Genomic DNA, 68205 nt, shown 5'->3' with positions numbered 1-68205 from the left:
TCTCTCTCTCTCTCTCTCTCTCTCTCTCTCTCTCTCTCTCCCTCTCTCTCCCTCTCTCTTTCTCTCTCGTCTCTCTCTCTCTCTTTCTCTCTCGTCTCTCCCTCTCTCCCTCTCTCTCTCTCTCTCTCTCCCTCTCTCTCTCTCTCTCTCTCTCCCTCTCTCTTTCTCTCTCGTCTCTCTCTTTCTCTCTCGTCTCTCTCTCTCTCTTTCTCTCTCACTCTCTCTCGCGCACGTGGACGAGGTGGTCGTCATCGACATCACGACAGAAGCAGACAGAAGCCCGCCGCCGCCCGCTCGCCGGCACACTGCTTCCGAGAGTCGTTTCCCTCGCTCTGTCTCTCTCGCACCCATACGGGACAGCTGCTTGAGTGCGAGAGAGACAGAGCGACGAAAGCGACTCTCAGTCTGCTGCATTTGGAAACGAGAGCGATGCGTCCTCAGGTGACACTGTGACACTACACTGCCGACACCACTGCCTCCGTTTGTGTCACGCTTTCTGGGAAGGCGGGGGCGGGGAAGAGAGGAGGGTAGGGGAGGGGGCGGCTCGGGCTGGGGAGAGAGAGGGGGGAGGGGAGGGAGAGAGGGGAGGGGGCGGCGCCGTCAGCTGAGCAGCTCCGCGCAGTCAGTGCTCCGCCGCGCGCCCATCCAGTCGTCCGCAGCCGCCCGCGCTGGCCGCGTGTCGTTGTTGTTGTTTACGGTGCCCGACATTGCGAGTAGTGTTGTGTGCGGTGATCCGAGCCACAATGTAAGTATACTTACATGGAGCCACCAGCGGAGCGGAGTGCTTGTAATTTGGGAAGCCGCCGGCACACTAGCCGCGTTGGCACACTGCTGCGCCTTCTTCCGGACGCGTGGTCCGGACCGTACCTCCAGACTTCCAGTGGCCCGGCCTGGCTCCGCCATCGATTTGGGAGCGGCTCGGTGAAGTTTTGTGGGCTGGTGGAACCAGCAGGTTGAATCGTCGCCGCCTCTCTCTTCCTTACGGGGCGCCCCGTGAGTGCGAGAAGGACAGGGCGACGAGGCACAGGGCCTCCAGGCCGGCCGGTGGGGAGACGGGCTCGGTCTATGGCCCTTCGACAGTGCAGGGCCTGACAGCGCGGCCTCTCGGGCTTGGCGGCGCGGCCCGCAGGCCCGCACAGGGCCTCGGTCTATGGCCCTTGACCTCAAGACCAAGCTCCGCGCGTTGACCCTTTTTGACGCCCATTGCACCAGGGACCACATTCCTAACCTCGGTACGATCATCCGACGTGCATTTCAGACGTTAAAAAGAAAACAAAATTCAAATATCGTGCTACTTTTTCATCGTTTTTCGTGGAATCGAACTTCCAACCCACGTTTCTCATTCAGAAAGCGCCCAGTTCTGTCCCCGAGTTGTGAAAACAGTAAACCAAATAACGCTCTATTATGGTCAATTTTCCGGAGAACCTCACATAACCGGAAGTTGGAAATATTAAAGGTGTCCCACTGTACCCCACCTTCCCTTACACTGTAAACGGCGAGCATTGCGCTGCTTGCGCCGCGGTTGCCTGCCTACCGCCCACGCGATGGTCATGACCTCGGCGGCCCGGCTCGGCCTGGCTCGGCACGCCCCCTCCGCGCGTTAGAGCCCGTCAAACGGCAGGCCAATCTTATTTTAACGCGTGGCCCGACCGGCCTGACCAAGTATGAAAACGTGTGACCCACGCGACCTGTGCCCTTTTATCATGGACCAGCTGGGCCAAATCTCCTTTAAGTCTGGTCGGCGCGGTCTGCCGCTAGACCTGCACACCCGACAGGCCCTGGATTCCTCGTTCGGAGAGCAATCCATTGGTGGGGTCACACGTTCTGTTCGAGTCCCATTTAGCGACTCTGGAGCTCAAAACGCGTCCGGAACTTTGACCGCCTGCACCGGTTCTCTGGCCCACTGTGCGTCGTCATCCGGGCGAGGCGAGGTTAGAGAGGTTGGAGAGCGCGTCGCGGGGCAAGGTGACATAGGCATCCGAGTTCCAAGTCCTTGCAAGTGCACATGTGCCCCGCAGCAGCCTGCCTGCCGCTGCCTGCCTGGCACGATGCTGCATTCCTGTACAGTCCGAGCAGACAGTGCACTCGGCTCTCCTGGCTCCCCTAGTCTCCTGGCCTGGCCTCCCTAGTCAGGCCAGCGAGCGTGGTCGGACAGTGGGCCAGAAGACCGGTGGAGGCGGCCAAAACTCTAGACGCGTTTTGAGCTCCAGAGTCGCTAATCAGGACTCGAACCAAACGTGTAACCCCACCAATGGCTTCCTCGTTCGGAGAGCAGTCCATTGGTGGGGTCCACGTTCGGTTCGAGCACCTTTTAGCGACTCTGGAGCTCAAAACGCGTGTAGAGTTTTGGCCGCCTCCACCGGTCTTCTGGCCCACTGTGGGCCGGTCAGCCTGCGAGGTAGGCCGCCGCGCCGGACTGCCGCGCAGTCCCCCCGCCACGCCGCGTCGCGTCGCGTGGTCCGCGGTCCGTCCGAGGCCCTGTGCGGGCCTGCGGGTCGCGCCGCCAAGCCCGAGAGGCCGCGCTGTCAAGCCCTGCACTGTCGAAGCGAAGCGGGGCCCCGCCCTTCCCTTCCCGCCCCGCCACGCCAGGCTAATTTCCTTGTTATTCCACCTTTGGGCGGCCGCGCTGTTATCTCGCCGACTTTCTGAGCAATCGCGGGTCTCTCTCTCTCTTTCTCTCTCACCGCGCGGCCCCTCAAAACTGTACTCGCGGCTGCTCGGTACAGTGCCCTGCCGTCGGCCCTCGGAGCCCTCGGCCCTGCCGCGTCGCGCAGCCTCCTTGCCTGTGCGGTTGGCTGGTTGGCCAGGCATGCATGCGGTCTGGCTCTGGCGGCGGGGCGGGCCACGGCTCACAGAACGGCGCTTGGCTCGGCAACGGAACGCCTTCGCCTTCACGCACATTGCCCTGCTGGGCCCTCGGCTGGGCCCCTCGCCCCTCGCCTCCACTCGCCTCGAGGAAGCAACGGACCTGTCCGTCTTTGTGTTTCGGAGTCCTCCGGCCGGCCGGCGGGGCGGTGCGGGGCGGGGCGGGGCGGGGCGTATGCCGTATGGATGTCCGTTTGTGCCGTCATCTCGCATTGACCTGTCTCGTCCATTTCCCGTTCCCGGCTTTTCCTTTGCCTTTCCGGTGCCGTGGTCGTGGCCGCGCGCCACGCCTCGGCTCTCCCTCGCACGCCGCGCGTCCGTCGCCGTGCGTCTGTCTTGGCAGCGATTCAAGTCCAGACAATCCCAGACGGACGGCCGTACGACGTACGACGGGGGTGCGGCTGTCGGCGGGTCGTCGTTGAACCGTGGCGTTGCAGTCGTTGCAGTGGAGGGCCAGGGCTGCCTCCAGGGCGCGGCTTGCCCGGCGGCCTGTGCAGGGATCGCGGTCCGGCGGGCCACTCTTGACCCTAACGGCGCCGCGGCACAGCGCCCTTCGTTAATGCGCCGCGGGGTGGGGCCGGGCGGGGCCGGGCGGGGCCTTCAGGGGCGTGGGGCTTTGCCGGGCTTGGCCGGGCTTTGCAGAGGCGCGGCACTCCGACGCGGCGGCCATTTGTCTCGAATCAATTGCGTCTCAATGGGACTATGGAGGCGACAGGCTTGCTGTGCGGCGCGGGGCGGGGCGGGGCGGGGCGAAGCGGGGTGGCAGGATGCCGCGGGATTGTACCGCGCCGAGCCGAGCCCAGCCCGTGGTGCCCGCCTTTGCTTCTCCCGGGCATTTGTTTGTCCCGGTCGGCGCCGTCCTGCTGTCCTCCTGTCCGCCGCCGACGCTGGCCGAGCTTTGTTCGCGTCCTGCGTCCTGCCCGTCCTGCCCCGCGGAGCCCCGGCCTGCTGCAGCCAGGAGGGCCGCGGGGAGCGGGGCGGCGGCCGACGGCGGTCGCGAGAGCGGTAAAGATGGCCGCGGCTTTGGACCCCTCCTTCCATCCGCCCCCGCGGGTCAGGTCCCCGTCCCCATCCCCGTCCCCGCGGCGAGGCGCGGTTCGAACGCCAAGACTAATGACGCTGTCCTGGGCGGAGCGGCCAGGGCTGACCCGCTCGGCAGCCCGTCGTTGTTCGGGTTCGATCGCGTCCTTGGAAGAAGCGCCGCGCCGCGACACCCCCGAACCAAAGCCCGCGCGGCGCGCCGTGCTACCGCACCAGTTCCCCAGGGAAGGGAAAACGGAAGAAGCCGTAACCTAAATTTGCCGTCGTGCCGCGCCGTGCCGTGCCGCGCTGTCACCCGTGGCCCGGTTCTCAGCCTCTGCCTCGGCTCCGCGGGCTCCGCGGCTCTGCCGGCTCGTCGTGGCCGCGGGTCGTGCCCCGGCCTTGCCCGGCCTTGCCCTGCACGTCACGCGTGCCGCGGCGTGCCTGCCGGGCTGCGGCGCGTCCGCACGTCCAGCGCGGCACGTCGGCGTGGTGCTGTGGCAGTGCTGTGGCCACCGCGGGTAATGACAGTGCGCCGCGTCCACCCAGCACACTCATTCCGAGCGTCGTTTTCGTCGCTCTGCCTCTCTCGCACCCACAGGGCACGACCCATGAGTGCGAGAGAGGCAGAGCGACGAAAAAGTCTGCAGCAGAGCTAAGCAGTGCCCAGCACGCCGAATCGGAAGAGTGCTCCCCTGCCTCTGTCGCACTCATGGGGCGCCCCGCCGAGAGACAGAGAGGACACTGTCCGGCATGAGCCCGGTCTTCGGGTCGGCCAGGACGGCCAGGACGGCCAGGACGGCCAGGACGGCCAGGACGGCCAGGACGGCCAGTCGTCCGCGGACGTGGGAGGATCTGGGCGTGCATCGGGGGGATGGGGATGGGGCCTCGTCCGGCACGTGCTCCAGCACGGCTTCCGGCCATTCGCACGCCTTGGTGCCTCGCAGTGCCTCGCAGTGCCGTGGCGCGCCGTGCCTCGCCGTGTGGACGGACAGGCGGGCTGTGCAACGCGCTCGCTCCATTGTTTGTCACGAGGGGGTAACCACTCGCGTAATACCCTGTACACAAAAACCGTGTATTACGCGTAATACACGTGATCGTAATACAATTTTTGGGTCAAATGTGCCAAATTTTGGCATTTTAGGGCCGTAATACACGAGTAATACACCCGTAATACAGCGTAATACCGAGTAGTCTGTACACGATTTCTTGAAGTGTTTACCCCCTCGGTTTGTCACTGCACTGCACTGGCCGAGGGCCGAGGGGCGAGGGCGGAGATGGATATTGCCCGCGCTGACCCCTCGGTCTCGGTGACTCAGTGCCATCGACACGCCGCGTCGCCGCGTCGCCGTGTCCACTCGATCGGCCGCCCACGCGCGGCCCACTGCCTCGCAGCCTGCGGGCTGCCTCGTTCGCCTTGTCCCCGTCTCGGTCGCACCCCTTGGGTCGCCCCAAGAGGGCGAGAGAGACAGGACGACGAAAGCAGCACTGTTCGGAATCACACTGCAAAGTGCCCTTCGTCATGACCTTGTTCCTCAGTCCGCTCGAATTTCGGTAGGGAAGTCCTCGCCAGGGCCTGGCGACTGATTCCGAAAAGTCGCTTTGCCTCTTTCGCACTCATGCGGCGTCCCGTCGCGGAGCGAGAGAGACAGAGCGACGCAACGATTCTCCGGAATCGCAGGGGCGTGCGGATTCCTCAGCAGTCGTTTCGTTTCGTCCCGACTCCACTCTCCCACGCGCCTTTTTATGGAGCCAGCGGGCCGGGCCGGGCTAGGCCATGCATGCAGGCCTCTAGCGGATCCCGAAGAGTTCTTCGTCGCCCCATCCCTCTCTCTCGCGCACCCCTGCAAGGAACACCCGATGAGTGCAAGAGAGAAAGAGCGATGAAAGCGCTGTTCGGAACCAGCCGACATCCCACCGGAGCCTTGGGGCATCGTTTGCGTCGCGCTCCCTGCAGCCCGCGCTCCCTGCAGCCCGCGCACCTTCGACCCGAGACCGCATTTAAATTGTGTGCTCGCCACGCCACTGGGTGGCTTGCTCTTGCTACTACGTATACCAAAGTGACGGTAAACGACTAACGACTGTCCATGCCCTGTGCGCGTAAAATCTTAAGTTTTCAGAACACACGTGTAATTTAGCCCGGAATGTTGTCAAATTATATACACTATACCATACTATCCACCATTCTTCACACGGCCTTGAATCGAAACTCGACGTCAACCCGGATTATTTTATGTCTGTATAGTTTCGGGAAAACGTGTTGCTGGAGGCATCGCGTTGTTGCTCATCCCAGAGTGTATGCATGTGTGAGTGCGAAGCCTGCGTGTGTGTCCGCGTGCTGTTGTTGTTTGTGTGTCGGTGCGTGTGCACGCGCGTCCGCGAGACAATGCTTTGGCGCTCTCATGCTTTCGTTTCGATATCACAAGTTGTGTAGTCACATCTGGGGGCTGTCGCGGTGAGGCGGCGAGGCACCGTCGTGACGCCAGTCGAGATAAGGATAAGGCGAACCCATCATTATCGTTATGAAAGTCGCGATGCTGGAGCGCTGGGGCGCTGGAGCTGGAACGCGCGGCTCAGCGCTGCCGCGGCTCGGCCGCTGGAAGCTCGCTGGAAGGCGAGGTGAACGGACGCGGCGCGGGGCGGGGCGGGGCGGGGCGGGGCGGGGCGGGGCGTGTTTTGCGGTAGCTGCAACCGCTCCAGCTCCAGCAGCATCAGCCCGGAGCGGTGCAGCGCGCAGGCTGGCTGGGCTGGCGCAGGCCCATCAGGCCCCACGCTTGCTGGTGAAAGGTCACCTGGTCGTTGCTTTTGCTCCTGTCACGCCACGCCGTGCCACGCCGTGCCCGGCCGCGGTACTTGCTTGGCAAAACATCGCGGCGCGGAGCGGCACGACGGAGTGGCTGCGGTAATTCCGAAAAATGCGCCTCCATCTCGACACTGGTCGACACGCACGCGGCGCCGCGGAACGGAAGTCGCTAATTGAGCCGCCTTTTTTCCCCGTTTTGGCCGCCCCGCCCCGCCCCGCCCCGCCCCGCCCCGCCCCGCATGGCCGCTTTGATTTCCGGACGGCAGCGCAGCAGGGCCTTCGGCAGGGCCTTCGGGGCCTCGGTCCTGGCGGCGGCAGCCTTGACGAACGGGTCCTAGCCGCCGGACGCTGCATGCGCTGCATGGATGACCGGTCTGCCGGATTTCGATCGCCGTGTTTCCTGGCACTGGTTTTGATTTTGACTCGACCGGAACACCGGGGTGGCGGCCCGGCGTTGCACAGTAGCGCCCCGGGGCTGTTGGGCCGGCCAATGGGCTGGCCGTGCCGTCCGTGCCGCCGACCGGCTGCAGCAGGGCCGTGGGCGCCGCGACGTCGCCTCCCCGTCCTGTAGTGGCGGTTGGTGGTACCAGAACTTGCAGTGCAGGCGGTCCTGCGGTCCTGTTGGTGACCGAGACCAGGGTCCAGGGTTGGCTCGTTGCATAAGGCCCGTCCAGAATGGAGAGTCCAGCCAGTCCGCCCGGCCAGTCCGCCTGCCCGCGGCGCCGAGCCCCGCCCCGCCCCGCCCCGCCCCGCCCCGCCCCGCCCCGCCCCGCCCCGCCCCGCCCCGCCCCCCGCCCCCCCGCCCCGCCCCGCCCGGCGCCGCGACCTGGCTCGGCCGCCGATGCCATCTCTCCGAAAAACGCGCCTCTATTACTGCCACTGGTATTTTATTTATCTGCGTTTCGCCGTGGAGCGATCGCGACGTTTATGCCGCGCTGGCATTGCCAGTGCAAGGGGCTGGCGGTGCCTGGCCTCTCGGCCGCCGCGCCCCGCCTGTAGGCGAGCCTTAGGCCCGTCCAGCCCGACTAAGTGCCTGGCGGTTGGCGTTCCCGGCCGTCGTGGCCCTCGTGGCCCTCTGCGCCAGGCCACGCCAGGCCACGCCAGGCCACGCCAGGCCACGCCAGGCCACGCCAGGCCACGCCAGGCCACGCCAGCCGGCTCGCTGTCTCTCTCGCACTCGCTGGGCGTCCCCAAGGGGTGCGAGAGAGACAGAGCGACGAAAGCACTGCTCGGAATCGCTCTTCAGACAGCGCCAAGCTGTGCCAAGCGGCGCCGGGCGAGGCCGCGAGTCAAGCCCGCGTCGCGTTTCGTTCGAATGACGTTATCGTCCCCTCTCGAAAGATCCATTTGCGATGGGCGGCGAGCATGGCGAGCCTGGCGAGTTCGCAGTGCCGACGGGGGCCCTCGAGCGGCCGGCCCGGAGGGGCCCTGCTTGCAACGCCCTGCTGGCGTTGAGGATGTTCGCCCCGCGCAGATAGCGAACGCCACTCGACGGCTAGCAGATAGTGCATCAAGTTCAAGACAAGGTCAATAATCCAAGTGCAAGTATTATCCTAGCGGTGTGTGCCGTGCCGTGCCACGCCGAACGCTTAGGCGCGGCCCCGAGCAGCCCTGGACGCGGTGCGGCGCTCCGTTTAGGCGTCAAGCGAGCACGCCGCTCGGCGCCGCGCCGCGCCGTCCTGCTGCGGCTCCGCTGCTCCGCTGCTCCGCTGCCGAGCCGCTCGGAGAATCGTCTCGTCGCTGTCGCTCTCGCTCCCCTGCTGGACGCCCGACGTGTGCGACGGCGACGGACGTCTGTTCGGAAGCAGCCCGGTGCTCCGCTTGCACGGCGCGGCCGCGCACCGCTGTCGTGGGGTTGCCTACCCCGCGCCGCAGCTGCGCGGAAAAATGCAACAATGCCTCCGAGTTTGGCCCGGCTTGGCGCCCTCGGGTCGCGGCGGGCGGTGCCGGCCACAGGTCGGCTCGCTCGGGTCTATATTTTTAATTGGTCTATGTATTTTATCTTTTGATACACAATTTTAGATACTATCTTTGGAATAAGCCCATACAACCCGAGGGGTTACCCACTCCGGGAATCATGTGTACACTCAGTCCGGGAATCATTCGTAAATCTTTTAAAATTTGATGGAAAATCCTCATAGTTTCAATTTAAAGTCATGGTAATCATGTGATACACACAAAAACATTCAAATACAAAGCAAATTTTCGAAAGTTATCTCTTTTTCTCAGGGATATGTTCTGGGAATCGCGGGAATCCGGAATCGTGTGTACACTAAAACAACGAGTGGGTAACCCCTCGATACAACCCCATAGACGAAAATGGAAGACGCAGACTTAATTGGTCTTTGTGTTTTATTTCATACAAAATTTTAAATACTAATGAGCCCCTACTTCCACATAGAGGAAAATCAAACGAGTATCATCTGCTTTCATGAACGTTCGTTAAATGAGTTTTTTTAAAATAAGCATGAAATTTGGCGCATTATTTTTACAATTTCTGCACTTTTAAACATTAAATTAAACGCTTTCCCCACGTGTGTTTGTTAGAGTAGTGATGCTCGCGGCGTGACGGGTGACAAAAAGCTTGTTCTGGGAATGTCGCGCTCACTAGAACTTTGACCGCGAGGACTCGCTTTATCTTTGATGAATCGTTTAAACGGGAAAATGCTCTTGTGAAAAAATAATGAACATCATGTGGAGCGGTTTGTTGTTTTTTTCGTTGTTTTTTTTTAAGCGTGGGCTGTAAGTGTGATGTATGACCGGTGGTCGGCGAGGCCCGGCGAGGCCCGGCGAGGCCGTTTTGCGCCCCCCACCGTGCCACGGCCACGCGCTATGACCGCGCGCTATGGCCGTGGCTCGGCGTGGCCTCTGCCTTCTTTCGCTCTCACTGCCCTGAAAGCGGCGCAACGCTCGGTGGGCGAGGCGGCGTGGCGGGGCGTGGCGATCCATGCGAGGACGCCCACGCCGCCTGACTTGGTGCGAGTGACGCCTCTGTCTTTCTCGCACACCCGCGCGACGAAGGTCGAAGGTGCCGTCAAATCCGCGAAACGCCAAGGGCTTGTCTTTGGCGGGGCGTGGCGGGGCGCGGCGCGCATGGCAAAGAACTCCCGAAGGCTGTATGTGGGTCTTCCTTCCCTCGCGTGCAGGCACTGCGAGGCACTGCGAGGCACTGCCCGTCTCTCTCGTGTGTCTCTCTCTCTCTCTCGTCGTGTGCATGCAGTTTCATTACATTACGCAGCTTGTCATGAGATTTTCATTTCATGTCATTAAATTTTTCAAAAATAATTAAGCATGACTGATTTTTTTTGCATTTGTCCAGGATCTAAATTAAGCTTGGCCCTTTCGCTGTTGCAGATGAGAGATGAAGTTCCGTGGGTGCCGCACGGCCCGGCCGCCCTCCAGGCAATCCTGGAGGACCGGGGCGCACGCTGCCCGCATTTGTGGCAAGTCGATGCGGTGATGGCGGCGTGCGCCGGGGCCAAAAATGGCTCTTTCAAGAAGACGGCGGAGGCGGGCGGCGCCAAAACCAGGATCAAGAGTATTCAGTCGGCATTTCGGAAAAAGTTCAAAATACGTTTCCGAAAAGAGCTAAAGGTGAGTTTTTGACACTGCACATTCCGTGCCGGGGAAACGAACATGCTGCATGTTGCGTGTGACATCGTGTGTTTCCCGACGCAGCCGCGGCGCGTTATTCTACCGGCGTCGTCGGGATTTTTGACGCGCCGCTGGTGCAGGCCGAGCGAACGGTGCCTTTCGTCGCTCGGTCTCGCTCGCCGCGACGCACAGTGGGCCAGAAGACCGGTGGCGGCGGCCAAAACGCTAGACGCGTTTTGAGCTTCAGTCTGTTAATGGGACTCGAACCGAACGTGTGGCCCCACCAATCGAATGCGACGGCACGCCCCGCGAGTGTGACAGGGCCGGGGCGCGTGGGCCTCCAAGGCGTGATGACGGCGCCAGTGTCGACCACCGTGCGGCAGGGCGTGTCCCGTCTCCAGGGTGCACGGCGGCGCAAGCGACGAGGGGTCGGCGTGCAGCGGGGGCGATGACGCAGTCGCCGGGCGAGGTCCGCGCCGCGCCCCTAGCGGCGGGACCGACGGTCGTTTCCCTTGCGGTTCTGACGATCTCCCCTACGATCGTCACGGTGGCCGTCACGGCGGTTGTCGCGGCGGTCGTCGTCTCGGCGGCCATCTTCGTCGCGGCGGTCTCGGCGCTCCGGACAGTCTCGGCCAATGTGGCCCACTTCCTGGAACTTATAACAAATCGGGCGCCCGTCGCTGTGCCACTTCATCGTGGTTCGGCCCCTTCACTGAAAATCAAATAGTGATACATCTCACTCTCTGAGGGATGAGACATAACTGTCTCACCGAAAAAATGGTGATACTAAAATGTATCACCGAAAAAATAGTCGTACACGCATGTATCACCGAAAAAATGGTCGTACACGCATGTATCACCGAAAAAAGGTCGTACACAAATGTATCACCGAAAAAAGGGTGATACTTCCCCAGGAAAACAAGGGCCAATCTCGCTGATGTCTCACCGTTTTTTCGGTGATACATTTCTGTACGACCCTTTTTTCGGTGATACATGCGTGTACGACCATTTTTTCGGTGATACATGCGTGTACGACCATTTTTTCGGTGATACATTTTGTATCGCCGAAAATTGGTGAGATGTCTCACCCTTCGAATTTCAGTGTTTCCGGGGCTCCCTGCCGGCGGGGTGCGGCCGTCGAGGTGGGCGGCTGGGGCTGCTGCGCGGCCGCGGCGGGCTGCACGGCGCGGATGGCAGCTGTCAGCTGCTCGGCCAATTGGGTGACCAGCAGGGTTCGGAAAGTTACTAGTAGTAACTAGTTACAATACCGGTACTAGTTACTTTTTAAGCGGTCTTGCTACCGCTTCTAGCTCTGCATACGATCCCACTCATCCCATCCCATCCATCCACCCATCCATCCATTCAGCGCGCTCGGAGGGGACTGCATGGTCGTGGTTCGTCGTTCGTCGTTCGTCGTTCGTCGTCGCCTGCGCCGCCACGCCGCCTCGCCGCGCCAGTCCCCACTCCTCACAGCCACCCCCTCCCTCCTTGCCCCCTCTCTGCCCGGCTTCCCCGGCCGGTCCACGGCAAGACCGCTTTGCTAAGCTTGCCTTGGCGGAACTTTTTTTGAGTAACGATACTAATAACTAGTTACTTTTCTCAGGCCAGGTAACTGTATCAGTACTAGTTACAAATTTGTCGGTAACGTACTAGTTGTTCGTTACAGTTACATTTCGCTCGCCGGGGCCGCCTTTTTCCATTTTTTTCTCGCGCCACGTGACGCAAAACTCGGCGCTTACGAGATATTTTTCTCGGATTGGCTTTGTTTTGTCCTCACGTGTGTTGCCAGGGAGAGAGGGCGCGACAATTCGTTCCGGATGCCGTAGTCCTTGCCGGCCAACCTTCCTGGTTTATTGGTCCCGAGAATGGCATAAAGGACAAAGCAAGATGCGTGGCATCCTCTCTCTCTCTCCCACTGCCTGGCCTGAATAGACAAAGGCAGGAGACGCGCGGGCGGGCGGCGGGTCACATGTTTGGGAAACGGCGCGGCAGGTCAATTATGAAGAGATGGCGTGAAAGTACGGTCGCAATGGGCGAGGCAGTGCACTTGACCTTGGTCGCAGAAGCAATGAAGAGACGGCGTTTATTGAACCCAATTAGCTTGGAAAAGTGACCGGGGGAGGGGCGGCTGTTTTACGGATTGAACTACTCTACTCTGCCAAAAAGTAATAGTAAAAGTAACTAGTTACAAATTTTTCGGGAACGGTAACGATACTAGTTACTTTTCTGGACAAAAGTAACGGTAACAGTAACTAGTAAAAATTTTGGGCCAAGTACTTGTAACGGTACTAGTTACAAAAAATTGAGTAACTTTCCGAACCCTGGTGACCAGTGGGCTCGTGTCGGCCACGTCTCCGGCGCCGTCGTGGCGTGTCGCTGGTGCGGCTTCGACTTCAACCTGGCGGACGCGCTTCACGGGCGGGGCGTCCTCGAGCTCGCTGGCGGTCGCCAACGCCGTCGTCAGGTCGCCGGGGCGCGACATGAGCAGTAGACGTCGGGTCGCCGGGCCGGCAGGCCAGGAAGTTGTCCAGCACCAACTTGTCCAGCACGCTCGGCGAGCGGCCGACGACGGGGTCGTCCCGGTATGCATCCCGGCACAGCAGGTCAATTTGCACTCCAAACTCCCGGAGGGTTTGGTCCGGTTGCTGACGCGCCGCCTTCAGGCTCTGCACCGCGATGTTGCGGGGCCGCGGCCTTCCAAACCTCGTCAACAGCGCGCTGTCCAGCTCCCCGAAGTTCGTCAGCTGGTCCGCAGTCAGACGCAAAGATCGTCAACGGGTGGATCGCGTTGGATCGGGCTCGCCAACGTCGGTCCGGGTCGGTCCCGAGCCAAGCCCTGGCGGGCGTGGGCCCGGCCGGTGACTGGTCCGGCTTCGAATCCTGGCAGAAGCCTGCATTTTTATCGGTCTCTGGTACCTTTCAGGTCCTTGAAAAAGAATCTCCTCGGTATTTATATGTGCTGTGAAATGTTAGTGGCGGTTGCAGCTCTAAAATCGCGAAAAAAAAATTACAGCGCCGCCGGGACTCGAAGCTGGTCAACGGTTTGGGCCAAAACCGGCGCTCCGGTTTGGTTCGGAACCGACCCGAACCGACGTTCGCGAGCACGATCCATCGCGATCCACCCGTTGACGATCTTTGGTCAGACGTGGCTTGCCGGCTTGCGGAGGGCCACCACCAAGGACTCGGCCCACTCGGACACAGGACGGCTGGAGGCCAGGGCCAGGAACTGCGCCCGGTAGAAAGTGTAGTCCGTCTTTCCGTCGTAGGTGGGAAACGTGGAACCGCCGGTCCGAGCCCCGGGGGCGCTGCTGCAGGTGCATCATGGTCTACATGGGGTCGAGGAGGATTTCGGCAACGGTACAGCTAGAATGGCATGTAGGGGTATTTTTGGAATCAGGGCGACAAAACAAAGTCAACGGTGCTGGTTTGAATCGAAGCAGTTTGGACCCGGGTTCAAATCCCGGTGGGGTATATTTTGAACATTCTTTTTATTCAAGTTTTCGCATTGTTTCTGATGTTTTTGAGTGCGCTGATGACAAAAATAACATCTAATTTGACCCCAGACGCAGAATCAGGGTTAATCAAAGGCGAAATTCGCACATTTCCTGTTTTTTATAGCAACTTTTTCCTGTTCTTTTTCAGACCCGCCTGAAAGCCCTTCGGCAGGAACAACAAATGGTAAGTACTTGGGCTCATTGGGGCTCGTACATGTTAAATGCATTTCGAAAAAAACATTTTTTTGGTGTAGAAGGATTCGAGCCGGTCTGGCAGGCTGACCTCGCGGTTCGAGTGCAGCCCACCGCGCCCCTCCCCTCCCCCCTTACGACGTCTGTCCGGATTTAACACCTTGACGACGGTACGAGAACCATGTTCTCACAGAGTCGTTTCCGCACCCTTGGGGTGTCCCCACTCGGAGTCCGCGCCTGAGCTTTGCATCGCGGCCTCGCGCACCGTCGCGTGGGACGTGCCATCGTGCCACACTGCGAGACTAGGACTACCCCCGGCGAAGGGCCCTTCGCGGCGCGGCGGGGCCCCACCCAGCACGGCTGTCGGGCTCTCGAAAAGCGCAGTCGGTGACGCCCATGCGTCCCGTGGCGTACAGTGTGCACGACCCGGCATCGGCAGTCCGGCAGGCTGCAAGTTTGATTCGCGTTGGGCGTCCAGACTTCTCGAGCGTAGTGGCAAAGCGCCTGTCATTGCGAGGCATGCCAGCCCGCCGAGCGCGGAAGCGTCCGTGTTGCCTACCCCGGACTCGTCGGGCGCTCTCCACGCGCCGCGCGCTGCCAGTGGACTGGTTCCGAGAGACGTTCTCATCGCTCTGTCTCTCTCGCACCTACACAGGACGCTCAGTGAGTGCGAGAGAGACGGAGCGACGGGAAAGACTCGGAATCAGTCTGCTGAGCCGTAGGCCGTAAATTCGTGGCCATGCGCGCCGGATAATTATTTCTGGCCGCAGAAGCGGGAGGGCAGCAGCGCCTTTGGCGCGCGGGCCGGCGTGTTTATTGACTTTTGACTCATACCGCCCTGTTTCCTGGGAATCCTCTTAATTCCGCGCCATTTCGTCCTCTGCGACGTCCTCGCCGTCGATTGATTCGGAGTGCGGCTGTGCCGCGCGCCGCGCCGCGCCACCCGGAGACTGGGGCGCTCGGCTCACCGCGGCGTCACCTGCAGCCCGCGCTCTGATTGGCGCGCCACAGCCAGCTGCGTCGCGCTCCGACGATACCCCGTGTTCTCTGCGGTCCCATCCCTGGCATGAGCGCCTGCGCGTTGTGTCGTTGGGAATCCCGGTAAAGACAGACACAGCGTTTGGAGTGTCTTCCCTGGCGCCCGGAGCAACTCGGCCGGACAGCGCAAGGCCCGGCCGCACCTTTTGTTTTGCGTGTCGAGAACAGGGCAGGCGCTAGCTTCTCGCTCCCTCCCGCCCGGGATCCTCGCTCGGTCTTCGTCCGACGCGCTGCCCCCTCCACCACGTCCACGCGCCCCCTCCGCCTCCTCCCCAGGCCCCGCGCTCCACCCTGCAAGTATTCGGCTCCATCCCGTAACTAATTGGTTCCAACCCATCCTAACCTAACCTGACGGGCTCGCAACAGATCTTTCTCTACTCGCGGCAGATCGTTGGGTGGTTGACAGACTGATCTGCACGTGGCAGTTGCGGCCTTACGTGACAAAAAAATCGGACAGGGTCCATTTGAACCCGCACCAGCAGCGTGAGGATCCGCTGCGCTACCCTTACACCAGCGGGTTCCATGGAGGCCTGCGCGTCCAGCTCGGCGGCCGACTCCAGCATCCCCAGCCCCCCTCACGCCGCGGGTTTGCCTGCCGGCCGGGCGGACTCCGCGCTGCAACGCTGCGTCGTTCAGTTACGACGCAAAAGTTTAACAACGACTTTTTTCTGTTGTTTTTCAGGAGGACGAGGACGAGGACGAGGACGAGGGAGAGGAAGAGGAGGAGGACGAGGACGAGGGAGAGAAGGAAGAGGAAGAGAAGGAGAAAGAGGAGGAAGAGGAAGACGAGGGAAAGAACGTGGTAAGTACTTCCCCCTTAAGGGGGCTCATTGGGGTTGCGCCGTCCGCGCGTGAAGAGTGATGGGAGTTGATTCAGTTTACAAATCATGCAGGGGTATTTACTAAATTATTTTCCGTTGGGGAAAAATCTTCCTTCGTCTTTCATTGGGACGGAAAGTCTTGAAAAACTTTTTGGGTTATCCTAAAGATGTATAGAGGAGAATTTAGAGACTGAATTTTCAAACTCAACTTTTGTCCTAAGATACAAATTTTCAAATTTTAACATTTCAAAACAGATAATTTTTTGCCTTTTTTCCAAACTTTTTTTGTGTTTGTAGACAAAAGTAGGGCTCCCATTGAAAAATCCTCACTATACTTTGTCCACAAGGCATCAAATGGCAGCAAGAGTGATGTTATCATAGAAGCAGCACAAACATTGTTCAACATTAACATGCCATTAGATACTATGAAACTTGCCTCTTTACCAAAAGATTACCAGGTAGTCACTTTGTTTGCATCAGTTTATTTTGAGTTTAAAATGTTTTTCAGTTAACCAAGAAAACAAATGCGGAGGATTCCGCACAATCTGATGCGGTGTAATTTTCTATCAATTTGACCGCACTAACTGATGCGGAGAAAATTGACTTCATTTACTCATGCAGAGTGTGCCAAACTGGTGCGGTCTCAGTTTTGACCACATTGTAGTTTAGGTGAATTACAAGATCCCACGATATTTACAACAGTGGCAACTTCCCTTCCCAGTCCATCCTCAAAGTGGTTATGTTTACTTGGCCATCTCATTTACTTCTTAAACAATATTATTTGGGAAACCAGTACATACCTGTCATGTAGATGTTTGTAATGCTGAGATGAGTGTAAAGTTAACAGCAATCAGCCTCATTAAAAAGCAGTAGTTTTTTTAAAAATAAAAACCAATGATTGAAACTGCATTTTGTTAGAGATGAATTGTCACACAATTTGAAAACACAATTCAAAATCATTTTTTATCTTTCGAGTCCTTGGCAGCCCATGGCAACACATGCGAAGCACTACAGTACAACTGTGTTGACATGCTTCTATATTTTCAATACTGCAATATAGAAGCATGTCAACACATGCGAAGCACTACAGTACAACTGTATTTTAGTAATATTCATAATTTTATGCTTTGACACATCCACAAATATTGAAAATTCGTTTTTCACAGAAACACACACTGTCATAAGTGAACAACAAAACAAGTTTGCCAACCTAAGATCTTGCGGACGTGCTAGCGTTAAAGTAAAACCAGCTTTGGATGTATATGAGGGATTTTTAAGGGAATGGTATGTTTATTGAAGCTTAAAATTTGATGAACGACTCACACAAAAGAACAACTTTATAGTTTACTTTCTGACTCATAAGATGTTATTTTCTTATATTGGCACTCCTTTGTTTTTGTTTAGCTTATTGGCTGTGGTAGACTTAACCTGTCTTTCCTTGATCTTCTCGAGCAGCCATTTCTTCTCACCACAGTTGAAAGTTTGCTGTAATCTATTATTGGTTTGCCTTTCTGGATGCTGTATCAAACTTTCCTCCATCCCCTGAAAGAAACTACCCACTTAGCCTAAAGATGTTTAACCTGTTGAATCTGAAACTTTCTATGCACATTTTTATCTATGAACTTTGGAAATACTATTTTTGGCGATTTTGCCCATTTTTTGGCCCGTCCCGTTTATTTTTTGTAAAAAAAATTACGGAGGGACGGGCATATAGAATGATGCATGCTGTGCGTCCGTTCGTCCGAGGACTTCCCGTGGTCCGATCTTGACCAAATTTGGTATGCAGCCTCCTTGGGTGACCCTAAGAACTGCTTGTTCATTCTCTTTCCTGGAATTATCCTAATGAAAAAATATTTGTTCTTTTACGCAGATTGATGCTGGTCTGCAAGCCAGAATCGACGAATTCCTTACGGATTGGGAAAGCAGCAAACCCGTGGAAGGAAGATTGCATCCTGATGAAGCTCTTCAACAGCTCAAGATCTATGAAACCAGGTTTACTCGTTTGAAGGAGGAGCGTGACAATGTGGCGAAGGCCAAGGAGGCTCTGGAACTTCAGGAGCCTGGTGGTATGAACACATCTGAAGATCGAATGCAAGTTGTATTTAAAGAGCTCCAAGATCTTCGCGGTGTTTGGTCTGAATTGTCTCGTATCAGGTCTCAGATTGATGAGTTACGAGAGAAACCCTGGCTGTCAGTTCAACCCCGTAAACTGCGTCAACAGTTGGATACCTTGATGTCTCAACTCGAAGAATTATCTGCTCGTCTGAGGCAATATTCGCCTTGTGAATATGTTACACGCACTCTGCAGAGCTACACCAAGGTGAATGTGATGATTGTGGAACTGAAATCTGATGCCTTAAAGGAACGTCACTGGAAGCGCCTCATGAAACAGTTGCGTGTTTCTTGGGTCCTGTCTGACTTGACTCTTGGTCAAGTCTGGGATGTAAACCTTCAAAAGAATGAATCTGTTGTCAAAGACATCATTCTTGCAGCTCAAGGAGAGATGGCTCTGGAAGAGTCCTTGAAGAAGGTGCGTGAGTCATGGCAGAGTTATGAACTTGACCTCGTCAATCACCAAAACGAGTGTAGACTCATTACGGGTTGGGATGACCTCTTCAACAAAGTGAAGGAGCATATCGATGCCATTGGGGCTATGAAGTTGTCTCGGTGCTACAAGGTGGTTCAAGAAGAAGCTTTTACATGGGAGGAGACGTTATACCGCATCAATACACTTTTCGATGTCTGGATTGATGTTCAAAGAAGATGGGCATACTTGGAGGGAATCTTCTCAAGAAGTGGTAATATCAAAACACTCCAACCTCTGAAAACTGCTCATTTCCAGAGTCCCAGCTCTGAGTTCGTAGGATTGATGAAGAGGGTTTCAAAGTCACCAATGGTAATGGATGTCTTGAACATCCCTGATGTTCAGCGTGTGCTAGAGCGTCTCGCTGACCTGTTAGAAGAAACTCAAAAAGCCCTCGGAGAGTACTTGGAACGGGAAAGGACATCATTCCCGAGGTTTTACTTCGTCGGAGATGAAGATTTACTTGAGATCATTGGTAATGGCAACAACATTCCCCAAATAAGCAAGCACCTCACCAAGATGTTTGCTGGAGTTGCGAAGTTTATCTTGAACAAAGACAATACCGTCATCACAGGCATAGCCTCTAGGGAAGAAGAGGTGACCTTTACGACTCCTGTCTCTACCAAAGAACATCCGCAGGTGAATGAGTGGCTCTCCCTAGTGGAGAAAGAGATGAGAGTCACACTGGCCTCTCGTTTGGCTGAAGCTGTTCAAGACATCAAGCAATTTAAGGAGGGGTCCATTGACCCTAATGCTTACATGAAGTGGTGTGACAAATATCAAGCGCAGATTGTTGTTTTAGCAGCACAAATTCTGTGGAGTGAAGATGTGGAAAGTGCTCTCCACCAGATTGCCAGTACAGGTGGTGAACCGAACATGGCTCCTTTGGAAAGTGTGTGGGGCCAGGTTCAAAAAACTCTTAATGTACTGGTCGATTCGGTTTTGCAAAAACAACCAGAACTTCGACGCAAGAAGCTTGAGCATCTCATCAACGAATTTGTCCACAAGCTCACAGTGACAAGGAGATTAATTGATAACAAAACGTCTGGGCCTAAAGCTTTTGAGTGGCTCTGTGAAATGAGGTTCTACTTTGATGCAAGACAGACTGAAGTGTTGCAGCAATTGACCATCCACATGGCAAATGCTAAGTTCTTTTATGGCTTTGAGTATCTGGGTGTGCAGGATCGCTTGGTTCAGACTCCGCTAACAGACACTTGCTACTTGACCATGACGCAGGCGCTTGAAGCTCGTCTTGGAGGTTCTCCATTTGGACCTGCTGGTACAGGAAAAACTGAATCAGTTAAAGCACTTGGTCATCAACTGGGAAGATTGGTTCTGGTTTTCAATTGTGATGAAACATTTGACTTCCAAGCTATGGGAAGAATTTTTGTTGGTCTCTGTCAAGTTGGAGCATGGGGTTGCTTTGATGAGTTTAATCGACTTGAGGAGAGAATGCTTTCAGCGGTTTCACAGCAGGTGCAAACAATTCAGGAAGCTCTGAAATCTCAACAAGATGGCAAGAAAGAAGGAATGATCTCTGTGGAGCTTGTCGGGAAGCAAGTTAAAGTGTCAACAGATATGGCCATTTTCATTACCATGAATCCTGGTTATGCTGGACGTTCAAATCTACCTGATAACTTGAAGAACCTCTTCAGGTCTCTTGCCATGACTAAACCAGACAGACAACTCATTGCTGAAGTGATGTTGTTCTCTCAGGGCTTCCGCTCTGCAGAAAAGCTTGCCTGCAAAATTGTGCCTTTCTTCAAGCTTTGCGATGAACAGCTTTCTAATCAATCTCACTATGACTTTGGTCTAAGAGCTCTTAAAAGTGTGTTGGTATCTGCTGGAAATGTGAAGCGCGATCGCATCCAGAAAATTAAAGAAGATATGAAGTCTCGTGGAGACTCAAACATTGATGAAGCAATGATTGCTGAGAACCTCCCAGAGCAAGAGATTCTGATCCAGTCTGTGTGTGAGACCATGGTGCCCAAGCTGGTGGCTGAGGACATTCCCCTGCTGTTCTCCCTGCTTTCTGACGTGTTCCCCAATGTGGAGTACACGAGAGCAGAGATGGCCGGACTCAAAGAAAAAATAAGAAAGGTCTGCCAGGAGGAGTATCTTGTATGTGGAGAGGGAGAAGAACAGGGAGGTGCTTGGATGGAAAAGGTGAGTCAATCATTTTATGTAAAGTTTTGATTTAGACCTACCAATGTTTACCACAAAAAACAACTTCCAACAATCACTTCATGACTTTGTTTGTCATACTTATAGAGATACGCAGGAGAAACATGGGTTGAGAAGGTAAAACATTCTTTGCATAGGTTTTGTAGCCCTTGACCAAATTCTGCATTGTAGTTAAGAACTATTATTTCTGGACCCAAAGCTTTCAAATGTAGAGTGTTTTTTGGCCTTGTATTTTTGAGTAATTTAGTATGTCCATTATCTGGTCAAATGAATTGTTTGGCATGATCATTTACACACAGAATTGTGTGTTCCGGTATTTTAGGTGGAATATTGATATTTATGGTGACTTTCCATTCCAATTAGCATGGTAGACTTATTTATAAAACTACGAAAGTGTACTCTTTCATTTTTTTATATATGTCCAACTATTGCAGCTCTTATTGATCTACTGCCACATTACCTTTAATGAAGGTTATGCTTTCAACCATAATGTGCTCTATTGCTTGCATGCCTTTAATTTTTGGTCTATTTGATCTTTTCTGACTTGCATTATTGGTACTGATGACAATACAATACAGTTCAAGTGCGTGAACCATTTCATACTTTGTGGCTTGCCACTTGCTAAGGCTAGCATGTTGATGATACAGAGTTTTGAATAGTATGCAAGCATGAATGTCTGTCCTGAAATTTCCTTTCCTCTCACATGCCAGAGACATTAAAGTATTTTTTTTTCCTTTTGCAGGTTCTTCAATTATATCAAATTTGCAATCTTAATCATGGACTGATGATGGTAGGCCCAAGTGGATCAGGCAAGAGTACTGCCTGGAAGGTACTTCTTCGCTCGCTGGAAAGACTGGAAGGCACCGAAGGAGTCGCTCATGTTATTGACCCCAAGGCCATTTCCAAAGAAGCCTTGTACGGTGTTCTTGACCCCAACACTCGAGAATGGACTGATGGTCTCTTTACTCACATCCTGAGGTATTACTATCATTATTATGTACTTCTGTCATTGTGTTTATCGGACTATTCTCACTCTGATCAAAATCTGACTTGCTACCTTCAGAAAAATAATTGATAATGTGAGGGGAGAAATTAACAAGCGCCAATGGATTATATTTGATGGTGATGTCGACCCAGAGTGGGTTGAAAATTTGAACTCTGTCCTTGATGACAATAAACTGCTAACATTGCCTAATGGAGAACGTCTGTCCCTGCCACCTAACGTTCGGATCATGTTTGAGGTATGCTTTGCTGCTCTTTATAATACGGTTTGCTAAAACCTTTCAATTTTGATCCTGTTAATTTTTTACTATTTTATTGTTATACAGGTTCAAGATCTGAAGTATGCAACTTTAGCCACTGTGTCTCGTTGTGGTATGGTTTGGTTCTCTGAAGATGTCCTGTCAACAGAAATGATATTTGAAAATTACATGTTGAAACTTCGAAACATTCCTCTGGAGGAATCAGAGGATGACAGTCTGGGCAATTTCAAATCCAGCACTGAGAAGGATGATGATCTGCAGATTCAAAGAGATGTTAGCACCATTCTTCAGCCCTACCTTTCACCTGATGGCCTTGTTGTGAGAAGCTTGGAGTACGCCATGAAGCAAGAACACATCATGGACTTCACTCGCCTTCGGGCTCTCAGCTCCCTTTTCTCCATGCTCAACCAAGGTGTTAGGTAAGTATCTTAATTCATCTTGACATTACTCTGATGTTCTTTTACTTTCCTGACCCTGCTGATGATGTAAATTCTTCTGTACCACAGGAATGTCCTTGCCTACAACCATTCTCATTCAGACTTCCCTCTGACAAGTGAACAGTTGGATAGCTACATTCCTAAGTGTTTAGTATATGCACTTCTTTGGAGCTTTGCTGGAGATGCTAAGCTTAAAGGACGTTCTGACTTGGGTGATTTCATTCGTTCAATCACAACAGTTCCCTTGCCCCCTACAAGTTCATTTCCAATTATCGACTATGAGGTTTGTTTTCCATTTTGTTCTCAAAACTAGGCTCATCAAATTCCATTTTTTTCTAACATGTTACAATTTGCAGGTGACTGTTGTTGGTGAATGGAGTCCATGGTCTAACAAAGTATCCCAAATTGAAGTGAAAACCGACCAAGTTGCTGCTCCAGATGTGGTTGTCCCCACCCTGGACACTGTCCGGCATGAGTCTCTGTTGTACACTTGGTTAGCAGTGCACAAGCCCCTTGTCTTATGTGGGCCCCCTGGTTCAGGAAAGACCATGACTCTGTTCTCTGCTCTTCGAGCACTGCCTGACATGGAAGTGGTTGGTCTCAACTTTTCATCAGCCACAACTCCTGAGTTGCTTTTGAAGACTTTTGACCACTACTGTAAATACAGAAAGACTCCCAATGGTGTTGTGTTGTCTCCAGTACAGGTAAACATTGTTGTTGTTAATTTTATTATTATTAATGTATCATATTCTCTTGACCAGTAAAAATATTTCTGCTTTTTAGCTTGGAAAATGGCTTGTTCTGTTCTGTGATGACATTAATTTGCCTGATATGGACAAGTATGGAACACAACGTGTTATTTCATTCCTCCGTCAACTTGTTGAACACCGTGGGTTCTATCGAAGCTCAGACCAGGCATGGGTTTCTTTAGAGCGCATTCAGTTTGTTGGGGCTTGTAACCCTCCCACTGACCCTGGAAGAAAACCGTTGTCTCACAGATTCTTGAGACATGTCCCAGTCATTTATGTTGACTACCCTGGAGAGACCTCTCTAAAGCAGGTTGGTCAAAGTTTTAGTTTCACTTTTAATCCCTCATTGCATGCATTTAATATATCTTTGTTTGTGTTCTAGATTTATGGAACATTCAGTAGAGCAATGTTGCGGCTCATACCTCCACTTCGTGGCTTTGCCGAGCCCCTTACAAATGCTATGGTCGAGTTCTATCTTGTATCACAGGAAAAGTTCACTCAAGATATGCAGCCCCACTATGTGTACTCTCCAAGAGAAATGACCAGATGGGTTCGTGGTATTTGTGAAGCTATCAGGCAAGCACTTCTATACTCTTATTAATTTTTTACTAAGTGCAATATCAAACCGTCATGATATTTATTTCCTAACAGTGAATGTTTTAATTTTCTAGACCTCTTGAAACTCTCAATGTGGAGGGTTTGGTACGCCTGTGGGCCCATGAAGCCCTTCGTCTGTTCCAAGACCGTTTAGTAGATGATTCAGAGCGAAGGTGGACGAATGAAACTATTGATGTAGTGGCTCAGAAACATTTCTCTGGCCTTGATAAGTCGCAGGCCCTTGCTCGACCCATCTTGTACAGCAACTGGCTTTCAAAGTCAAAGGACTACGTTCCTGTGAACAGGGAAGAACTCAGGGAATACGTCAAGGCCCGCCTTGAAGTTTTCTATGAAGAAGAGTTGCGCGCGAAGAGTGAAGAAGAGTTGGATGTCCAGCTGGTGCCATTTGATGAAGTACTAGATCATGTTTTGCGCATTGACAGAATTTTCCGACCATCTCACGGGCATCTGCTTCTCATTGGTGTTTCTGGTGCAGGCAAGACCACTCTCTCTAGATTTGTTGCTTGGATGAATCGCCTCTCTATCTTCCAAATTAAGGTATTTGCTGTTATGCTTTTAATCTTTTAGGTGCATGATTCATCCCATGAGCTTCCTTACGTTATTCTGTGTGTTTAGGTTCACAACAAGTACACTGGTGAGGACTTTGATAAAGATTTGCGTGCTGTGCTCAGACGCTCTGGCTGTAAGGATGAGAAGATTGCCTTCATCTTAGATGAATCTGATGTGCTAGATTCAGGATTCCTGGAAAGAATGAACTCTCTTGTCAATGGAGAAGTTCGTTGTCTGTTTGAAGGTAAATACAGCCCATGCAGTTTTGCAGCTTTTATAACGAAACTGTACATTGTATATGAAACACATTATTGGTACAGGTGATGAGTACACTACATTGATGACTCAGTGCGAAGAGGGTGCCCAGAGGGAAGGTCTCACGTTGGGCTCTAAGGAGGAGCTTTATAAGTGGTTCACTGGCCAAGTGATGCGCAACCTCCATGTCGTTTTTACAATGAACCCATCCTCTGAGGGTTTGAAAGACCGCGCCGCCACTTCTCCCGCATTGTTTAATCGATGCGCGGTAGATTGGTTTGGAGACTGGTCTGATGGAGCCTTGTTCCAGGTAAGTCATCATTTCAAGTCTTGGCTTATTTTTCCTTCCAGTTTTCATGGCCCCTTTTACTGACATCCATTTAATTATTGTTAGGTGGGCAAGGAATTCACCAATACCGTCGATCTTGATCGCCCAAGCTGGAAAGCGCCAGACTTCTTCCCATCTGTGCACGCTGGACTGCCAGCACAGCCGTCTCACCGTGAGGCAGTAATAAATGCCTGCGTGTATGTCCATCAGACACTCCACAAAGCCAATGCAAGACTTGCCAAGCGAGGCAGCAGGACGATGGCCATCACTCCAAGGTGGGTTTTCAACAATTTTGTCTGTTGGGTGTGTCAAAAGGATGTGTAATAAATTGTCTTTCCTTTGATAGGCATTACCTGGACTTCATCCATCATTTTGTCAAGCTGTACGCTGAAAAGCGCTCATTTTTGGAAGAACAGCAACTTCATTTAAATGTTGGTCTTAACAAAATTGCTGAGACTGTCTTACAAGTTGAAGAAATGCAGAAGTCTTCAGAAGTTAAATCTCAGGTACTTGCTCCTATCCTCATGAGCGCTTTTTCTCACTGTAGAAGTTAGCTTTTAATGCCTATCAATTTGTCTTGTAGGAGCTAGCAGCCATGAATGAAGCGGCCAATGCGAAGCTCGAGCAGATGGAGAAAGATCGGCAGGAGGCTGAAAAGAAAAAGGTTGAGAGTCAAGACATCCAGGCTGATATTGAGAGGCAAACTGTGGACATTTCAGAAAAACGAGATGCTGTGAAGATGAAATTGGCACAGGTTGAACCTGCAGTCATCGATGCCAAGCAAGGTTAGTGCCAGCCATTCATTGTAAGAAGAATTAACTGCTAGAAGGGATAACTGGTTTTGTTTCTACTAATGTGGTACAACTGTCCAGCTGTTAAATCCATTAAGAAACAACACCTGGTGGAAGTGAGAACTATGGCAAACCCTCCCAGCATTGTAAAGCTGGCGTTGGAATCTATTTGCCTCCTACTTTGTGAAAACACAAATGACTGGTCGGATGATCTCACGTAAGAAAGATTATGAATAAGTTTGGTTTGTCTGCTTGCATGAGCCTAACTTTTTGTTTAATTTTCATACCTTTCATAAATAGATTTAGATGTTCTTAAAATTCTTGACTTTCAAATTTGCAAGCAACTTTTTTTTTTAACTACAGTACAATGTATTATTGAGCCTATCAAGTGTTGAGATCTCTTTATTGCAAGTCTCCTATAAAACTCAGTTGTCATGTCTGATCTGTCTGTTGTCCGATCCATCTTTTGATTTCTGCATTTTTTTATGCTTATTTTTATTTTGCTTTATAGCTGTGCAACAAGTTAACAAGAAAGTTGTGGTTGAACTTCGATCCATGGCGAATCCACCTGCCATAGTTAAATTTGCTTTGGAGTCTATCTGTGTATTGTTGGGACAGAAATCAACTCAGTGGAAGGACGTACGGGCCACTGTGATGAGGGAGGACTTCATTGACAGGGTTCTAAACGTAAAGAATATTACGTAAGCGATTTTGACTTTTTGCAATGTTTTTAGCATGTGCTTCCTCTATTCCTTTTCTTGCTTCTAGTTCTTAATTCCAAACATTGCTTTGTATTATAAGATATCTAAAACTTCTACCTTATCTACCTGGTTTACAATTTTTTTCTTCTAAGCTCTAACGCTAATACATGCCTCTGAAATCTTACAGTGATGATGTTATACAGAAGATGCATGATAAGTATCTCAATAATCCGGATTATACTTTTGACAAAGTAAGTCATGGCAGTCAGGCTTGTGGACCTCTGGTGAATTTTGCCATTGCTCAGGTATGCGCCAAATAACATTTACTGCTTTTGTCCTCTGAACTCTCTTGTCTCCATCTGAAGGGTAATAGTACTAAGACTTTTCAATGTTACAGGTTCGGTATGCAAAGATATTGAGGAAAGTTGAGCCCCTTAAAAAGCAGCAATGTGCTCTTGAAAAGGAAGCTACTGAAAACAAAAATAGGGGTGAGGAGGTGAAAAACAGGATAGCCCAGCTTGAGAGCAGCATAGCTTGCCATACCCAACAACATGCCCAGCTCATCTCCCAAGCTGAGGGCATGAAGACGGACTTGGAGAATGTGCAGGCCGAGGTGAAACGCTCAGAGGCACTCTTGAATTCCCTTGTCAGTGAGAGTGGGAGATGGGAAACATCAAGTCAAACGTTCAGGTCTCAAATGTCAACTATCTTTGGAGATGTTTTGCTTTCGTCTGCATTCCTGGCCTATGCCGGTTATTTTGACCAACATGTATGTGTCTTTGTGGAAATCAATTCTTGAAATGAAAATGTTTTGCTTTTATTATTCAATGACCTTTGTTTTATTTTTATTTTCAGTGTCGTCAAAACTTATTTAAAACATGGAGTTGTCATCTTAAGCAAGCCGGCCTGCAATTCTGTCCTGATATCTCTAGGACAGAGTATCTTTCCAATCCTGACAAGAGGCTTCGTTGGCAGGCCAATTCTTTACCTACTGATGATCTGTGCACGGAAAATGCTATTATGTTGGATCGCTTAAACCGGTTCCCATTGATAATTGACCCATCTGGGCAGGCTACTGAATTCCTAATGAACGAGTTCAAACATAAAAATATCTCCAAAACATCTTTCTTGGATAAGTCATTCCATAAGAAATTGAAATCTGCTCTCAGCGCTGGTTACCCACTGCTTGTCGAGGTAAGGTGACAGTTAACTAACTTGTTTATACAGTAACTATCCAGTATCAAACACTCCTAATATTTTAAATTTTTTTTATTATTTTCAGGATGTTGAAAATTATGATCCTATTCTGAACCCTGTGCTGAACAGAGAGTGGCGCCACACGGGTGGCCGTGTTCTCATTACTCTGGGCGATGAAGAGATTGATTTGTCACCTTCATTCAACAATATCTTCTTGTCAACTCGAGACCCAAAAGCGGAATTCCCTCCGCATATCTGTTCTCGAGTTACATTTGTCAATTTCACTGTTACCCGCAGCTCACTGCAGAGTCAGTGCTTGAGTCAAGTATTGAAGGCTGAGAGACCGGATATTGACAAGAAGAGGTCAGATCTTCTCAAGCTGCAAGGTGAATTCCACCTAAGGCTGAGGCAGTGTGAAAAGAGCTTGCTTCAGGCGTTGAATGATGCAAAGGGGAAGATACTGCATGATGACAGTGTGATAACCGCTTTAGAAACGCTGAAGCATGTGGCTGCTGAAATCAGCCAGAAGGTGGAAGAGACTGACAAGGTCAATGCGGAAATTGAAACAGTGTCTCAACAGTACATGCCGCTCTGTCAAGCGTGCAGTAACATCTATTTCACCATGGATAGCTTAAACCAAATCCACTTCCTGTACCAATATTCGCTCCAGTTCTTCCTGGACATCTTCAGCTCCGTCTTGCACAGCAACCCTCGCCTCCAGAATGTGACTGACTACAACCAGCGGCTGGCGGTGGTGACCAAGGACCTGTTAGGCGTGTGCTACGAGCGCGTGGCCAGGGGCATGCTGCACACGGACCGGCTCACCTTCGCCATCCTGCTGTGCCGCATCCACCTCAAGGGCGTGCCCAACGAGGCCAGCCTGGACTCGGAGTTCACGTTCTTCCTGCGCGGCAAGGAGGGCATGCTCAACTCGTCGCCGCCGGCCATCGAAGGGCTGAACCAGGAGCAGATCGAGGCCGTGGTGCGCCTGTCGTCGCGCATTAATGCTTTCAAGAACCTGTCCAAGAAGATCAAGGACTCGCCGGAGTTCCCCGGCTGGCTGCAGCAGAGCTCGCCCGAGCAGTGTGTGCCCGCGCTGTGGGAGGAGGACAAGGAGCTGAGCGCCGTGGCCGTGGCCATGCACAACCTGCTGCTGATCCAGGCCTTCCGGCCCGACAGGGTGATCGCCGCGGGGCTGGCCCTGGTGGCCGCCGTGCTCGGCGAGGAGTTCATGGTGGCGGCGGACCGCGAGCTGGACCTGGCGACCATCGTGGACGCCGAGCTCCGCGCCAACGTGCCGGCCCTGCTGTGCTCGGTGCCTGGCTACGACGCGTCCGGCAGGGTGGACGACCTGGTCGCCAAGCTGCGCAAGCAGATCGTCGCCATCGCCATCGGCTCGGCCGAAGGCTTCAACCAGGCCGACCGCGCCATCAACCAGGCGGTGCGCTCGGGCCGCTGGGTGCTGCTCAAGAACGTGCACCTGGCGCCGCAGTGGCTCGTGCAGCTCGAGAAGAAGTTGCACTCGTTGGAGCCCCACCCAGGCTTCAGGCTTTTCCTCACTATGGAGATGAACCCCAAGGTGCCGGTCAACTTGCTGAGAGCGGGCCGCATCTTCGTGTTTGAATCGCCGCCAGGCATCAAGGCCAACTTACTGCGGACCTTCAGCACTGTGCCTGCTTCTCGCATGATGAAGGCCCCGAGCGAGCGAGCTCGGCTCTACTTCCTGCTGGCCTGGTTCCATGCCATTGTCCAGGAACGTCTACGCTACGTTCCTCTGGGCTGGGCCAAGTACTATGAATTCAATGAATCTGACCTGAGAGTTGCCTGTGATACTCTAGACACCTGGATAGAAGCTACTGCAATGGGTAGGACCAACTTGCCGCCAAAGGAAGTTCCCTGGGATGCCCTAGTTACCCTGCTGTCTAAATGTATTTATGGAGGCAAGATCGACAACGAGTTTGACCAGCGGCTATTGAAATGTTTGTTGGCCAAGCTCTTCACCCCGGCTAGTTTTGAGGGTGACTTTGCTCTTGTCGCCAATGTGGATGGGGTTGGTGGAGGCCCTGGGGGACAACGGCACATCACCATGCCTGATGGCACCACGAGGGACCACTTCCTGCACTGGATTGAGGCGCTCTCCGACAGGCAGACACCCTCCTGGCTGGGACTTCCCAACAACGCGGAAAAGGTTCTGCTCACCACAAGAGGTATGTACTCACTTCTGCAGAATATTTTGTGCATTCTAATTTAATTTCACATCTTTCATTTGTAAATTAATTAGTTAATTTTAATCCAAATTTCTCAGTTTTTTTTTTTTTTGTAACTTTTGCGTGTTTGCCTATGAACTTGGCTTAATGGCTCTGTTCTCTGTTGTCCAGGAACGGACCTGGTCGGCAAGCTGCTCAAGATGCAGCAACTGGAGGACGACGACGAGCTGGCCTACTCCAGCGAGGAGGGCCTGGACCAGACGCGCGAGTCTCTCGGGGACGGCGGCCCGTCCTTGATGGACATGCTGAAAGAATCGGCCGAGTCCATGGAGGATCTGCTGCAGCAGCTGTCCACGATGCGGCCCATTGTCGAGGAGCCCATCAAGGACCCCCTGTGCCGCTACTTCGAGCGCGAAGTCAACTCGGCCGTCAATCTGCTTCGCGACGTGGTCTGCGACCTGCAGGTCATAGGGCGCGTTTGCCGGGGCAAGAAGAAGCAGACCTACCACCGCACCATGCTGAGCGACCTGGTGAAGGGCATCATTCCGCCCAGCTGGCGCCGCTACACGGTGCCCGACGGCTGCACCGTCATCCAGTGGCTCAAGGACTTGTGCTCGCGCGTCGCGCATTTGAGTCAGGTGTCGCTGCTGATGTCGGAGGGCGGCGCCGAGAAGGTCAAGACCCACCCCGTGTGGTTGGGCGGCCTGCTCAACCCAGAGGCCTACATCACCGCCACGCGGCAGTGCATCGCGCAGGCCAACAGCTGGTCGCTGGAGGAGCTGGTCCTGGACGTGACCATCTGCGACGGCCAGCAGGCCAGTCAGCTGCCCAACGAGTGCTTCCGCGTGACGGGGCTCAAGCTGCAGGGCGCCTACTGCAAAAACAACCAGCTGCTGCTGGCCACCACCATCATGACAGACTTGCCCACCACGCTGCTGCGCTGGGTGCGTGTGGCGCCCGGCACCGAGGTGCGCTCCTCAAAGCTGTCCCTGCCCGTGTACCTCAACTCGACGCGCACGGAGCTGCTGTTCACAGTGGACCTCAACCTTGCCCCCGGCCAGAACCAGCACAGCTTTTACGAGCACGGTGTCGCCGTGCTCACGTCGACGGCACTCAACTGAATTTGTTCACCTCCGTTTGGAATGAGGCTTTTAGTCATGTTTTTTATTATGCAACTTATTTTTGTGTATTTTAATTCTATTTTAATTTTATTTAATTTTATTTAATTTTATTTACCTTGTAAGTAAGCCTAAGCAGAATTCAATTCTTCAGTACATGGTGGCCAATTCTGAATAAAAACGATTGTCAACTCTTTTTTAAAACTTTCTGCATTTTGAAGAAACCAGGACCATTTCTTTTGTGATGTATTGTTTCAATGTTTGACCTTGAATATTAATGTGTGATAAAATGGACTATTAGGTTCTGAACAGTTTTATATATTCAATGTTTCCATATAGTTACTTTGTCTCTAACACCTTTCATTTTTAATGCAGTGTCTTCTTAATATACTATAATTGTGTCCTATGCCCATTTTAGTTATAGGTGTTATCGGAGTCATTGAGTATTCTTGAGGTCTTACGCTATCATCATACCTTTATGTGAAAATTTATCCATTTAAACATTGGTTTCAAATTTGAAAAAGGATTAGTTTTTAGTTTTTGTTTTTCTGCTTGGGAGGGGCAGGAAGGTTGAACTTTAGGTTTGTACTTATTACTATTGGAACAGCTATAAACCTGACCTGGTCTAATTGTCCACTTTCCATAGTAATAAACTGTGTTAGGGCACCAATTTCATGATGCTCAGATTTTCATTTTATTGTAGTTGAGCTACCTCTTAATTTTTAACTTTTACTTTTAACAAAATGTGCTTGTTTTTGTACTAAGTATATAAAATATATATTTTTTTACTCGAATATGCCTTTTAATGAGTTTGACCCAATCCTCCTATCAGAAACCCTGAAAGAGGTTACATAAAATAATACATTTTTTCCCATCAATAGACTATTCTAGTCGTGGCTGAGTGAAGAACAAGAAGAATCACAAAAGTGTACTTTTTCGCACTTTTACTTCAAATGTTTAAGTCCCCTTGCTTGGTAGAAGTTAATTCAAATATTTTATAGTAAATGCAACATATTTCATCAAATATATTCACTTTAAATGCCCTAAATGGCGTCTTTTGTGGTTCTTCTTGTTCTTCACTCAGCCACGACTAGAATAGTCTTTTGGAAATATGCAATAATTCATTTATTTTCCACAAATGGCGAAGGAAAGGCCGAGGCTGCGACATGCGCTCGTTTCTAAATGGGAGGGTCGCGCGCCATTCGCGAGCTGCGCGCGAGACACCTCCACTGTTCTGTTTCCTGTAGTCCTCTCTCTCTCTCTCTCTCTCTTTGTCCACCAACTTGTTAGAGTGACAAGGATAGAATCAAGGTGGTTTGACCCTGCCGCGGCCTACGCCGCACAGTGGATTTGCCAGAAGACCGGTGGAGGCGGCCAAAACTCCAGACGCGTTTCGAGCTCCAGAGTCGCTGAGCAGGACTCGAACCGAACGTGTGACCCCACCAATGGATTCCTCGTTCGGAGGGCAGGGAGCTCCTGCAGCCCGTTGAACCGGGCTCTTCTGGACGCGCGCGTCCTGGCGCCCCGGCGTCGTCGACGAGATGCAGAACGCCGTGCTCGCGGACTACAACGACCTGGTGCTCGCCGGCGGCGCCATCTACGACGGCTTCACCGACTTCCTGCGCGAGGACGTCGGCGGCAAGTGGGAGGCCGTGCACCCCCGCGTCATGGACACGCTGGACGAGGTGATGCAGTACAACATCCGCACCAAGAAGGCCATCGCCGCCGACCTGCCCGACATCCTGGCAAAGCTCAAGGAACACTTCGAGCACAATGATTTCTTCGTCAAGGACATCTGGAATTTCTTTGCGTCGGCAGCGTACGTAAACATAAAAACCTGTTCTTTTCAGGAATTAAATCATAACGGGTTAGTACTTGAACCCTCGTTCTTTTGCTTTCCAGATCTGTTGCGAGCGGTGGTGCTTCTTGCGTCACCAAGCACGGCTTGGAGGTGCTGGACGCGGCGTACATACTCGGCCGTGAAGAGCTTCGCCTCCATGCTGGTGGACATCGTGTACATCGACATCGCGGCCACCCTGGACGTAATCCCAGTCATCAAAGTGAGCCACGATCTTCAGTCTAAGATCGAATCTCCCCGTCGGCGGATTTCTGATGCTGATCTTTTTTTTTTTTAATTTTCCGACGCACAGGCTTTGGGTAAGAACGCCATGGTCCACTGGAACGCCACGATGACGGACTTGGCGGAGCTGCGCAACGCGACGCACCGCTGGACGCGCGAGGTGCTCAAGTCGGCGCACGACTCGCTGGCGCAGCTCGAGAGCTCCGTGGCCGCGCAGCTGGACCGCTGGGACGCCTTCGTGGAGGACGCCAAGCGCCGCATCGAGCGCGCCGTCGTCCCCGGCCTGCTCACCGCGCAGGAGATGTTCGCCTTCCTCAACTACCACCCTTTCCGCCCCTCCACCCGAGCGCCCTGCCGTGGCCCTGCCGTGGCCCTGCCGTGGCCCTGCCGTGGCCCTGCCGTGGCCCTGCCGTGGCCCTGCCGTGGCCCTGCCGTGGCCCTGCCGTGGCCCTGCCGTGGCCCTGCCGTGGCCCTGCCGTGGCCCTGCCGTGGCCCTGCCGTGGCCCTGCCGTGGCCCTGCCGTGGCCCTGCCGTGGCCCTGCCGTGGCCCTGCCGTGGCCCTGCCGTGGCCCTGCCGTGGCCCTGCCGTGGCCCTGCCGTGGCCCTGCCGTGGCCCTGCCGTGGCCCTGCCGTGGCCCTGCCGTGGCCCTGCCGTGGCCCTGCCGTGGCCCTGCCGTGGCCCTGCCGTGGCCCTGCCGTGGCCCTGCCGTGGCCCTGCCGTGGCCCTGCCGTGGCCCTGCCGTGGCCCTGCCGTGGCCCTGCCGTGGCCCTGCCGTGGCCCTGCCGTGGCCCTGCCGTGGCCCTGCCGTGGCCCTGCCGTGGCCCTGCCGTGGCCCTGCCGTGGCCCTGCCGTGGCCCTGCCGTGGCCCTGCCGTGGCCCTGCCGTGGCCCTGCCGTGGCCCTGCCGTGGCCCTGCCGTGGCCCTGCCATGGCCCTGCCGTCGACTCTAACGTAGCTCACCCTTCCCGCCTCAGCCTTCGTGGAGTCCGTCAAGACGCACCTCATGAGCATGGAGGAGGTGCGCGAGGTGCTCCACCTGTACTCGCAGTACGCGTCCTGGCTGGAGGACTTCCACGTGCAGGACTACTTCGACCAGTACCTGTCCGAGCTCAGCGAGTAAGCGCGTGATTCAGGGTTATTGAGGGTTGTTTCGGCGCGCAGCACGGCCGAGTGGGTGGTGCGGGACTTGCGCCAGACGCACTCGGACTGCAAGGCGTACTTCGACGCGCTGTGCGACGCCGCCTTCGGCCACTACGAGGCGCTGCACAAGCTGCCGCCCCCCGTGGCCTACGTGCGCAAGCTGGCCGGCAAGGTGTACCAGAAGGCTCTGTGGGCCTGGCGCTACTACGACGTCACCAAGGAGATCGGCGAGAGCCTGCTGTGGGCGCTGCACCAGCTCGAGGTGGGCCTCATGGACCTGCTGAACCACATGGACGCCAGCGCCGTGGCGCGCCCCACCCTGGAGCCCTCGTCCAGCCTCATCCTGGACAAGGACCTGGGGCTGCTGGAGTACACGCAGACCCTGCCCATCCCTGGCACGGCTTCGACCGCCTGCCCGAGTTCCACGAGCTGTCCCCGTACCGCGTGGCCCAGGAGCAGACCGCCGACATCAGTTCTCTCGACAAGTGAGTTGTGTGTTGGGCTGCCTACCCGCGCTGCCGCAGGCGCTCTCATGGTGAACTTGAACTTGAGAGGCTAGACCACAACTGGAGCGTTGTCGTGTTCGCAGGTACCGCTACTACCTCCTGGACGCCCTCAACGAGTACCGCTCGGGGCTGAAGCTGTCGCGCTGGCTGCCGCCCTACGGCGCCACCGGCCTGCTGGTGGGCCGCCACCACTTCATGACCTTCGACAAGCAGTTCTTCGACTTTGCCGGGGAATGGTCGTACCTCCTCACCTCCGACTTCGTCAACTACGAAATCATCGTGAGTCGATATCGTCTAACCTTCTAACCTAACCTTAAGGCATCCCGCACTTAAGTGCCAAGTGCATCGACGCGTGGTTGGCAGCAGTAGCCAGCGCCGGCGATGCAGCTTTCTAAAACATGGCAGGGAATTACGTGACTCTGGAGGCGGCAAAAACTCTAGACGCGTTTTGAGCTGCAGAGCGTCGCTAAATGGGACTCGAACCGAACGAGTGACCCCACCAGTGGATTGCTCTCCGAACAAGGAATCCATTGGTGGGGTCACACGTTCGGTTCGAGTCCCATTCGCTGCCTCAGGTCCACCGCCACCGAGGTGAAGCTGTCGAAGGAGGTGACGGGCGACGGCAAGTACGTGCCGCGCTTCATCAAGGACATCGCCACCGAGGTGGACTACATCGAGGACAAGACCCCGTCGTCCCTCAGCACGGACACAGACGCGGCCAGCTTGCCGTCCGTGCCGTCGACGTTCGGGGCCTTGAGCAGCGGTGCGCTGGCAATGCAGTAGAGCAGCATGGACGGACACTGGGCAGCCCTGCGTGATGCCCTGCAGCAGGTCCACGGCCTCGGTGTGCACCCCGTTGGCGCTGATCCTTCTGGTGGCGCCCTCGTACATGCTCTGCAGCAGCTGCACAATGTCCTCGTTCACGCCGTGCCTGCGGAGGACAGACCACAAGAAGGATTGCTTCAGGTTGTCGAAGGCTGCCACCATGTCCAGGGTGACGCTGGAGTCCCGGAAGTACCCCAGCGTGCCCTGCATGACCCAGCTGCACCCGGGCTGCACGTGCATGGGGTGCAGGATGCGCCTCCGCATGGCCTCCAGCCGGCGGGTCAGCGCCCTGAAGAAGTGCACCTTGTCGGCAACGCTGAGCGACGGAAGGGCGCTGCGTTATGGCGTGGCTACGGCCGGGATGTCCTCGCCGACGGTGTGCCACGCTGCCGAGTACAGCTCCGCTGTCAGACTGCCACACTGTCCCCTCCTAGACGCTTGCTGCAGCACGGCCTCCACGACGACGACGACGGGCACGCCGTCTTCCTGCAGCGGCGTCCTCGGGGCGGCTGGGGCGAGCGGTGAGGAGTGCGCCGTGAAGGTAGGCAGCCCGTCCGGTCCACACCTTCGGGATCCTTTCGGCTCCGGCCCGAAGCGGCCGCGACGCGGGTGAGGGGGTGAAGTGGTGCCCCGCTCTCTTCGCCGCCGCTCCCACCCCCTCCCTGACATCAAGCGGCGCTCGGCTCGGCGCTGCCCTGCCACTGAGTCGCGTCGTGGCGGCGTTACGTGATACTTGCACGTCCCCGGCATGCAAGTCTCTACTCACCCGTGCCCCTCTTCTGGCCCTGGTCGCGCTCCGCGCCGTGGCCGCCATTGCTCTTGCGGGGGAGTCCGTTGCCGTTGGCGGCGACCTGCAGCTCGTTGTGGACGCCGTTGTGGACGGCGTTGTGGGGCCCGTTGAGGGGCGCCGCGCTCGCTCCGGGGGCGGTCCTCCTGTCGCCGCCTCCAGCGCCACTGCCGCCCCCGGGCGCGGCCCCCGCGGCCCCCGCGGCAGAGCTCTCAAGAAACGGCTCCACGGTCTAGCACTGGACGGCGTCGCGAGGGCGCGCGCGGCCTGTCTGGTGGTAGACGTCACAGACACACATTACCCCTACGACGGTTCACCCAAACTTTTTCGCCCAAAACCTGAATGCCTAAGTTTTTTTGGCCGAAAATTAAAATACGGCAATTCCGGAGCTCCAGAGTCGCTAATGAGACTCGAACCGAACGTGTGACCCCACCAATGGATTGCTCTCCGAACGAGGAATCCATTGGTGGGGTCACACGTTCGGTTCGAGTCCTGCTTAGCGACTCTGGAGCTAAAAACGCATATGGAGTTTTGGCCGCCTCCACCGGTCTTCTAGCCCACACTGCTTATCCAAGTGTGGACCAAGTCCACGCTAAATAGCGTGGACCACGGTGGTCCACGCTAGGAAACGTGGACCACGAATGGTCCACGCTATGAAGCGTGGACCACGAATGGTCCACGCCATGAAGCGTGGACCAAGCCGTGGTCCACGCTAGAAAACGTAGACCGAGCTGTGGTCCACGCTTCACAGCGTTGAACTTCTCATAGGCCAATCACACTTCCAAGTGTGGACCATCCGTGGTCCACGTTTCCTAGCGTGGACCACGGTGGTCCACGCTATTTAGCGTGGACTTGGTCCACACTTGGATTAGCAGTGCACTGTGGGGCGCAGAGTAGCACTTTTTTGCCTACTGCACGAGCAATGTATGTTTTTGCCTACCTTTGAAGCGGCTGGCTAGCTAGATGCTTGGGGGGGGGGGGGGCAAAACTCCGCCCCCTTTTGTATCCGCGCCTGGCTTCCGCCGCGAAGACCCCGTGGGGGAGCAGGCGGCGGCCCGGCACTCGGGCCCAGAGCTCTCAAGAAACGGCTCCGCAGGCCGGCCGCTGGCGAGCAACCCTGCGCCTGAACGGACAGTGCCGGACTTGTCCGCATGATGTGAGGGCGCCACGTCTCGGCCACTTCCCGGCTCCCTCGGTCGCATCCTTGAACCCTATTGGCTGCCGGCAGTCGGCCTCGTCAGGCCGACGCGCGGTCTGCAGCAGGCCGTCGAGCAGGCGGAGCGGACGGAGGGCAGAGGCTCGTTTTGGCGCCAAATCGGAGGCCGCGGCCGCCGGCCCGAGGGGCTTTACGAGGCATCGTTTTATCGCTTGTCGTTTGTCGTTTGTCGTTTGCAGCAGGCCGCAGCGGTCGGCCTGGACGAGGCCGCGACCGAGCCGTCCCAGCCTGTCCCCTGCGCGCTGAGGCCGCACCGCGGCCTGCTCGGCCGGCCTCAGAGGCCGCTTTTTGAGAGTTCTGCCCCGCGGCCCCCGCGACGAGCCGCGAGTGGTCCCGCGGGTGCTCGCACTCTCTCAGACCGTCCGCGTCTCCCTTGGAGCGCAGCAGCTCCGGCACGCGGTCCCCCTCCACGAACTTCTTCCACTGAACGTTCGAAATTTGCCTGGAAAGCGAAACCAAAATAGAGTGCACATCCAAAGCGCGCGGGTGCGTTCAAAAGGCAGGCCAGCGTGGCGACGGCGACGCACCGGAAGCCGCCGTTGTCCGTCTGCTGCCCGCCATCGGTCTTCTTGACGTGCGCACGGGATCCCACCACGCGGTACACGACCTGCGGGCCGCCCCCATGCTGCTGCTGTGACTGCTGCAGGGTTTGCTGCAGGTTTTGCTGCTGGTGTTGTGCCTGCTGCAGCAGGTGTTGCTGTTGTTGCTGGTGTTGTTGTTGTTGTTGTTGTTGTTGTTGATGATGCTGGTGTTGTTGCTGTTGCTGGTGATTATTGTTCGGTCGAGGATCAATATTGTATGAGGCAACAGCCAGCGGATCGGCGAAGAGGGCAGAACGTTCTCCATGACGTTGCCGAAGAGGTCGGGGAGTACTTCCAGGACTGCAGCAAAAGGTGCTGGAAGGAGGGCTGCCAATGCACTGCCAGGGTGCTGCCAAGGCGCTGCCAAAGGTGCTGCCAAAGCCCTGCCAATGCACTGTCGTGTCGTGTGTTTGCCCGGCCCCACACCTATATAATTGGCTTTGCCCCCTCCCTCTCCAGCCACCGTTCGTGGCCTGTCAGTGGCGGTGCGCGACCTCCTGCAGGGCCCGCAGGTCGAGAAGGACATGTCCGTCCTCGTCCCGCAGTGCAAAAGGAGCTGATCCTGGACGCAGTCTTCCTGCGGATGGCCCAGGTGACGGATGGCCGCAGGCCGCGGTGACGGCACGGCGTGCCGTCCGTTGGCGGCCGCGGACCAGGGCGTGCAGCTGGCGCTCGCCGTGGATGCCGTTCTCGACGACGTACTCGGCGACCGTCTGGAGTCCGGAGTCCCGGGGGGTGGAGGGGAGGGGGCCGCCATCCGGTAAGCCGCGTTGGCTGCACGGCGGCACAGTGGGCCAGAGGAACGGTGCAGGCGGCGATACTCCGGTTGCGTTTTGAGGAATCCATTGGTGGGATCTCACGCTCGGTTCGAGTCCTACCGAGACACAGCATGTGCCATCTGCGTGCCGTTGTGGTGCCTTGCAGAACACGTGGACCTCGCGAAGGAAGCAGTCAGCCTCGTGTCGCTGCTCCGCGTCCAGGTCGGTGGCCCGGGGCCCCTCTACCTGCGACCACTCCCACTCCCTTCGCGCGGCCAGCGCGGCCGGCCGCGCACGCAACCACATAAGTTTCCGGACGAAAGGCAGATGTAATGGGCAGCATAAACACGCCTTTACGCTCCTCCCGTTCCAGTGTACTGCCGTATTGCCGTACTCGTAGCGGAGTTCGACTTCGTAATGGTATCAGAAATTAAATTACCTTCTCTGAGCGTGCCCTCCTCCGCCGCCTGCCCGGCCTCGAAGATGGTCTTGATGAAGATGCCGAGGCTGCCCTTGGGGGAGTCCTGGCCGAGGGACTTGTGGCCCGAGCCCTTCTGGAAGATGACCGTGAACAGGCTCATCGACATGGACTTGGGCCGTCGGGGCAGCGTGCCCAGGATGCCCCTGCGGCCGCCGTGGCCGCCGTGCCGGGGGCGGGGGGTTGGCCCGAGGACGACGTGGAGGACGCGGCGCTGGACGACGACGACGCCCCGCTCGAGGACGCCGCCGGGCTGCTGCCGGGGCTGCTGGTGGAGTGCGCCTTCCTCCTCGGTGTCACCTGCAGCAAGTCCAGCAGCAACGTCAGAAAAAAAAAAAATACGATTTCAAGAAATCCTAGGAGTCACGAAGTCAATTTGATTAAGAGAGTGGAGAAAGAAAAGAAGTGGTGTTGTGAAGTTGTGGCTCAGGGGAGTACCAATGGCAGTGGTACCAATGTGGTCGATGTGCCACCCGTCGAAATTTAAACTTGACAATAAATAGAAATCAAAATGCTGGTAAATTCAAAAAATTCCAATGCTAATGTATTCCGCAGTGTTCTGACAATGGAACATCTTTAAAGTCCATCATTATTAAAATGTTCTTAGCAGAAAGAAGGCAGTAAATTAATTTTCAAGGGTTGGCAACAATCTTCTCGGCGTCTGCGCCCTTGCGAAAATCGCGAAGCTGAAAGCACCAGCAGTCGGGCATTAAAACTGCCCCTCCATTGTTGCTGACGTTGACTTGTTTGGCTTGTTTCAAAAGGCTATGGTTCTCTAGTCATGTTTTCTTCAATTCTGTGTAATAGTTCTCACTCACAACGAATCAACACCACGACGGTTGGTTTGACAAACTTCATAAACTCGGGAGGGAAGGTTTCGAAACGCGGGTGAGTCTTGTTCGAGGAACATGAGCACTGCAAGTCGCGAGGTGGAGCGAAGTGGTCCTAGTGCTAACTGAATCACAACAACAACAAAATTGTTTTATTGACAGAAAAAAAGTAATATTTGAGAAACTTTATGTCAGAAAAAAAGAACTTTTGTTTTGCTAATTTTTTGTGAATATTTTTTTAGAAAGTTATCACATAAAAATTGAAAATTTGTTTTATATGAATTTTCATAAGCAGGAAACAAAGAAAAACAAAAAAGAGAGCAAAATTAATACAGATTTCAAATGCTACAGTTGGTTAAACTGTTAAACAGGTTGCAAACCTACTGCGCATGCCCAAACACACTCCGATCAAGAAGTATTATTGGATAGTTCTACCCGAAAAACTGCGTTCGAACCGACACCAATTCTATTGTTGCATCTTGTCTACCTGCAGTCAAAGAAATTTTTCATTTCGAACGCGCCATTTCAGCTTTTGGAGTAAGCTGTACAGACCCAAAATGAAGCTCGGCTATTGGTCCGCCCCGGCTCGGCTCCCCCCACTCCCTTTGACGAGTCGAGTTTTGCCATGGAAACGGCGATTTTGACAGCAAATTTCTCAAAATTGGCCGTTAACTTTTTAACCAGATTTCAGCATGAGAATCAGCGTTCAAAGTTCTACAAGTCTGCAAAATCTCATTAAAATCGTATAGAAAATTTCCGAAATGCATAAAGGGCCACACAAATTGAATCTCGGGCCGGCTGAATCCTGGGTATACTATAAGGCTACTTCGTGCCTAAAAAACGCAACTCCAAATCCCCAAAATGGTAGGCAACCGCGAAAAGAGTCCCCGATCGTACCTGCTCCGTGCGGTAGGAGAACTTCCTCATGCCGGTCACCTTGCCGGCCTCCGCGGCGGACGGCGCCGGCGTCGTCGAGGTAGCCGTCGTCGCGGTGGCCGAGGCCGCGTCGTCGGCGTGCTCCGTCGTCGGCGTCCTGGCCACGATCAGCTCCACCTGCTGCGGCGAGGCCCTCAGCGCCGAGCGCGCCTCCTGCAGCGTGAGCCCGCGCATGCGCCGCCCCCCGACCTTGACGAGCTCGTCGCCCACGCGAAGACGCCCGTCACTGCGAACGGAAACAGTTCAAGTTAGGGATCGTCTTGGAGCGGACACTGCGGACCGGCGCAGGCGGCCGAAATCCCGGACGCGTTTTGATCTACAGAGTCGCTAACCAGGCCTCGAACCGCACGTGTGACCCCACCAACGGATTGCTCTCCGAACGAGGAGTCCATTGGTGGGGTCGCACGTCCGGTTCGAGTCCCATTTAGCGACTCTGGAGCTCTGCACGCGTGTAGAGTTTTGGCCGCCTGCGCCGGCCTTCTGGCAAATCCACTGTGCACTGTGGCGCTTACAGGTAGACGGCGCTGCCCGTCTCGATGCCGGACACCACGTAGCTGGCGGGGCCGGCCGGGCCGCTCTCCTTCCTCTCGATGAGCACGCCTAGGTCGCCGCGCACGTCCTTGCTGACGCGGATCGTCCGGAACTCCTTCGTACGCCCCCGCCGTCGAGGTTGCCGTCGAGGACGCCGTCGTGGCGCTCCCGGAGGACACGGTGGTGAGCGACAGCGTGGACTGCGACAGCATGGAGTGCAGGCCGCGGCCGGAGGAGTGCGGGGGCGGCTTGCGCGGGCCCGGCGGCGCGAGTCTGGAAAACGAGAACACCCACTGGTAACACTACTTTTCTTCCCCAACTTAAAACAGCCGTCTGTAAGTCAACTCACCTCTGGGTAAGTGGTCGCGGGCGTGTCGGCGAGGGCGACGCGGTCCGCGTGTCGGAGGCCTCGGCCTCGGCGCTCAACTCGCTGCTGCTGCTGCCGACGCTGCTCTTGCACCTGGAGGGCCGACAGCGAGCTATTAGCATTTAGAGGGTAGTTTACAGTGGGCAAGAAGGCCGGTGGAGGCGGTCGAAACTCTAAACGCGTGCAGAGCTCGAGTCGCTAAACAGGACTCGAACCGGACGTGTGACCCCACCAATGGATTCCTTGTTCGGAGAGCAATCCATTGGTGGGGTCACACGTTCGGTTCGAGTCCTGTTTAGGGATTCTTGAGCTACGCGTCCAGAGGTTTGACCGCCTCCACGGGTCTTCTAGCCCACCGTACCGTGCGGCGCGTGCAGTGTACCCACCTGTCGCAGGCCAGGGACTGCGGCCGCCGGCTGCCCAGGATGCCGAGGGTCTTGACGTCGCCGCGGCGGATGCCTCGCTTGCGCGCGAACAGCGCGCTGCTGCCGGCCGCGCCGTCCTCCGGGGAGAAGTCGCTGCCGGGCTAGACGGTCGGCTGGCCCTCCAGGAAGACGTCGTCCTCCACGACCGAGTCCACCACGGAGGACGTGTTGGACACGCTGGCGGTCGGCCTCGGCCTGGACGTCGTGGAGGCCGCGGCCGAGGCCGCCCGGATGGAGCCCCTCGGCGACTCGGAGCCGTTGCGCGTCGAGTCGCTCTCGTAGCCGCTCTCGTCCGACTTGACGAGCAGCAGGTTGTTGAGGAACACGCACAGGTCGTCGACGGACAGCTGCGGCTGCGCGGCGGCGTGGCCGTTGGCGTGCCCGTTGGCCGCCCCGCCGGGGTGCAGCAGGTTCTCGCAGCTGGAGGAGCTGGTCCTGGGGCGGCCGGCCAGCCCTGGCGCCGGCGCGGACCCGGGGCCATGCCCGGGGCACTCGGTGACGGAGTTGTGGCGCCGCTTGTGCGTCGACGTCCGGTCCGACGCCGCGCTGTTGCTCCGCTCCGGCGTCCGGCCGCCCGACGCGGGCGTCTCCTCCGGCAGCACGGACAGGCGGTGCGCGGCCTCGGACTCCACGTCGCGGTCCTCGGGGTCGTCGTCGAACTGCCACAGGCTGAGCAGGGCGGCGTACCGCAGCCGCTCGGGGTCCATCTCGCTGGCCAGCGCGCGCACGGCGCTGAGGAGGTCGTCGTAGCTGAGCGCGCCCAGCCCCGCGCCCGCGGCTGCCCCCGACGCGGACCCCGAGCCGCCGCCGAGGAGTCGCTCCAGCAGCGCGATGGGGTCCTGGCTCTGGCTGCTCTGGCTGCTCTGGCTCGGCGGCGGGCGTCTTCGAGGCGCGGAGGGCGGCGGCCGCCCCGCGCCGGGCCCCAGCAGTAGGCTGTGCTGCTGGCACTCCTCCTTCACCCACTCGCTGTTGTCCTTGGCGGCCGCCTTGGCGCTCGCGGGGGCGGGGGCGGGGGAGGCCTGCAGCCGCGGCCTCGGCGGCGCCTTGGCGGCCCTGTCGGCCTTGGCCGTGTACGCTGTGGTGTACTTGTGCTCGGAGCGCGCGAACAGGTTGCGCAGCGACTCGACGCGGGAGATGCGCTTTCAATTCGCGGTTTCAATAAATAAAGTCTATACAAACATTGTACTCAAATTGAAAGCAGTGAGATGAACACAAAAAACATAATAAAACTGTCCTTCAAAACACATTGAGCAAACAAAACTGAGATCAACAAAAGGAATGTCAATAGAATGCGACGCAATCTCAGTACCCTTTGGTGTTGAAGCTTTGAGGCTGTTTTCTAAAAATAAGTAACCGGCATCCTCATGTTGGAGGAACGATTTTCAGTTTGTCGTGATCTCATGACAATATACGATTTAAGATACGGTCCGGCAGGTATTACGATAAAGGCCCGGCGCTTGGTGGGCTTGACGCTGGCCCGTTCGGCCGCGTCCACGCCACTCCACCACCACCATTCCCCATTGCCGTGGCCGGCCGTGGCAGTGACTGGAAGACTCAGCACTCGCCGCGCATGTCGGAGAACCTAACCAGACGAGTCCGCTCGTTTGCACCCACAAGCACAGTGGGCCAGAAGACCGGTGGAGGCGGCCAAAACTCTAGACCCGTTTCGAGCTCCGGCTCCAGAGTCGGTAAACAGGACTCGAACCGAACGTGTGACCCCACCTATGGATTCCTCGTTCGGAGAGCGAGGGTCACACGCTCGGTTCGAGCGAGTCCTGTTTACCGACTCTGGAGCTTAAAACGCGTCTAGAGTTTCGGCCGCCTCCACCGGTCTTCTGGCCCACTGTAAGGGGGAGGGGGCGCATCCGGACGGCGGCCACGACAGGCCACAAATCGTACTATCCACTCACTCCTAAGACATCTTTTGCGACCCCCCCCCCCTCTCCCTCCTGAATCCGTCCCTGGCTCCGCCCCTGGAGGACACTCACCGTCCTCCGTGTTGAGGCCGTCGTCCACGGCGTACTGGTACTTGTAGTGCACGTCCTGCGGGGGAGGAACACCGGGGAGAGGGGGAGGGGGAGGGAGCAAGCAGTCGTTTGCTCGTGGGAGGGTGGCGGGGAGGGGGAGGCGAGATGTGCGAATGAGTGGATGATGGCAAAATGACGCGGTCCGTCTTGAAATTACTTTAACTTTATCTGATTAAAACTGATTATTAAACTCAACTTGAAAAACTGAGAATGAAGTCCCTGCCAAATGGATGTCCAGATCATTTTTTAGAAACAGTGAACCCTGTACTTTTCTTCTCCACTCACTACCACACGTCAACAGATTACCAACATCAGAAACAAAACTACAAAAAAATAAAAAATAATAAAAAAAACAGAAAAAAATTGGGAGTTGAACTCGCGATCTTTGGCTCCGCCTTCTTCCTCGTTGCGCGCACGACTACCGGACCAACCTGGGCGGCGGGCGGTGCGGGCAGTGGCGGCGGCGGGTGTCGCGGCCCGTTCCTGCGCACCAGGCGCGTCACCTCGCGCTCCGCCTCCTGCGAGTCCTGGCGGTCGCGCTCCACGCGCAGGCCGCGCTCGCGCGCCGCGGACAGCGCCAGCCCCGCAGACACCTGGGCCGCGTGCTGCTGCTCCAGCTGCTGGCGCCGCTGCATGAAGCGCTCTCGTTCCTGCAACACACACCGGAAATTTTTATTTTAGCAGATGATACCTTCACTACTTCAAAACATACCTAGAACCGAGGGGGAAATCACTCGCGCAATAGTCGGGTCACCGATTTCTAGTATTACGCGTAATAGTAATGGCGTAATTGCCAAATTTTTAATGATTTTCTCTATTTAGGGTCCGATTTTAGGCTAAATCTGGATATTTTGGAGCGTAATAAGCCTCCTGTAATAGCGTAATAGAACGTTATAGGAAGTGGTCGGGTCACAGTTTGTAAGAGTGATTTCCCCCTCGCCTAGACAATACAAGACACTCGAAGGTATGTCAGCTAGCTTTTACTCGAGAGTCCAGAAACCAAGGGCTGTCTCAGCCTCTCTAAATGAACTGACATGGCAACACATTTTCAAAATAATATTTCACAGGGTACATGTCTCAATTAAAAAAATGTTGAGAAGTTTTCAAAATAGTATTAAAATTTCGGTTGGATCACGCCTTACGAAGCACTACAATCCTTAATGGTGGTTCATCCATTGCGAAATGTCTTCTGTCCCTCTCGCACTGACTGGCAGTTCATAACAATCAATAAGGATAGAACTAAGAATCACGTAACGTAATATGTGGACGACCGCTAACTACAGCAACCAACCAAATGAGTAAGGAACCACACGAAAAAAAGGACCCCGTTTACAGTGTTGTACTACACGACACAGTGGTGTTTTCCGGGCCATACGGGGCCATACGCCGTATGGCCTATTAACGGAATCGGGGGTACCGTATGGCCTATAAAATTTTCCAGGCCATACGGTCGCATACGCGGCGTATGCATACGCCTCGAAAATCCCCAAATACCAAGGCACCGCTCGACCAAATGAACTTCCCAACTCGCACTAGACTGCTTGTCAATAATGTAGGCTGCGGGGTCTTCTGAAGACCCCTCGCCAATCACACAGGCGAGTAGAGAAGACCACACTTTTTTAGAGGGCTCGCCACTGCCTGCAATGGCACCCACTAACAAGACCCTCAACAACAACAACACCAGCAGGATATCATTGTATCGACCCCACACCACCCCACCGCACCCCGCCCCGCCCACACACGTGTTCCGCGTCGGCTAGAACACGCCGCGGTGCACCGCGCGGCTTGCAAAACAGTAGCGCCTTGCATGCTGGCGTGCTCTTCGCGGTCTGCTCCAGGCTCCAGGCCAGGGGCACGGAGCGGCGCCCTGGTCTCCGGGAGGTCCAGGCAGCGCACAGTGGGCCAGAAGACCAGTGTGGAGGCGGCCAAAACCCCGGACGCGTTTCGAGCTCCAGAGTCGCTGAACAGGACTCGAACCGAACGTGTGACCCCACCAATGGATTGCTCTTCGGACGAGGAATCCATTGGTGGGGTCACACGTTCGGTTCGTGTCCCGTTTAGCGACTCTGGAGCTCAAAACGCGTCCGGAGTATCGGCCGCCTGCACCGTTCCTCTGGCCCACTGTGCCGCCGTGCAGCCAGCGCGGCTTACCGGATGGCGGCCCCCTCCCCTCCCCTCTCCCAGACTCTCCCGCCTTCCAAACAATTGCGGCAACCCGCGCACTACTCGGCGTCATTCCGTGCAAGTCACGCGCGCCCGGTTTGAAAATTTGCCAACACCGGCAGCACACTGTAGTAGTGTTGGCCCTTGTCGCCGTAGGCACCGCCGGCACCGCCTCAACGCCGAAGTTGCGGACCGATCACTGGGTTAGGGACGCACTTGCGTGTGCTTGTGCGTTTGTAAGTGTGTATTTGTGGCAGTGTGTGTGTGTGTGTGTGTGTGTGTGTGTGTGTGGTGTGTGTGTGTGTGTGTGTGTGTGTGTGTTCGAGGGGCGGGGGGGGCATGTGTAGTGTGTGATTGTGTTTTTGTGACACACTGACCTCGCCCGCTGTGAAGCGCCTGCATGTGGTCTAGCCCTTAATGGTAATGGTAATCGCAGCGTAGGCACCCGTCCCGAAGGACGGCCATGTCTCGTTTTGCAGTGCAGGCGGGCATGTGTCGGGCCCGAAATGGCATACGATCATGTGTGGTCTAGCCCTTAATGGTAATGGTAATGGTCCCGAGCGCGACGCTCGCGAGTGGAGACGGTGGCCTACCCTGCCAATGACAGGGGCTCCGCCAGTCGAGAGCGATTTCGCCGACGCACTCCTCGCTGTCTCTCTTGCGCTCAAGGCGAGTACGTTAAGGGTGCGAGAGAGACAGAGAGAGGAGAAGAGTGGTCGCAGTGGAATCACTCGAATCTCGTAGCAATCAATACCCCGTTCATAAACGCCGTTACATGACAAAGTCGCAGTGACACACTACACGAGAAAAAACTACTACCACCGCGTGTACAACCTACGGAACGAGTCCAACCAACAGTCGCTCAGTCTCCCTCGCACCCATAAGGGATGCACAGTGGGCCTGGAGGCGGTCAAAATACCGGACGTGCTTTGAGCTCCAGAGTCGCTAAATGGGACTCGAACCGAACGTGAGACCCCACCAACGGATTGCTCTCCGAACGGGGAATCCATTGGTGGGGTCACACGTTCGGTTCGAGTCCTGTTTAGATCTGAATTTGACTGAAATTCATCTGAATTTGACTGAAATTCATCGAAATCCGACTGTTATTCATCGAAATTTGGCTGAAATTCTTTGGATGTGTACCGAAACACACAGTGATTTCCCCTTGCCTCTCGCTGCAGGTGGACTTCCCCAGCGCGTTCCACGCGGACCGCGCCCACCTGCTGCAGGAGCACCCCTTCTCGGCGGCGGAGGAAGTGGCAGCCGCGCTGCTCGGCCAGATCAGGAGCACGCTGACGGCGCCGGAGTGGAGCTTGGAGTGGGAGAGGGACCTCGGCGCGGTGGTGTCCAAGTGCGTGGAGGTGACGGCGCAGGCGGTGGTGCGTGCACGGGACCAGCTGGTGCACCTCGCCACGGCGCTGACCCAGCGTGTCTCCAGCGACCAACTCCAGGCCCAGCAGCTCAACGGCAGCCAGTTCCCCACCCTGGCCGCCACACTGTCGGCGGGGCTGAGCCTGGCGGTGGTGCGGCAGTGCGTCCCCGACGTGGGTAGCCGCGTGGTCCGCGCCCTGGCGACGCCGCTGCTGCCTCCCAACGGGCCGCGCTCCGCCGAGCAGCTGGGGAAGGCCTTCGCGCAGACGGCGGGCTGCCCCGCGGACCGCGTGGGCTGCTTCGCCATGCTGGCGACGCACACGCCGAACGAGGACGCCCTGAGCGAGGCTATGCGAATCCTGACTCTGAGCGACTTTCGCCGACTTCAGAACGCCTGCTGAAGTCGCTTTCGAGCCCCACAGTGCGCTGGCGAGTCATTTAAATGTGTACCGACTTGGTACTACAAATTAATTGGTGCGCGAAGCGAGGTAGCTCGGGGGCTCCCCCGGTATGCCCTTGTGAATTCACATCTAGATTATCAGTTTATGTGGTTGCCGAGTAGAGTATGCGCCTTTTTGTACGTTCTATCACAATGTTTTGTGAAGATTGATCAGTTTTTCCAAACGGCAGACGGATGGAGTGGTTCCCGCCTCCCGCCACTGAGTGGTTTGTGATTCTTAGATTGCCACAACCATCCTGTCGCGTAAACTCGGTCGCGCTGTGGTTCTCGGAATAGTGCCGGCTGGTTACTGTTCCCGCCACTGAGTGATTTGTGATTATTAGAATCTTGTAATCAATCTGTCAAGGAACATGTCACTGTTCCCCGCAGCAACGCAAGTTTGCTGACACGGCTATGTGCCCTGCATTGAAATGTTGTTGTAGCAATCAGTTACATCTTATTTTTGATTGTTTGTTAATCATTCTGACTGTTCAGTTATTTTTAGTGTACAATTACACCTTAGTCTTTAGTTTTTAATTGACGCCAATTTATCTTTTTCTCTTGAATTGTGATCACCAGTTAATGTGTTTTTGTTTTAAACTAAATGTCTTAGAAACGCAATTATTTTGCTCTTGATTGTCTTGCCCTCGGCTCAACCGCTGGTGTCCAGCGCAGAGATTTACTGCACACTGTTAAAAATAACCCTGGCGATTCCCGGAGAACTTTTCGGGGATTTCGCAAACGTACGGAAAAATAACACCACAGGATTTCTCGTTCGGAGAGCAATCCATTGGTGGGGTCACACGGTCGGTTCGAGTCCCATTTATCGACTCTGGAGCTCAAAACGCGTCCGGGATTTTGGTCGCCTCCCCCACTGGGCGTTAGGAGCCGCCAGTGCGCGCGGCGCAACAGTATTGTCGAGACCTCCGCGTTCGGCATGTCGGCATGGAGATGGTCGCAACAAACGCCAGCTGACACCAGCGCTCATTCAACAGGTTTGACAAAGCACCCATGTGAGTACTGCAGTAAAAAGATGGGGTGGCGTGGGGTCCCGCATTTTCGGCTGCGGGGTCGCGAAACTTCTTGGCCACCATTTTCGGGTCGCGAGCGGATAAAGGCTGGGAAACCGCCGGAAACCGCTGTGCAAGGCTGCAACTGCCGGGTACTAATCGCCGCAGACACTCGTGTTCTTGGGCTCTTTTTAACAGAAGATACCTTTACTACTTCAAAACATACCTAGAACAATACAAGACACATAAAGGTGTCGGCTAGCTTTTATGTCGTTCTTTCTCTACTCTTTCTCTCCCTCTGTCTCTCTGCCTCTTCTCTCTCTCTCTCTCTCTCTCTCTCTCTCTGACCCCTGCTTTGTCCAGGTCCAGGGCAAGCAAGGCCCCCCGCTGCAGTACATCACAGCAAGATGTGTTGCCTGCCCGGCCGACCCGTTCGGCGCGGCGGTCTTGCACTGCAGTGCGGCTGCCCGAGACGACGAGGGTCTCTGCGACCGCCAGCACCGCCAGCCAGTCGAAGGCAGCGCCGAGGTCCGCGGCCCCGAGGTCCACGGCCAGCCTGTACGGCGGTCACCTGACTCGGAAGAAGAAGGAGCGGAAACGGAACCCAAATATGGTACACTGCAAAAAAATCCGTGGTTGGGTACAGAAAATGTACGGAAAATGGGGTACGGAAAAGGTACGGACCTTCCGTACTGGTTCTCTGTGGTGTCCATTAGGATCTCATGTAAACTGGTACGGAAAACATGTACAGAACTTCCGCGCTTGTCAAGTAGGGACGGTCCAGGTGAAAAATTGACCAGACACGTTCCGTACTTTTTCCGTACTTTTTTCTCTACCAGTGTGAGTCTATGAGGTGTTGCGCGGCGAGTCTGGCCGCTGTGCGACGAAAAGGAAATAGTGCCTTTTTCCTCGACAAGAGGTTTCGAAACGCAAGTAGCCCCGTGGTGGATCCAAAGCCGGCCGGATGGGAAAGAGAGCGCCTCTTGCCTACTTAGAGCAACGACTGCGGCTTTTTTCCTAACTTTCAGGTGGCTGTCTAGGGGTGAAAAGAGGCAACTGCCCTCTTAGCCTCCTGTACTGTACACTCTGCACTGTGGGAAAAAATCACAGTAAATCCTGTATTGATTAGTACAGCTGCCACTGTAGTTCAGAGTACAGGATTTACTGTACTTTTTTTAACAGGATCTACTGTACTTTGTACGGGATTTACTGTACCACAGGAGTGGAGTACGGAATATCCTGTACCAGGTTCAGTAGATACTGTAGCCAGGCACGGTAAATCCTGTGTTCTGAACTACAGTAAATCCCGGCAAAAAATTAACAGGATTCACTGTGGTTTTTTCGCACAGTGTGGAACAAAGTGTGGACTTCTCCACACTTTCGGAGGTGTGGAATTTGCAGTCTCCAGATAGCAGCCCCTACACTAAAAGTGTGCAGTTCTCCTCGTTTGCACCGCTGAGATATAGGGGTTCTGTGGAGTGTGGAGCATCTAAGTATGGAGTATAATACTCGACATCAGAAGGATCTCCACTCTGGGTTTAACACTGTGGGTCGATCCATGCACACTTAAATCAGTTTCCCGCGAAGTCCTTGACAACAATCCTCTCTCGCAGATGCGGCTCTCCATGCTGCCCGACGACGAGCTGCTGGAAGTCTTCAGCTACTTGCGTCCCAGGGAGCTGCTCAAATGCCGGGTCGTCTGCCGCAGGTGGCGGGACGCGGCGCTGCACCCGCTGCTGTGGCGCGACCAGAGCTTGAGAGACACAGAGCCGTAAGCTCCATCACCGCACAGTGGATTTGCCAGAAGACCGGTGGAGGCGGCCAAAACTCTAGGCGCGTTTTGAGCTCCAGGGTCGCGCTAAACAGGACTTGTACCGAACGTGTGACCCCACCACTGGATTACTCTCAGAAAGAGGAATCCATTGGTGGGGTCACACGCTCGATTCGAGTCCCTTTTAGCGACTGTGGACCCCAAAACGCGACCCTGGAGCTCAAAACGTGCCTAGAGTTTTGGCCGCCTCCACCGGTCTTCTGGCAAATCCACTGTGCGACGCCGCACTTTCAGAACTCCAGAAAATCAACAGTGTTTGAACAATTTGATCCGTGGCCTCACTCAATTTTGTGGATTTGAAACTTATCGTGCAAATTTGTGGGAAGTTTCCCACACGCTTTCCAGGAAGAACAAAAAAAGTCAAAAACAAGGACCACAAAATTGAGCGATTTTTGTCAATATTTGGTCCATTTCGATGTCGCACTGACATCATCCGATTCATTTGACTTTGACTACCTGTTCTCTTTGGGGTTGGGGTGCGCAAAGTTGTGTGAGCCTCCGAACCAACAATTCACACAAAGGAATTTAGAGCCACAGTCCTGGATTCGTGCTTGCAGTCCATTCTAAACCTAGAGGTGCGGTGTAAGAGAGAGCGCCGTGACAGTCCTTTATGGTTAAAAATTGTTTTAAATTGTTTTCAGCCTTCCGCCCAAGAGAAAGAACATCCGGTTGGTCGCCGCCGTGCTCCGCCTGGCGCCGTGCCTGGGCAGCCTCACGCTGTACGACTACGACGAGGCCTGGGGCGAGGACGTGTGGACCGTGTGGGCCGTCCCCGCCGCCACCACCGCCTGCGCCGTCACCAAACTCTGCATCCACTTCCGGGCGTCCGACGCCGTCCTCGTCACTATGATCCTCGCCAGGTACGTCGCACAGTGGGCCAGAACACCGGTGGAGGCGCTCAAAACTCCAGACGCGTGTTGAGCTCCAAGTAGCTAATCAGGACTCGATCCGAACGTGTGACCCCACCAATGGATTCCTCCTTCGGAGAGCAATCCATTGATGGGGTCACACGCTCGGTTCGAGTCCCACTAAGCGACTCTGGAGCTCGAAACGCATTTGGAGTTCAACTTATCTCGCAGTCAAGGGTTTGGTTAGGGACCCGGAGACACAAGGCTTTGCTTTCCCAGATGCATTCGTTACGGATTGTCCACTAGCAATCGTTTTCAAGAAGCGATTCCCAGATTAGAAATTGAATACTGATGCCGTGCTCACGTTTGCCCTTGCTTTCACAGGCAAGCTTCGCTGGGGCGGTTAAAAGAAGTCGAGCTGTACGTTCACAGTCCGTTGTATAGACGTCCGGAGCGACTGTGCGCGTTACTGGACCAATTGCTGTTCACTCCTGGTGAGTCGCGAAATCCGTTGCATGAAACGCAGGCTCCAAGGAAACGGGGCAGGGGACCGAAATTCGGAACGCGTGTTGAGCTCCAGAGGCGCTAAACAGGACTCGAACCGAACGGGTAACCCCACCAATGGATTCCTCGTTCGGAAAGCAATCCATTGGTGTGGTCACCCGTTCGGGTCGAGTCCCACTCGGCGACTATGGAGCGTCTAGATTTTTGCCGCCTCCACCGGTCTTCTGGCCCATTGTGATAAATCTTACGAGGATCCGTTCAACACGTGTTAGTTTGAGAAAATCTTCTAAGGATTCTTCGGCGGTGCACTGATATGTACTCACCCGTCCCGTCTTTGTCCAGGACTGGAGGCGATGGACGTAGCCGGCAACCCGTACGACGGCCTGAACGTGCCGCTGCCGGCGCCTCCTCTCCTGACGAAAGGCAGTGCCTCCATGTCCATGTCCATGCCGGCGTCACTTCGTCGGGTGCGATTCGATTACTACAACAGCATCCTGGACTCCCACCTGCACCTCATCCTGCAGTGGCATGCGGCCACACTGGAGGTGCGTTGACTCACTCGGCAGAGCCCTGCACAGTGGGCCAGAAGACCGGTGGAGGCGGCCAAAACTCTAGCCACGTTTTGAGCTCCAGAGTCGCTAAATGGGACTCGAACCGAACGTGTGACCCCACCGCAGATTGCTCTGCGAACGAGGAATCTATTGGTGGAGTCACACGTTTGGTTCGAGTCCCATTTAGCGACTCTGGAGCTCATGACGCGTCCGATATTTTGGCCGCCCACACCGGTCTTCTGGCCCACTGTGCACTGGCTGACTGTCCCTTCTGTCTGCCAGGACGTGTGCATCATGGGGGACACTCCGCGCGCGGCGACCCTGCTGTCCGCGCTGCCCGCGCTGCACACGCTCAAGTGCCCGCTGCTGAAGGGCATGCTGGCGCTGCTGCAGTGCCCCAGCCTCAAGAAGCTGGCCCTCATCCTGGACCTCAACGCGTGGACGCGGCCGCTGATGTCCGAGGCGGAGGAGCTGGTGCGCAGGGCGGCGACGCGCCTGGAGGAGCTGACGCTGGACTACAACCAGGAGAAGAACCCGGCCGCCGAGGCCGTGAACCTGGTGCTTTGCCTGGGCGCGGACGAGGCGCCCACGTCGCTGCGCAGCCTCGCCTTCGTCCTGGCCGACAGCGACGTGCCCCCGCCGGTGCTGCCGCCACTGGCCGCCGTCCTGCACCGCCTGCCGCTCCTCACCAGCCTGGACGTCAACTGCAAGCCCCCGGACGCCTTCCTGCGCGCGCTGGACGGCAAGGTGGTGCCGGCGCTCACCAAGCTCGAGGTCTGGCTCAAGGACGACGAGGACGAGTGGCTGGACAGCGAGCCGGTCCAGACGGTCTACGAGAGGTACCCGGAGCTGGAATTTTGGTTCTGAGCGCGGGCTTGCCGCGTGGTTGGCACGCACAGTGGGCCAGAAGACCGGTGGAGGGCGGTCAAAATCCCGGACTCCTTCTTAGCTCTTGAGTCGCTGGGACTCGAACCGAACGTGTGGCCCCACTAATTGATGGCTCTCCGAACAAGGACACCTTTAGTGGGGTCATACGTTCGGTTCGAATCCTGTTCAGTGACTCTGGTGTTCTCAGCGCGTGTAGAGATCTGGCCGCCTGCACCGGTCTTCTGGCCCACTGTAGAACGCATTGTGACAATCCCAGCCTCAGTTGTGACAAAAAATGTTTGCAATAAATCTGACTTATACACTACTTTTGGATTGTTTTTAAACCCCGATGTAGAACACAGTTCAGAGACGTTGCCCCTGGTCTAGACGTAGGTGGGTTCAAATCCCGGCTGAGTACGGCCATTATTTTCCGCCGCAGCGCTGCCTTTGCAACAGCGTGTCAGATGGGCGGCCTACCTTGACGGCGTGGCTGAGACAACCCCCAACCCCCAACCCCAGCGTGCCAGCGTGGGTGGCCTACCTTGGTGCGAGGGAGCTAGCCTTCCCGAGGTGCAAAAGAGTTCCCGCCGTCGGCCCTCCCCGAAGGAGGGTGGAGTAGGGCAATCATAAAGGGTTAGTAACCTGACCTGGCTGGTAGCGAACCAGGTCCAACGGGAATCGTGTGCTGCCGCATGGCCTCCACGGCCCATCGCTCTGCCACCTGAGCTACGACAACACACCGTCCTGACACGTCCTATCTTAGAGTGACGGTACCGGGTTTGAGAAGTAGACTGAGGAAAAGATTCATTCACCTGGGAGTCGAACCCAGGACTTCCTCCCGCCGGCCGACTCCTCTACCATCTCGGCCACCCCGCTACTGCGAGTTTACTCGATCAATCTTAGAGTGATGGTACCGGGTTTGAGAGGTAAACTGAGGAAAAGATTCCCTCAGCTGGGAGTTGAACCCAGGACTGCCCCCCGCCCGCCGACTTCTCTACCATCTCGGCCACCCAGTAACTGAAAGTTATCTCGATCCATCTTGGAGTGATGGTACCGGGTTTGAGAAGTAAACTGACGAAAAGATTCATTCACCTGGAAGTCGAACCCGGGACTTCCTCCCGCCGGCCGACATCTCTACCATCTCAGCCACCCAACCGTTGCGCAGTGAAGCGATCAATCATAGAGTGATGGTACCGAGTTTAAGATATATCAACAGTCTGGCTGAGGCAAAGGATGTTATACTTGAGATTGAAACCTCAGTCTCTTTCGGCGCGGCAGACACCTCTACTCACTGCGCCACCTGACAGCTGATACATCGTCTGCCCAAACTGAGACTGCTCGCACATCGCAGCATCACGTGTAGGATGGCTATGGCTGACGGAGCGGTCGGAACTAACTATCCGTGGGTTCGACTCACAGAGTTTCTTCCCTCGTGGCCAATACTTTCTTCAAAATTCTTTATTCCTTTTGTTGTACAGCGCAGGGAAGGTAGACCACACCCTTGGTACTTCACAGGGAAAACGTGCAAAACAAGACGTCAGAAAAAGTTACGCCTAGGAGTCGAACCCAGGTACTGTATCGGGTCTGCTGCTACCTTTGCGTTCTGAGCAACATTTTTTAGTATTTGGTTTGGCCTTGTCAGATCGACCGGGAATAATGAACAAAACCAATGACTGGAGAATCTTAAATTTTATTTTGTCTAAGTTTACACAGGAATCATCGTGAAGAAAACATTACAGCTTTCTTTCTATCCTAATATGTAAATCACATGGGTATTTTCCTACATGTTTGAACTCATGAAATCTCGAACACAACAAGCAGCTTTCAATAGTACAACTGAACATCACTACACACGATTTTCAGACTTTGGCAATAAATAACTAAGGTTTATTTTTTAAAAACTGCTTATTACAATGAAAAGGAAGATTTTTTTAAAAAATAAGCTATTATTTCAAAATATTTGTAGACAACAAACACATTAAAACAGAACACTAGAAAGGAAAACTGCATCCTACCCTTGAGCAATTAGGAGCAATAATACAACTATGTTATCTCCAGATACATAAAAGCAATTGAAATAAAAGATTGCAAGAAGGAAAAAAAAGTCACACTGATGCTTATATTAAAGCATCTCTACAACATTTAAGTACGGAAACAGTACGACTACACATAATTAAACAATCTATACAACATATGGCATCTTTCATATCAACATTTATTTTACCGAAGGAATTTTAATAGAAAATATTGCACACAGCAAGAGCAGCACATCTTTTTAAACCACCAATGAACACTTGACCTAGGCAAACACTTTGAGCACTTCGGAAAAAACTCCTCATTGACTGTTGCACTGGACATCCCATTTTCAGGTTGAAATTTGCTTTTCATTTATTATAGTGGCTCTGAAAAAAAAGGCAAAAGAATCAATCATTTGTTATGATGCAGGATGCGTCAGTTGTAATGCACCAACCACTTGCATAATACCTTACGAAGTATTTTGAGCGTATGTAAGGTACAAACTATCTAGTCTATATTACAAAGAAATAGTTTGTACTTCTAAGACTTTACTTTGAAAGCTCGTGCATGATCAAAATACTTTGTTCTCAAAAGCTCCTTTTCTTTGCAAGGCCCAAAATAGTTCATAAGGTTTTCAGAGTGCATACACTCTAAATATGGGGTGCCCAGCAACTGGGCGCCTTTGTCGCCCGCCCCACTTTTTAGGGTGCCAAATGTCGCCCAGTTTCTGGGCACCTTTGTCCCCCAGTCACGGGGTGGACAAATCATACAGTAACCGGCCCTCTCCTATGGTAGAGCATGCTCAGGTGTCTAGATCCTGGGCGACTAAGGTGCCCAGATTCGGGGCACCTTCGGCACCTCAGTCGCTACTGAGCCATGGGTGAAGGCAGGTTTCTTAATGGTTTGTTCACCCCGAGACTGGGTGACAAAGGTGCCCAGGAACTGGGCGACATTTGGCACCCTAAAAAGTGGGGCGGGCGACAAAGGCGCCCAGTTTCTGGGCACCCTACATTTAGAGTGTAGATGCAGAACTTACTTGGCACCAAACGAAATGGTCTTAGTGGCTACTCCGGACGACTTGGGCTTCAGGGCTGCTCCTGCGCCAGCCAGGATGGCGGGAGTGAGGCCGTGTCCCACGGGGCCAGCCGCCATGTGAGTGACTGAGGCCTTCTTCAGGATCCCGTTCGGCACGCCGTTCTTGGCTGGAATCAAACATGGAAAGGCCGGGTCAACAACAGCAACAACAATAATAACAACATCGAGAGTTTGAACGCCACTGCAGGAGCCAAGTTGAACACTTACGTGCGCCGCCGTTCACCGACGTGACTGTGACATTGCCCCGGCTGACTTCGTCCAAGGCCTTCGAAGCTTCCTGCAAGAAGACGTTGGAAAAGATGATCGTCAAACACTCTGGAGACTAAGGCAAGATACGGGGTTCATGTCGAGTTCCAACTTCAGTTTGTTTTCCATGACGTTTCTCTGAATTCCAGAAAAGAGAAAAGAGTAGACAGCACTGATAACAATTTTGCCTTTACTTGACAACACGTTCATTGCTAAATTTTTGGGCAACAACATTTCCTTTGGAACAAATAGCTTGATGAACCACTTTCCTATTCCAACAAAAGGATAGTTCTACAACGCCAAGTTTATAAAAATGTAATTAACAGCCCACCTTTCAAAAACAAGTCATTGACCAAGAACAAATGGTGTTAGTCTGCAAAACGCATTCTAAGTCACTAAATTTTTTTTTAAATGTCTGCGACAAACTATTAAGTGACTACTTTTGTCGCAAACTTAATTTTGCATGGTTCTTCTTCTAATAATTATCTCACTACGACTTTGTAAAAATAAAAAAGATGACTCCAATATTTCTTTTCATTTAATTTAATGAAGTCGCAAACATACTACAGCACTAATGGCGAGACTAATGGTGACAACAGGAATTTCGTTCCTGCACGACAAAATGTTGCTCTATAGGTTCAACAACATTTGTTTCGCTTCAAGTCATAATGACATACAATGTTTATGGATGACTAAATTTTCACTCATATGCTTGTCTCTGTATGTTTTATTTTTTACAGTGATCAGACTCATTCCGAGAGGCGTTTCCGTCGCTCTGTCTCTCTCGCACTCATGGGGTGTCCCCTTGCAGGTGCGAGAGGGACAGAGCGACAAAAACGACTCTCGGCATCAGTCTGCAGGGCGCCGTTCTCACCTTGGCGTGGCCATCGCTGCCGGCGTCCACCACGTCGGTGCGGGTCCGCAAGTTGGAGCGTGACAGTGTGGCGGCCAGCTCGTCCTGCAGCCCGCTGGCCTCGTCCTGCTGCTGCTGCTGGCCGTTGAGGAAGGTCAGCTTGGACGGCTGGCGGCTGGCCGCGGCGCCGTACTCGCGGATGGTGACGCAGACGGCGGGCCTCGGGGCAGCGGGCGCCCTGCGGGTGGAGGAGCAGAGCGTCACAACAATGACAACACAGTGGAGTGGCGGCAGGCAGGAGACAGCCAAAAGACACTGGAAGCGGCCAAAATTCCAGACGCGTTTTGAGCTCCAGAGTCACTAAACTGGACTCGAAATGAACGTGTGACAACACCAATGGATGGCTCTCCGAACGAGGAATCCATTGGTGGGGTCACACGTTCGGTTCGAGTCCCATTTAACGACTCTGGAGCTCAAAACGCGTCTAGAGTTTGGCAAGGTCTGCGAAATGGCGCTAGAGTGGTGCAGGAGTGCAGCAAGAGTGGTGTGAGGAAGTGCCAACAAGCGAAGAGGATTCGAAGAAGAGCGGATTCTCCGGCGACCCAAGAAGATAAGCAGGCAAGCAGTTCGCAAATTCGACGGCTGAAACAGCGCCACCCGACGGGCATAGAACCCGCACAGTGGGCTAGAAGACCGGTAGGGGTAGACAGACAAAACTCTAGACGCGTTTTGAGCTCCAGAGTCGCTAAGTGGGACTCGAGCCAGACGTGTGACCCCACCAATGGATTCCTCGTGCGAAGAGCAATCCATAGGTGGGGTCACACGTTCGGTACGAGTCCCATTGAGCGACTCTGGAGCTCAAAACGCGTCTAGAGTTTTGTCCGCCTCCACCGGCTTCTAGCAAATCCACTGTGACCTGCCCCGGCTCTGCCCCGCACCTGTTCTGCTGAAAGTACGTCTGCGGCGGGCGCGGCTGGCGGGCGCGCGGTTCGAGTAGCTCCAAGCTGTCCAGGCTCTGCATCTCCACCTCGGGCACGAAGGCCACGGCCCCCGTGGCGGCGGTCGTGGCCGTGGCGGTGGCGGCCTCGTCGCCGGCGGCGCGCACCGTCCACGCCGTGGACGCGGTGTGCATCGTGCTACCCGACGAGTCCGAGTCGTAGTCCGGGGTCGGGCAGTACGGCGCGGGGCTGGGCGTCCTGCAACGGCAACGCGGCGCTCAGGGCGCAGCCTTGGCGCACCGGTCTCGGCCTCCCTCGTCTTCGTCGCACTCGCACAGTGGGCCAGAAGACCGGTGGGGGCGGTCCAAATCCCGGACGCGTTTTGAGCTCCAGAGTCGCTAAATGGGACTCGAACCGAACGTGTGACCCCACCAATGGATTGCTCTCCGAACGAGGAATCCATTGGTGGGGTCACACGCTCTATTCGAATCCTATTTAGCGACTGCGGAGCTGGAAACGCGTCCAGACTTTTCACCACCGTCTCCAGTCTAGCCCACTGTGCTTCCACTCGTTTCCGTCGCACTCACGGGGAGGGGCAGGGGCGGCAAAGCAGCACTTTCATCAACTTACAGGGGCAAAGCGTGGATTTCCGCTACATTATAAAAGCGTCTATCTTTGGAACAAGAGGGGTCGAAGGCAATTGCGGAGCACATGTCGCTTCTAAGTTGCCTGGGTAGCAAGACTGACGCCGAGACTCATTTTCATCGCTCTGTCTCTCACGCACTTATGGAGTGTCCCGTACATGTGCGAGAGAGACAGAGCGACGGAAACTACTTCGAGAATCAGTAGTCGACAGGTTGTACTACGCGCGAGCCAGAGCCCCTGCCAGCGACGGGATAGGCAACCTGCGGCATTGCACGCACGCGTGTTCGACGGGCTGCCTACCCCGCCATTGGCAGGGGCTCCCCGGCTCGGCTCGACAGAGCAAGTAGACCGTTCCATCGCCAGCACGCACAGTGGGCCAGAAGACCGGTGGAGGCGGTCGAAATCGCGGCAGCGTCTTGAGCTCCTGAGTCACTAAATTGGACTCGAACCGAACGTGTGACCCCACCAATGGATTGCTCTCCGAACGAGCTATCCACTGGTGGTGTCACACGCACGGTTCGAGTTCAATTTGGCGACTCTGGGGCTCAAAACGCGTCCGGGATTTGGGCCGCCTGCGCTGGTCTTCTGGCCCACTGTGGCGCGTCGACCACACCCGCAAAGCGTACCTGTGGTTGACTCTCAGCTGGTGCTGAGGCTGTGCCTGCTGCTGCAGTAGATGGTGGTGCACTGGTTTGAGACGGGACTGCTGGATCGCAATCAGTCCGTTGGACGAGGTCTGCCCGCCGTTCGCCGAGGCAGTGCCGTTGCCAAGACCGTTGACACCCGCACTCTTGACGGCGCCGTTGACGACAGCGCCGTTTGATGGCAAGGGAGGCTTGGCGACGACCTTGTGGTTGACCTTGGGGGCGGCCTTGGGGGCGGGCTTGGGGCTGGTCCTGCCCGTCAAGGTCACGGTCGTGAAGGCGGGCGGCGGCGGTGCGACGCACGCGGGGGCGGCGGGGGTGGCGGGGGCCGGGGGCGGCATCGCTGGGGGAGCCGGCGTCTCCTTGGCCGACGCCTCGCCGTCAGCCTGCAGACACGGACGGAACGTTTAGAACCAGCCGGGACGGCGTGGAGACACCGAAGAACGCTGGGGGTCACTTGGGGAAAAGAAGCACACCCTCACTAAATCTTGAAATTACTTTAACTTTATCTGATTAAAACTGATTATTAAACTCAACTTGAAAAACTGAGAATGAAGTCCCTGCCAAATGGATGTCCAGATCATTTTTTAGAAACAGTGAACCCTGTACTTTTCTTCTCCACTCACTACCACACGTCAACAGATTACCAACATCAGAAACAAAACTACAAAAAAATAAAAAATAATAAAAAAAACAGAAAAAAATTGGGAGTTGAACTCGCGATCTTTGGCTCCGCCTTCTTCCTCGTTGCGCGCACGACTACCGGACCAACCTGGGCGGCGGGCGGTGCGGGCAGTGGCGGCGGCGGGTGTCGCGGCCCGTTCCTGCGCACCAGGCGCGTCACCTCGCGCTCCGCCTCCTGCGAGTCCTGGCGGTCGCGCTCCACGCGCAGGCCGCGCTCGCGCGCCGCGGACAGCGCCAGCCCCGCAGACACCTGGGCCGCGTGCTGCTGCTCCAGCTGCTGGCGCCGCTGCATGAAGCGCTCTCGTTCCTGCAACACACACCGGAAATTTTTATTTTAGCAGATGATACCTTCACTACTTCAAAACATACCTAGAACCGAGGGGGAAATCACTCGCGCAATAGTCGGGTCACCGATTTCTAGTATTACGCGTAATAGTAATGGCGTAATTGCCAAATTTTTAATGATTTTCTCTATTTAGGGTCCGATTTTAGGCTAAATCTGGATATTTTGGAGCGTAATAAGCCTCCTGTAATAGCGTAATAGAACGTTATAGGAAGTGGTCGGGTCACAGTTTGTAAGAGTGATTTCCCCCTCGCCTAGACAATACAAGACACTCGAAGGTATGTCAGCTAGCTTTTACTCGAGAGTCCAGAAACCAAGGGCTGTCTCAGCCTCTCTAAATGAACTGACATGGCAACACATTTTCAAAATAATATTTCACAGGGTACATGTCTCAATTAAAAAAATGTTGAGAAGTTTTCAAAATAGTATTAAAATTTCGGTTGGATCACGCCTTACGAAGCACTACAATCCTTAATGGTGGTTCATCCATTGCGAAATGTCTTCTGTCCCTCTCGCACTGACTGGCAGTTCATAACAATCAATAAGGATAGAACTAAGAATCACGTAACGTAATATGTGGACGACCGCTAACTACAGCAACCAACCAAATGAGTAAGGAACCACACGAAAAAAAGGACCCCGTTTACAGTGTTGTACTACACGACACAGTGGTGTTTTCCGGGCCATACGGGGCCATACGCCGTATGGCCTATTAACGGAATCGGGGGTACCGTATGGCCTATAAAATTTTCCAGGCCATACGGTCGCATACGCGGCGTATGCATACGCCTCGAAAATCCCCAAATACCAAGGCACCGCTCGACCAAATGAACTTCCCAACTCGCACTAGACTGCTTGTCAATAATGTAGGCTGCGGGGTCTTCTGAAGACCCCTCGCCAATCACACAGGCGAGTAGAGAAGACCACACTTTTTTAGAGGGCTCGCCACTGCCTGCAATGGCACCCACTAACAAGACCCTCAACAACAACAACACCAGCAGGATATCATTGTATCGACCCCACACCACCCCACCGCACCCCGCCCCGCCCACACACGTGTTCCGCGTCGGCTAGAACACGCCGCGGTGCACCGCGCGGCTTGCAAAACAGTAGCGCCTTGCATGCTGGCGTGCTCTTCGCGGTCTGCTCCAGGCTCCAGGCCAGGGGCACGGAGCGGCGCCCTGGTCTCCGGGAGGTCCAGGCAGCGCACAGTGGGCCAGAAGACCAGTGTGGAGGCGGCCAAAACCCCGGACGCGTTTCGAGCTCCAGAGTCGCTGAACAGGACTCGAACCGAACGTGTGACCCCACCAATGGATTGCTCTTCGGACGAGGAATCCATTGGTGGGGTCACACGTTCGGTTCGTGTCCCGTTTAGCGACTCTGGAGCTCAAAACGCGTCCGGAGTATCGGCCGCCTGCACCGTTCCTCTGGCCCACTGTGCCGCCGTGCAGCCAGCGCGGCTTACCGGATGGCGGCCCCCTCCCCTCCCCTCTCCCAGACTCTCCCGCCTTCCAAACAATTGCGGCAACCCGCGCACTACTCGGCGTCATTCCGTGCAAGTCACGCGCGCCCGGTTTGAAAATTTGCCAACACCGGCAGCACACTGTAGTAGTGTTGGCCCTTGTCGCCGTAGGCACCGCCGGCACCGCCTCAACGCCGAAGTTGCGGACCGATCACTGGGTTAGGGACGCACTTGCGTGTGCTTGTGCGTTTGTAAGTGTGTATTTGTGGCAGTGTGTGTGTGTGTGTGTGTGTGTGTGTGTGTGTGTGTGTGTGTGTGTGTGTGTGTGTGTGTGTTCGAGGGGCGGGGGGGGCATGTGTAGTGTGTGATTGTGTTTTTGTGACACACTGACCTCGCCCGCTGTGAAGCGCCTGCATGTGGTCTAGCCCTTAATGGTAATGGTAATCGCAGCGTAGGCACCCGTCCCGAAGGACGGCCATGTCTCGTTTTGCAGTGCAGGCGGGCATGTGTCGGGCCCGAAATGGCATACGATCATGTGTGGTCTAGCCCTTAATGGTAATGGTAATGGTCCCGAGCGCGACGCTCGCGAGTGGAGACGGTGGCCTACCCTGCCAATGACAGGGGCTCCGCCAGTCGAGAGCGATTTCGCCGACGCACTCCTCGCTGTCTCTCTTGCGCTCAAGGCGAGTACGTTAAGGGTGCGAGAGAGACAGAGAGAGGAGAAGAGTGGTCGCAGTGGAATCACTCGAATCTCGTAGCAATCAATACCCCGTTCATAAACGCCGTTACATGACAAAGTCGCAGTGACACACTACACGAGAAAAAACTACTACCACCGCGTGTACAACCTACGGAACGAGTCCAACCAACAGTCGCTCAGTCTCCCTCGCACCCATAAGGGATGCACAGTGGGCCTGGAGGCGGTCAAAATACCGGACGTGCTTTGAGCTCCAGAGTCGCTAAATGGGACTCGAACCGAACGTGAGACCCCACCAACGGATTGCTCTCCGAACGGGGAATCCATTGGTGGGGTCACACGTTCGGTTCGAGTCCTGTTTAGCGACTCTGGAGCTCAAGACGCGCCTTGAGTTTTGGCGGCCGGCGCCGGTCTTCTGGCCCACTGTGGGACGCCCCACGAGTGCGAGAGAGACAGACAGAGACCTCTACTCACAGCGTACGTGCGCACTGTCACCAGGCAGCGCGTCCTGGGCGGCATCATGGTGGCCACGCTACTCGTCATGGCGAGGCGGAGGCTGTCCTAGGGCCTGTTGTTGTTGTTGTCGCAGTCGCACTGCCGCACCTGCTTTGCGCACACTCTCACTCACTCTTCGCTCCAAATGTCTCACACCAAAAGGCCGTCCTAGGGCCTGTTGTTGTTGTTGTTGCAGTCGCACTGCCGCACCTGCGCTGCTCACGTCTCACTCACTCTACACACTGAGAATCCAAACGCTATGAATATAGCGTCAATTGGTGCAATGCTTTGGCATTGCACATGAAGTGCAATGCCTTTCTATTCCCATGCATAAATATAGGGCATTATCGGGATGCATTGCACGTAAGGTGCAACATGGCTATGGCATTGCACCATACATGCTATACTCAAAGCGTATGGAATCTCAGTGCACTCTAAATGTCTTTGAGTGAAAGGCTGCACCAACATGGTGGGGGAACTTTCGTCCATAGTACAAAAGAAATTCGACAAAGTACATATCTACGGAATAGGTGCAAGGTAATTTCAGAGATAAGTTACTGAGTCAGCTTGCATACACGTAAGTGGGTAAGGATGCGTCGCGGAACGTGAAATCGCGGCTGATTCCCACACCCCGAGCCAAACGCAATCAGAAACTAAAATCCAGGCGATGCACGCGACAAGAGTAAGAGTAAGAGTAAGAGTGAGAGTGAGAGTGAGAGTGAGAGTGAGAGTGAGAGTGAGAGTGAGAGTGAGAGTGAGAGTGAGAGTGAGAGTGAGAGTGAGAGTGAGAGTGAGAGTGAGAGTGAGAGTGAGAGTGAGAGTGAGAGTGAGAGAGAGAGAGAGAGAGAGAGAGAGAGAGAGAGAGAGAGAGAGAGAGAGAGAGAGAGAGAGAGAGAGAGAGAGAGAGAGAGACGAGAAGCCCCTGCACTGTATGCAGCCCGCTGCTCGCCTGCTCGCGCTGACCGTGTAATTCGTTCGTCGATTGGCAGACAGGCTGTGCCTCGACGGGCAGTGCCTCGCAGTGCCTGCACGCGAGGGAAGGAAGACCCACATACAGCCTTCGGGAGTTCTTTGCCATGCGCGCCGCGCCCCGCCCCGCCCCGCCCCGCCAAAGACAAGCCCTTGGCGTTTCGCGGATTTGACGGCACCTTCGACCTTCGTCGCGCAGTCGAACCATTTCGGAACACTGTCAAGCCAAACGCGCCGGCGTCATGGCCCCCCAATCTCTCTACACATTCGAAAAAAGTCTACGAAGCATTTGCTTCATAACAACGAAAAAAAAAGAAGGCACTGTACGTAAAACTGCAAAATCTGCAAAGAAATGCTTCGTATTGTGAAGCGAAAACCTTCGTGATACGAAGCATTTCCTCATGATACGAAGCAATTCGACAATGCCTTCATTTTCTTCCTAGTTATGGAGCAAATGTTTCGTGGGCTTTTCAGAGTGCCCAGGGTCGTTTTCGTCGCTGCGTCTCTCCCCCACGCATGGTGCGTCCCGTACAGATGCAAGAGAGACAGAGCGACGAAAACGACTCTCGGAATCAGTCTGCTGTGAGGAAGGAGGGGGAAATTCTCTTTTCCGCCATTCATTCGGCCATACCTCGCCCCTGGAGCGGTAACATGCTGCACCGCAGCAGCATCAACAGTGCTCTCATCGCTCTGTCTCTCTCGCGCTCACGCGGCGGGCCGAGTTGGTGCGACAGGGACAGAGCGATCGCGGGAAAGTCAAAATGCAGCGGGTGCCGATGGTCAAAAAATGTGCGACCCCGCGGGGAGTCGAACCCGGGGACGGCCGTCGGGACGCGTGGCGCGCGAGGCGTGGGTGGGCGACTGCTTGCAACTTCACTGGTAGCCAAGGAATGTGACATCACATTCGTTTGAACGTGAAAACGGCGATGTCAGTTTGAACGTGACAAACAGAGAAAATTCATACTCAAACGAATGTGACACCGCACCGCTCTGTCACATTACTTCGGGTGTGACACGAAATCAGCGGGCAAACTGTTACATTAAAACGAATGTGACACATGGTACCCATTGACATACATCGTGTCACATCCAAACGAATGCGACACCCATATGCTGTCACATTCGTTTGAATGTGACATGGCCTAATTGTCACATTCAAACGAACGTGACACGCCCCGGACGCGCCATAAGTGTCAGGTTATGGCGTGTCACGGACAATCAGGGCATGTCACATTCAAACGAACGTGACAGCATTTGGGTGTCACATTCGTTTCGATGTGACACGATGTATGTCAATGGGTACCATGTGTCACATTCGTTTTAATGTAACAGTTTGCCCGCTGATTTCGTGTCACACCCGAAGTAATGTGACAGAGCGGTGCGGTGTCACATTCGTTTGAGTATGAATTTTCTCTGTTTGTCACGTTCAATCTGACATCGTAGTTTTCACGTTCAAACGAATGTGATGTCACATTCCTTGGCTTCCAGTGTTGCACAACGTGAAACGGGGAAAAGGCACGACTTGCACAACGCGAATGACACGGTCGGAAATAATGAAAAGAAAAACCAGGAACGTCGGGCGGCAGGGGCAGGGGGAAGGGGGTGGGGGAGAGAGACACGCGCCGGACGGACACGGACAAGACAGCATTGTCGCCAGAGTAGGGACCGCGACGGAGGGACGGAGACAGACATCCCAGACGCGGAGGGAAGTGGCGTCGACACTCCACAGGGAAGTGCCTCGGGGAAGTCAAAGCGTACGCACAGTGGGCCAGACCGGTGGATGAGGCCAAAACTCTAGACGCGTTTTGAGCTCCAGAGTCGCTGAAAGGGACTCGAACCGAACGTGTGACCCCACCAATGGATTCCTCGTTCAGAGAGCAATCCATTGGTGGGGTCACACGTTCGGTTCGAGTGCCATTTAGCGACCCTGGAGCTCAAAACGCGTCTTGGCCACCTCTACCGGGCTTCTGGCCCACTGCGGTACGCAGCGTGCAGCGTGCGGCAACCCTCCGAGTGTCTCAACAATACACATCCGTTTCAATAGCGCGCAGCGTAATTTAAAAAAAGATTTTTTTTTGCAGAAAACCGCCATTAGTGCGACACATTCCTCCAAAGTAAACACATTCAACCCGACAACTTTTTTAAAAAAATAATTTTTGGAAGATGATTGTTTTTATCGTGAGGACCTGTCTGACACTCACTCAGGGCCTTTGGCCGCGTGCGACCCCTGTCGCCCAGGACGACCGCCAGCCCGCCGCGCCGCCGCAAGGCCCGGGCCGCTTCAGTTTCGCCGGTGATAACGTATCTGTGCCCGCGTTTGTTTGAGGTAAAGTCCCGGGGAACGCCCCGCCCCGCCCCGCCCCGCCCCGCCCCGCCACGGACTGCGATTGCCGCGTGCAGAATCCGGGCGCGCAGTCCGTGCCACACTGTGCGCCAATTAAACCCAAAACAACAACAACAAAAACAACAACAACAACAACAACAACAAACCAACTCGGCGGCACACACACACAGACGCACACACACTGCTATAACAACGGACGCACCGGCCTCCGCGACACCGGCCCAAACAACAAAAACAAAAACGATCACTACACTGCCGAATCGGAAGGGCACACGCGGAGCGGCCGCGGCGCGACACTCGCGGTGGAAAAACAAAAACAACAACACCACTACTACTTGCAATGTCGGGCACCGTAAACAACAACAACAACACGCGGCCAGCGCGGGCGGCTGCGGACTGGATGGGCGCGCGGCGGAGCACTGACTGCGCGGAGCTGCTCAGCTGACGGCGCCGCCCCCTCCCCTCTCTCCCCCCCTCCCCTCCCCTCTCTCTCCCCAGCCCGAGCCGCCCCCTCCCCTCTCTCCCCCCCCCCCGCCCCCGCCTTCCCAGAAAGCGTGACACAAACGGAGGCAGTGGTGTCGGCAGTGTAGTGTCACAGTGTCACCTGAGGACGCATCGCTCTCGTTTCCAAATGCAGCAGACTGAGAGTCGCTTTCGTCGCTCTGTCTCTCTCGCACTCAAGCAGCTGTCCCGTATGGGTGCGAGAGAGACAGAGCGAGGGAAACGACTCTCGGAAGCAGTGTGCCGGCGAGCGGGCGGCGGCGGGCTTCTGTCGTGATGTCGACGACGACCACCTCGTCCACGTGCGCGAGAAATTGACTGCCTCTGTCTCTCTCGCACTCTCTGGCCGTCCCGAGAAGAGGTGTGTGCGAGAGAGAGAGAGAGAGAGAGAGAGA

At 54.8% G+C, this 68205-nt stretch overlaps 4 protein-coding genes and 1 pseudogene across 13 annotated transcripts; 3 read left to right on the top strand and 2 right to left on the bottom strand.

Annotated features, from left to right (window-relative positions):
- Positions 1-17299: 17299 nt before the first annotated feature.
- LOC117648270 (dynein heavy chain, cytoplasmic-like) lies at positions 17300-31139 on the top strand. Of its 5 annotated transcripts, none has more exons than XM_034390694.1 (22): positions 17300-17314; positions 17698-20577; positions 20683-20712; positions 21338-21573; positions 21659-21836; positions 21924-22276; positions 22364-22577; positions 22651-22998; positions 23078-23353; positions 23426-23619; positions 23715-24198; positions 24277-24454; positions 24531-24775; positions 24860-25068; positions 25140-25299; positions 25377-25578; positions 26096-26285; positions 26473-26590; positions 26683-27054; positions 27141-27479; positions 27568-29689; positions 29861-31139. In XM_034390694.1, the coding sequence occupies exons 2-22, from the start codon at positions 17896-17898 to the stop codon at positions 30808-30810; spliced, it is 10080 nt and encodes a 3359-aa protein (XP_034246585.1). In that variant the 5' UTR covers positions 17300-17314; positions 17698-17895; the 3' UTR covers positions 30811-31139. The 5 variants fall into 5 exon arrangements, with proteins under 5 accessions (XP_034246585.1, XP_034246584.1, XP_034246587.1 ...); XM_034390693.1 differs by lacking the exon at positions 17300-17314 and adding an exon at positions 17547-17605; XM_034390696.1 differs by lacking the exons at positions 17300-17314; positions 26096-26285 and adding exons at positions 17547-17605; positions 25666-25801.
- A 1209-nt stretch (positions 31140-32348) lies between these two features.
- On the top strand, positions 32349-34808 carry LOC117648382. Its single transcript, XM_034390891.1, has 6 exons — positions 32349-32646; positions 32710-32867; positions 32958-33246; positions 33862-34003; positions 34049-34512; positions 34617-34808. Exons 1-6 carry the CDS (start codon positions 32349-32351, stop codon positions 34664-34666), a joined length of 1401 nt encoding a protein of 466 aa, XP_034246782.1. The 3' UTR covers positions 34667-34808.
- A 38-nt stretch (positions 34809-34846) lies between these two features.
- On the bottom strand, positions 34847-43633 carry LOC117648381 (annotated as a pseudogene).
- An 8115-nt stretch (positions 43634-51748) lies between these two features.
- LOC117648380 lies at positions 51749-53878 on the top strand. The gene is made up of 4 exons (XM_034390890.1): positions 51749-51968; positions 52341-52450; positions 52803-53005; positions 53294-53878. The coding sequence occupies exons 1-4, from the start codon at positions 51955-51957 to the stop codon at positions 53876-53878; spliced, it is 912 nt and encodes a 303-aa protein (XP_034246781.1). The 5' UTR covers positions 51749-51954.
- Positions 53879-55548: 1670 nt separating this feature from the next.
- Positions 55549-67721, bottom strand: LOC117648255 (formin-like protein 14). 6 transcript variants are annotated; one of them, XM_034390664.1, is made up of 9 exons: positions 67512-67721; positions 63976-64104; positions 61088-61306; positions 60298-60701; positions 59027-59284; positions 58110-58326; positions 57197-57266; positions 56931-57096; positions 55549-56280 (listed from the first exon to the last, which is right to left on the bottom strand). In XM_034390664.1, exons 2-9 carry the CDS (start codon positions 64042-64044, stop codon positions 56244-56246), a joined length of 1440 nt encoding a protein of 479 aa, XP_034246555.1. In that variant the 5' UTR covers positions 64045-64104; positions 67512-67721; the 3' UTR covers positions 55549-56243. The 6 variants fall into 6 exon arrangements, with proteins under 6 accessions (XP_034246555.1, XP_034246556.1, XP_034246558.1 ...); XM_034390665.1 differs by having other exon boundaries at positions 67649-67709; XM_034390667.1 differs by having other exon boundaries at positions 67645-67700.
- Between the last annotated feature and the right edge of the window lie 484 nt (positions 67722-68205).

Source organism: Thrips palmi, unplaced genomic scaffold (genome assembly GCF_012932325.1).
Source record: "Thrips palmi isolate BJ-2018 unplaced genomic scaffold, TpBJ-2018v1 HiC_scaffold_3, whole genome shotgun sequence".
NCBI classification, from domain to species: Eukaryota; Metazoa; Arthropoda; class Insecta; order Thysanoptera; family Thripidae; genus Thrips; species Thrips palmi.
The sequence above is the reverse complement of the archived record's forward strand: the minus strand, read 5'-3'. Positions and strand labels throughout refer to the sequence as shown.

Bases quoted from the DNA above. Each gene is read 5' to 3' on its own strand.
- LOC117648270 (XM_034390694.1), top strand. From the start codon at position 17,896: ATGAACACATCTGAAGATCGAATGCAAGTTGTATTTAAAGAGCTCCAA. The intron at 22,277-22,363 runs GTAAGTATCTTA...TCTGTACCACAG, and splicing joins ATGCTCAACCAAGGTGTTAG to GAATGTCCTTGCCTACAACC. The intron at 29,690-29,860 runs GTATGTACTCAC...TCTGTTGTCCAG, and splicing joins GGTTCTGCTCACCACAAGAG to GAACGGACCTGGTCGGCAAG.
- LOC117648382 (XM_034390891.1), top strand. From the start codon at position 32,349: ATGCAGAACGCCGTGCTCGCGGACTACAACGACCTGGTGCTCGCCGGC. The intron at 32,868-32,957 runs GTGAGCCACGAT...TCCGACGCACAG, and splicing joins ACGTAATCCCAGTCATCAAA to GCTTTGGGTAAGAACGCCAT. The intron at 34,004-34,048 runs GTAAGCGCGTGA...TTCGGCGCGCAG, and splicing joins TACCTGTCCGAGCTCAGCGA to CACGGCCGAGTGGGTGGTGC.
- LOC117648380 (XM_034390890.1), top strand. The intron at 52,451-52,802 runs GTGAGTCGCGAA...GTCTTTGTCCAG, and splicing joins CCAATTGCTGTTCACTCCTG to GACTGGAGGCGATGGACGTA. The intron at 53,006-53,293 runs GTGCGTTGACTC...TCTGTCTGCCAG, and splicing joins GGCATGCGGCCACACTGGAG to GACGTGTGCATCATGGGGGA.
- LOC117648255 (XM_034390664.1), bottom strand. From the start codon at position 64,044: ATGACGAGTAGCGTGGCCACCATGATGCCGCCCAGGACGCGCTGCCTG. The intron at 59,285-60,297 runs GTACGCTTTGCG...TTGCCGTTGCAG, and splicing joins CAGCTGAGAGTCAACCACAG to GACGCCCAGCCCCGCGCCGT. The intron at 56,281-56,930 runs GTAAGTTCTGCA...CTTTTTTTTCAG, and splicing joins ACCATTTCGTTTGGTGCCAA to AGCCACTATAATAAATGAAA.